This window comes from Nicotiana tomentosiformis, chromosome 7, assembly GCF_000390325.3.
Source record: "Nicotiana tomentosiformis chromosome 7, ASM39032v3, whole genome shotgun sequence".
Classification (NCBI taxonomy): domain Eukaryota; kingdom Viridiplantae; phylum Streptophyta; class Magnoliopsida; order Solanales; family Solanaceae; genus Nicotiana; species Nicotiana tomentosiformis.
In genome coordinates, this window is record NC_090818.1 from 29,381,339 (window position 1) to 29,453,427 (window position 72,089).

The window sequence follows — 72,089 nt, forward strand, 5'->3', positions numbered from 1 at the left end:
GCCGTACGTCCTCGGCAGAAATCGTGCTTAATAATAATAATTACACGATACTTTAATAATTTATTTCAGCTTGTGAAGCTAATTAATAAATTGAAAAATTCTTGAAATTTAATAAATTATTATTCTTGCTTGTTAAGGAATTAATTGTTACTCCTGTAAATGAGGTTTAATTGATAAATTAAAAATTATTTGAATTGAAGAAATTTGATTATTTCTGCTGATTAAATAAATTATTGTAAATTCTGTAAATCATGCTGATTTAAATATCCTAGTTTTATTTCAGTTATAATTATTGACCCATAGTGAGTGTCAAAGTCAGCCATCTCGTCTCTACCACTTCGAGATTAGGCTTGATACTTACTAGGTACACATTGTTTACGTACTCATACTACACTTGCTGCACTTTTTGTGCAGGATCTGAGACAGGTACTAGTGGAGGACCTATCATCACGTACCCACGTCATCCCGAGGCATAGTGGTGAGCTGCCATTTTGAGTCATTCTGCAGCTACCAGTGTCTCTTCTTATATTTATATTCTGTCTATTTCATTTCAGACAGTATTTGGAGTTTTGTATAATCTACTAGATGCTCATGCACTTGTGACACCGGGTCTTGGCACACACACATTGGTAGAAGTTGGTATTTTATTATTTTCTTGGAATAAAAGTTTAACCAATGTACGTTTGACTTTTTAGTTGGATTGCCTAGCTGTAGTGTTGGGCGTCATCACGACCTATAGGTGAAATTGGGTCGTGACAGGCAACAACCATCCTGCACGGCAAAACCACTATTGAGTTGAAAGACGTCACACCGGCTCTTCCTTCTCAATGAGAAGATGAGAAAGAAACCTGAAAATCAAGGATAGGCTCTCATCACAGAAGGTAGAGGAAGGAGTTATCAAAGGATTTTGAGCAACTATGGTAGATTCGGAGGTCGTGGGAAGTCCAAGATCTGATCCAAATCAAAAGCCAGAAATTGCTACAATTGCGATCAACCAGGTCAGTTCAAAAGAGATTGCCCAAATCTAAGAAATGGCAAAGGTGAAAGCGGTGGCCAGAAGAATGACGACAACACAACCATTATGGTGCAAAACAATGATAATGTTGTTCTCTTTATAAATGAGGAAGAGGAATGCATGCACTTGGCAGGTCCAGAGTCGGAATGGGTGGTTGACACAGCTGCATCTTACCATGCCATACCGGTAAGAGAAATATTTTGCAAATATGTAGCAGGTGATTTCGGCACTGTGAGAATGGGTAACACAAGTTACTCAGAGATTGCAGGGATCGGTGACATTTGTATCAAAACATATGTCAGATGCACATTGGTTCTAAAGTACGTGCGACATGTACCTAATTTGTGGATGAACTTAATCTCGGGAATACCTTTGGACCGAGATGGATACGAGAACTATTTTGCAAATCAAAAGTGGAGAATCACCAAGGGATCATTGGTGATTGCAAAAGGAGTTACTCGTGAAACGTTGTGCAGGACAAATGCAGAAATATGTCGAGGTGAATCGAATGTGGTACAAGATGAGATTTCTGCAGACTTGTGGCACAAAAGAATGGGTCATATGAGCTAGAAAGGATTGCAGATTCTTGCCAGGAAATCACTCATCTCTTTTGCAAAAGGTACAACAGTAAAACCTTGTGACTACTGTTTATTTGGTAAGCAACATAGAGTCTTATTTCAGATATCGTCTGAAAGAAAATTGAATATATTTGATTTGGTATATTTTGATGTACGTGGTCCAATGGAAATTAAATCGATGGGCAGTAATAAATATTTTGTTACTTCTATTGATGATGCTTCACGAAAATTGTGGATTTATATTTTGAAAATCAAAGATCAGGTGTTTCAAGTTTTCCAAAAGTTTTATGCTCTGGTGGAAACGGAGACATGACAAAAGCTAAAGCGTCTCCAAAGTGACAATGGAGGTGAGTACACTTCAAGGGAATTTGAAGAGTATTGTTCGAGCCATGGGATCAGACATGAAAAGACAATTCCTGGAACCCCACAGCACAATGGTGTAGTTGAGAGGATGAACCGCACCATTGTTGAGAAGGTGAGAAGCATGCTTAGAATGGCTAAACTGCCTAAGTCATTCTGGGGTGAAACAGTCCAGACAACAAGTTACCTGATCAATACGAGTTCATTAGTTCCATTGGAGTTTGATATCCCAGAGAGAGTTTGGACCAACAAGGAGGTGCCCTACTCATATCTGAAAGTGTTCGGTTACAGAGATTTTGCACATGTACCAAAGGAGCAGAGAACAAAGCTGGATGATAAATATATTCCCTGCATATTCATCGGATATGGAAAAGAAAAGTTTGGGTACAGATTGTGGGATCCTGTAAAGAAGAAGGTCATCGGAAGCAAACATGTAATCTTCCGAGAAAGTGAAGTTGGAGTTGTAGATGATCAGTCACAGAAGGCCAAGAATGGTATAATCCCTAACCTTGTTACCATTCATTCTACTTCTAACAATCCCACAACTGTAGAAAGTACAACCGACGAGGTTGCCGAGCAGGGGGAGCAACCTGGTGAGGTTATTGAGTAGGGAGAGCAACTTGATGATGATGTCGAGCAAGTGGAGTACCCCACTCAGGAAGAAGAACAACCTCAACCTCTGAGGAGATCACAGAGGCCAAGGGTAGAGTCATGCAGGTACCCCTCCACAAAGTATGTCCTCATCAGTGATGAGGGGGACCAGAAAGTCTTAAGGAGGTGATGTTCCATCCAGAAAAGAACTAGTGGATGAGAGCCATGCAAGAAGAGATGAAATCTTTACAGAAAAGTGGCAAATACAAGCTGGTTGAACTTCCAAAGGGTAAAAGACCACTCAAATGCAAATGGGTCTTTAAACTCAAGAAAGATGGAAATGGCAAGCTGGTCAGATACAAAGCTCGATTGGTGGTAAAAGGATTCGAACAGAAGAAAGGTATTGATTTTGACAAAATTTTCTCACATGTTATCAAAATGACTTCTATTCGAATAATTTTGAGCTATCCTAGATCTTGAAGTGGGGCAGTTGGACGTGAAAACTGAATTTCTTCACTGAAATTTGGAAGAGAAGATTTATATGGAGCAGCCACAAGGATTTGAAGTAGATGGAAAGAAACAAATGGTGTGCAAATTGAATAAGAATCTTTATGGGTTGAAACAGGCACCAAGGAGGTAGTACAAGAAGTTTGACTCATTCATGAAAAGTCAAACTTACATAAAGACATATTCTGATCCATGTGTATGCTTCAAAAGATTTTCTAACAAAAACTTTATTATTTTGTTGTTGTATATTGATGACATTTTAATTATAGGACAAAACAAGGAGTTGGTTGCAAAGTTGAAGGGAGATTTGTCAAAGTCATTTGATATGAAGGACTTGGGCACAGCACAATAAATTCTGGGAATGAAGATTGTTCGAGAGCGAACAAGCATAAAGTTGCGGCTGTCTTTGGAGAAGTACATTGAACGTGTACTGGAACACTTCAACATGAAGAGTGTTAAGCCAGTTAGCACACCTCTTTCTAGTCATCTGAAGTTAATCAAGAAGATGTATCCTACAACAATGGAGGAAAAGTAGAGCATGGCCAAAGTTCCTTATTCCTCTGCTGTCGGAAGTTTGATGTATGCAATGGTATGCACTAGACCTGATATTGCTCACGCAGTTGGTGTTGTCATCAAGTTTCTTGAAAATCCTGGAAAAGAACACTGGGAAGCAGTCAAGTTGATACCCAGGTACTTGAGAGGTACCGCAGGAGATTGTTTGTGCTTTGGAGGATCTCATCCAATCTTGAATGGCTATACAGATGCTGATATGGCAGGTGACAATGATAACAGAAAATCCACTACTGGATATTTGTTTACATTTTCCGGGGGTGTTATATCATGGCAGTCGAGGTTGCAGAAGTGTGTCGCACTCTCTACAACTGAAGCAGAGTACATTGCCGCTACTGAAGCTGACAAGGAGATGATATGGCTGAAACAATTCCTTCAAGAGCTTGGCTTGCATCAAAAAGAGTATGTTGTCTATTGTGACAGTCAAAGTGCAATAGATTTGAGCAAGAACTCCATGTATCATGCAAGGACCAAACATATCGATGTGAGATATCACTGGATTTGAGAAAAGGTAAAGAGTGAATCTCTACAAGTTCTGAAGATTTTCACAAGTGAAATTCTGCAGATATACTGACCAAGGTGGTACCAAGAGAAGAGTTCAAACTATGCAAAAAACTTGTCGGCATGCACTCAAACTAGCAACCTTGGTGTTATCTCCTTCCGGTGAATGGGTCTGGAGGGGGAGATTGATGGGGTCCACACCCATTAATAGAAAAAAAGAAAAGAAAAGGAATCTAATGATGGCAAAACAAGTTTTAGAGTTGGCAATCAATTTGCACTGCAAATTGCATAATGCAAGTTGTAAAGTGAGATCCAATATTCTGATTGGTTAATTGGGGTGGTCATCCCTTCTATATAAGGAGAGCTTCAGCTCTCATTTCAGACACACAATCTTAGAAGAAGATATATCTGAGAGTTAGAGAGCAGTGTAAGGCATTCACAAGCGGTGGTCTATGAGGAAAAATAGAGAGTGAGCGATATTATAGTGAGGTGGAAATCTTAAAAAATGGTTATTTCTTTTGTGTGTATAGTGGTCCCTGGAGTATTTACTCGGGACTACGCAGTGTAAAATTCTTCATTATAGTGGATTACTTTGCTCCTCTCGGGCCCGTAATTTTTTTTCTTATTCAGAAGAGTTTGCCACGTTAAAATATTTGTGTCCTTGTTGTTCTTTTTATTGGTACTGTCCCTTCTTGTATATATTTTCATTAATAACGGCTTATGCTTTCCTGAGCCGAGGGTCTATTGGAAACTGCCTCTCCATCCTCACAAGGTAGGGGTAAGGTATGCGTACACACTACCCTCCCCAGACCCCACGGTGTGAGATAACATTGGGTATGTTGTTGTTATTGTTGTTCTTTTTATTCTAGTTGATTTATTACCATAAATCAGTGTTTTAAAAGGCGAGACGTTTTACATATGCCTCGGCAAGGCGTAAGCCCCGAGGCACGGGGCATAAGTCTCATAGGTATTTAATTTTAATATTTTATAAAATAATATAATTACAGTAAATATTTATAAACAGGTAAAATTGCATAAAAATTGAAGAAAACTATAAATATGTGATATATATATGTGATATATGTGATATATATATATATATATATATATATATATATATATATATATATATATATATATATATGTGTGTGTGTGTGTGTGTGTGTGTGTGTGTGCTCCATCCCCACAAAATATTAGTCAAAATAATCTATTATACGCTAATTACAAGCGCAAGTAACTTGAGTCTAAAAGAATAAAGTTTTTTACATGGAGAAACAAAAAGGATGATTAACCTGCAATTTGAACTTTGAACTTGCTGCTATGAAGGAGAATTGAATTCTCTTTGTATTTGTAAAAAAAATGAATATATGTTGCTTTTGGGTGATATTAGCATACTAGCGGACAAGATAAAGAATTGGAAAAGACCATGAATTAGGGTTTCAATCAATAAAAAAAAAGTCTTGACTTTTAAATTTAATACTACATTTCAATTCCTTTTTAAAACTTTTGAGTAATTACCAAGCTGACTTTTGAGAATTTGGGTATTATATGAAGGACTTATTCAACAATTTTTGTTTTAATTTGAAAAAGTCTCTGGGGCTTACGCCTCACTAAAGAAACGCGCCTCAAACGCCTGGGCGGGCGCCTCTTGAGACTTTCGCCCCGCACCATCGCCTCGGGGCGTTTTAATTTTGGTGTGCCTCGCCCCCCCAGGGCTTGCCCCGAAATCGCCTTTTAAAACACTGCCATGAATAATATTTCTGTGGGAGTTTATTCCCAACAGTGTTCCAGAATGTTACGGAAACTATTTGTGAGGGATGTTGATGTTTTGATATATAACTTCGTTCTTTCAGCAACTGCAGAATTCAAGGTAGTAAACAAGAATTATACTTCCACATATTATCTTTTAACTTTAAGTACAAACTAAGGCACTCCTCAGTAAGTCTTTCCCTCAACAGAAACAAACTCATTCTCCCTCAATTTGGAAGTGCTCTTCTTATATAGCATCACTGTAATAGAAAACGCAAGCTTAATAGAATTAGTACCTTAGTTTTCTTGGTCGGAAAGTAGTGTGTACGTCTTCACTGTTTTGAAGTTTTTCTTTTCTTGGTTGTTGGAGAGGAGTAACACTAACCTATTTCAAAATGCACAGGTATATCCAAAGGATTGCTAAGGAGTGGCTTCAGGTGAGTATAATGCTTAGAAGCAGCTTTGTCAAATGGATTCATAAGATACAAGAATGAGACTCTTAACTGTTTTACTTTTACCCTCTTCCACACAGTGACGGACCCAATATTTTGTGCAAGCGGGTTCAATCTTAGAAGTACATAACTTTAGTCGTAAAATTAGTAGTTGTCAAGTGGGTTCAAATAAAATATTTATACAAAATTTACAAAACTTTAATCCTAATTTATACATATAATAGCCACCACGTGGGTCCGCCACTGCTTCCACATACCCCTGAAACCTTGCTTGTATGTTTCTAAATTCTTAAAAAGTGTAATAATTGTTCATATGGCAGAATCTCCTGATCTAGCGAGTGCCAATCATCGTAAGTTAAAAGAAGCATATGATACAGATGATAAGTTTGAGAACATTGAAGTTCCAAGACAGAGTAAGGATCATTTTGGAAAGCTTCTTGATGAGGTGGAAGTTAAGCTCGGTGAAACATCATACATACCTAGCAGGGCAAGAGTTCAGTCCAGCTGATGTGATGCTTACCCCTGTTCTAGCTTGATTAGAATTGTTGAAGTTGGACTAGTCAGTTTGAACTAGCATGGCATACGGTACAGAGATAGACCATAAAACTTCAAACTGATGATCAAATGATCTTTCCCTTCAGATGAGAAATTCTAATCCGGCTTCAAAACAAGTGCCAAATCCATCAAGAAAGTAATCTATGGACAGGAAAGGATATGCATAGGATGTTTGCATTTTTTACTGTAGAAAAGTGTAGGTTTTTTCAGCACTAAGAGAGTCAAGCAATTCCAATAGACGATATCAAAGGCTTAATTCATAAACATTGCACTTAAGTGCACCAAAAAGGCAAAAACTATTAGCCTCTTGTATGATACATTCATTCAAGCAGTACCCTGGTAGCAACCTAATCACACACGAGGAGAAGACAGACAATCTTAGGTACAGTCAGTTGACCGAGATTAAGTGGCTGCAAGCCAGTGTAATCTGAAGGTAGTGCAAGTCTAAATGTTTGGTTTAGGGGCACGTTGAAAACATTCCAGCAGATAGTTTTACATACTCTTATCAAAACGAGCATAGGCCAAGGAAAAGCTACGCTTATCTATGATAAACTAAAAGTAACTTCTCAACAAAAGCAACATTTGAAAAACCACATATGGAACAAAATAAGGAACAGCTGCAGAATTAGAAATAAAGTGCATAATGGAACTGATTGCAAGGTCAGTACTAGCAAACTAACATATGTCAACAAGGCATGGATGCTACAGTCATTCCATAATGCTACTATATAAGTTGATAAACTATCAAATTCTCAGAAACTACGCAGCACAAGTTTTCAAAATAGTATCACTAGGATTTGAGCTATATAGCTAGTCAAAAGCAAATACATGGAGACCCGAATATAAGGCAAATCCTGATTCATGAAGACTAGCTTTTGCGAAAAGTGTACTCCAATACCAGTTCTTCAACATCTCTATCTCATTGCGTGCATATTGTAGTTGAGGCGGTACCCCATTCGCCTCTTCAGAATCAGATGCATCGGAAGGTTCAGCTGCAGCCCCACCACTTCCATCAAGCAACACTAGACTCTCAGCATATTCGCTCAAGAAGAAGGACTCTTTACCACCATGGATACCAAGATCCTTAAATTCCTTGCGCTCGGGATCATATGATATAAGATCGCCAACACACTTCTCTACCAGAAATTCCCCATTTCTCCTGAACCCAATAGCATGTGAAAGCCCTCTCTCCAAAATCACTACAAATTTCTTAGTCCAGGAATTTAGTTCACCATATTGGTTCATAACCCAAACAGCACAACAATCACACGATTCACCCCGATCACGACCCTTTTCGTACCAAATCATAGAAATCAGTTCCCCACACGAACTTACAGTCAAATCCAAAGGTGATACATGTACCAGCTCTCGCGGCAAACCCATCTCACTAAACGTCTCATCACTTAAATCAAAAACCAACAGGCTATTTGAAAAAACCCCACCTTCACTCTTACGATAGCAAACCCAATGAATAGCCCCATTTAGATAAACACTGCTATAGAAATACTCAACAATTTTACAACTGATGTCATTTGAGTTAACTGTTTTCCATAAACCAGTACTTAAACTATAGACCTCAACTTCAGGAGGCAGTACAGTATAAGCACCGTTAAATCCCTGCAAATAGGCAATCCTCACCACTTTATGATCATTTGTTTTGTAATCAAACCCAAACCCAAGGCAAAACATGTAAGGCCCATATGGACCAAAGTGAACACGAGGCGTAGGGAGTGTTATGCCTTTGCGAATAGCAGGGTTCCAGAGAATGATAGTATACGTGTAACCAAAGAGATCATCAGAGAGGCAAAATAAACCATTGCACAAACCCACAACTCTAAAGTGGTTCTTAGACCTAGTTTTGAAGGGAAACTTGAGTTCCTTAATTAGGGTTAGGTTTTCAGGTTTTGAAGAGTCAAGGTAAACAGAGTAGTGCTCTTGTTTCCTGGGTTTGAGGGAGAGGTGGCGGAGGAGGAGAAGGGAAGTGGTAGTAGTAGTAGTAGAAACAGAGTGAGATAAGTGAGTGGAGATGAAATTAGGAGATGAAATGAGAGAACACCATTGTTTTGAAACACACCTGAATTGTAAAAGGCTTTCAACGGGCAACCTGCTAAGGATTTGGGGTAGCAAACTATCAGGCAGATAATCAGACATTGTTTTACGATTTTTTTCAGCTCTTTGTTGTTTCTACGGAGAAGACAACAATGAACAAAGTAAGAAAAAAACCCTAGGGATTATATGGGTGCTGTCTCCTAAAGTTAAAATCCTTACGCTGCAGAGAAAGGAAAAAAGCTACATGTTCTTCAGCTTTCTGAGCACAATATGACAAATAGCACAGAAAAGCTGATATGGAGTACTAGTACTGAACAAAAAGCATTTTTTCGTTTTTATTATTTTGTCCAATTTCTTTGGGTCAAAGGAAATATAAATAATATAATATTACAGCACAGTCTAATTTTGAATGGTTAAAGAATGTAAAATTTTAAGTTTTACTATGAGAATTATACGAAACAGTTTTCTATATAAACTGACGTTATAATCGAAAAGTTCAACAAAATTACTAGTGAAAGAGTTCTAAATAAAAGATGATAAATCACTGAACTTTGTTTCTGTTTTAAACCTATGGTGATGTTGAGTTAATAACCGTTTTCAATATATCTAAGCTCTATTTTATTTGATCAATCCAAGCATATGCAGTTTCGCAATTTATTCGAGAAATTGAAATTGAGATCCGTTAAAACGGAATATTGTTTTTATACTTTGAAATATATTTAGGACGCAAAGGAAAAGAGTGAGATATTATTGACAAAACAAATATTGAGCTGTCATTTTATCTCAAAGGAGTGAGGACCAGTATGTGAATTAGTATATGTAATCTTATATGCATTTACCGTCCAAGGTTGAGATAAGATAGATAATGTTTCTAAACTCTTAACCAGAAATCTTATTTTTTAGTCCTAAAAATGAAAAAAGTTCTGATAGGAAGCGCTCTTCTGTGAATGAGTGTTATGCAGCTCAAGGTAGACAGAGTAGTGTATATACTTCTTAAAATTTTACATTATCGGTATATGTTTATATACTTCTTAAAATTTTACATTATCGGTACACATCTACAGTGTGCCTTTATAGTCACTTTCAAAACGGTGTTAAGACATCCGACTTCATATAATAATCTTATTAATTTTACGCTTCTAATACAATTTCTTCCTACAATAAAAATTTAGTAAAATTTTACGAGTGGTGTGTGGGGAGGGTAGAGTATATGCGGACGTTATCCCTATCCGGATGAGCAGAGAAACTATTTTCGGGAGGCCGTCGGCTCGAACTCTATTGTTCAACCGAAAAGTAATATGTGGTCTGATCTGCTTTCTCATCATATACTAGACCTCATATTTTCAACCACTTTTTTTTAATAATTTTAATAAGTAAAATTCCGTGCTCTCAGAACAATTTGGAAACAATATACATATTTTAATAATATTGAGAAAAGTATCTGGAAGCAATAAAATATTCAGATAGAATTAAAGAAAGTTTAACAATCATCAACGCTAAGAGGAAACCTAACTCATTCCTAATACCTTGTATACGGTCGAAATCGGGCATGTCAGATTTCATAGGCACGAGGAGGTGCCTCGAGAGTAAGCTCATGATAGACCAGGCTCGAGCTCAATGGCAGAGTATGGAGCATGAAGATCGAAATGCTCGCTGAAGATCGAGACCGAACATGACCGACTTCGAGTAAGCCATAATAACGGAATGGCGAAATATTAGCAACCGACCGAAGATCTCGGCGGAAATCCTGGAACAAGTCGAATCAAGCGGTTATTGACACCAATCATGGGATTTGTTTCTGTTATAAGAATTGTACCTTATTTAGGATTCCTCTATTATATAAAGAGGGACCACATTCATTTGTACGGGGATTCACTCAAAAAGATATGCAAAAACGCTGCTCTCTATTTTACTTACTATCCATTACTGTTCATCATTGTTTATCTTCCGCTCTTTACTGTTCTTCTTACCCAACCTCGAGACCATCTCTAATTGAGGTCGAAAGCAGTGCTAGAACACTGGTTTGATTTATTTTACTATTCAGATTATTTATTCAATTCCTTGTTTGTCAATTAGTATTGGATAAAATCATGTATCCTTAAAACCACTAAATAAGTTTAATTGTTACTCGAATTTTAGGGTAAACAGTTTGGCGCCCACCGTGAAGCTAAGGATAATAGTAATTTTTCAGTACTAATTCTGGTGAAACACACTATTTTACGCTTGTTCTTGTCAAGTATCTTTGTTTTCAGGTTAAAACATGTCAAACTCACAAAACGCATCCACACACGGTGACAATGGCCTCGGATTCCATGGTGAAAACAAAAATGTGATTGCTCCAGGAATCGAAGCGCCACGGGCTAATCATGGGGGAGCACCGGTTGCTAACCCCATCGATGTCAGTTCGCACGTTGCTCTAAATGCGGACCTAGACACAGATCTCGATGGAAGTGTACGCAGAGAAGGCCGATCTAGTGGCCAAGGAACACAGGGCAGAGGAGACGAAGGAGTTAATCTCCAATTGATATTCGAGATGCTTCAGGCTCAGCAAGCCGCTATTGCTCAGTTACAAAATCAACATAGAGTTCCGAATAGGGTTGAGCCGGAAATTACTTGCCGTACCGAGCCAGTACCGGAAAGGTCGAATGGTAACGAATCGGAGACTAATCCTGCGGTAATGAAAATGCGTGAGGAGCTCACCAAAAGGACTGAATCAGGGGAGAAGAGAATCGAAGCCAACGATAAAAAAGTGGAGACATACAACTCCCGAGTTGATCAGATATCAGGGGCACCGCCAATCTTGAGAGGGATGGATTCGAAAAAGTTTGTACAAAAGCCGTTTCCTCCAAGTGCGGCTCCGAAGCCTATTCCAAAGAAGTTTCGTATACCAGACATACCCAAATACAATGGGACTATCGATCCCAATGAGCATGTTACTTCATATACATGCACCATCAAGGGTAATGATTTAGAGGATGATGAAATAGAATCTGTGCTATTAAAAAATTCTGAGAGACCCTTTCGAAGGGAGCAATGATTTGGTATCACAACCTGCCACCAAATTCCATTGATTCATTTGCCATGTTAGCAGATTCTTTTGTAAAGGCACATGCCGGAGCTATAAAAGTCGCAACGAGGAAATCGGAACTTTTCAAGGTAAGACAAAGGGATAATGAAATGCTAAGGGAGTTTGTGTCCCGATTTCAAATGGAACGCATGGAGTTGCCACTGGTCACAGATGATTGGGCCGTTCAAGCTTTCACCCAAGGATTGAACGAATAGAGTTTGATAGCATCACGATAGTTGAAACAAAATCTGATTGAGTATCCAGCTATAACTTGGGCAGATGTACATAATAGATATCAGTCGAAGATCAGGGTCGAGGACGACCAATTAGGAGCCCCTTTCGATTCAGTATATCCAAACAGGTCGACAGTTAAAAACCAGAGGGACGTCGACAGAGAGCCAAGGTTGAACAGGGACCGATATCAACCATATACCGCAGATCGAAGGAATAATGATTCGGGACGCAATTCTGCCCGGAACGATCGAAGAAGTGATCGAGGACAAGATTATCGAGGACTTATGAGCAAAAGTGGTTTTGACAAGTATATCGATCCCACAGAGGTACCTTGGTTATCGGAATATAACTTTAGCATCGATGCATCGGGCATTGTTTCGGCAATCGGAAGGATCAGAGATACTAGGTGGCCCAAACCCATACAAATCAATCCTTCCCAAAGAAACCCAAATTTGATGTGCAAGTATCATGGCACGCATGGTCACAAGACCGAGGATTGCAGGCAATTAAGGAAGGAGGTAGCCCGTTTATTCAATGAGGGTCACCTTCGAGAGTTCCTCAGCGATCGAGCCAAGAATCATTTCAGATAAAGGGACGCCAACAGGAAAAATGAACAGGAGGAACCCCAACATGTCATTCATATGATCGTCGGTGGGGTCGACATTCCACAGGGACCCATATTCAAACGCACTAAGGTATCAATCACTAGAGAAAAATGAACCCGAGATTATGTGCTCGAAGGCACTTTATCATTCAACAACGAAGAAACAGAAGGCATTTCTCAGCCCCACAACGATGCTCTGGTAATTTCTATATTATTAAATAAAGTTCAAGTTAAGCGTGTTTTAGTGGATCCAGGTAGCTCGGCAAATATCATCCGATCAAGGGTCGTGGAGCATCTCGGCCTACAAAGTCAAATCATACCCACAGCTTGAGTCTTAAACGGCTTCAATATGGCCAGTGAAACAACTAAAGGGGAGATTATTCTACCAGTGAACATGGATGGAACCATTCAGGATACCAAGTTCCACCTAATCGAGGGCGACATGAGGTACAATTCCCTTCTCGGAAGGCCTTGGATCCATAATATGAGGGCAGTCCCTTCGACTCTCCACCAAATGATGAAATTCCCGATGTTGGACGGTGTAAAAACAGTGTACGGGGAGCAGCATGCTGCAAAGGAAATGTTTGTGGTCGATGAGGTGAGCTCGATATCGATACTATCAACCTCGGAAAAGTCGAGCATCAAAGATAAACAGGAAGTCAAATAGCAATCATAACCACCAGCCTCGATCGAATCAGGGAAGCGGGAGATAGAAGAAGAAGAAGAAGAAGAAGAAGAGAGGGAGGATTTTCTGACCCCTCGAACTTTTGTTGTTCCCGAAGATACTGACGCCACCAAATCAATGGTCGAAGAGCTGGAATAGGTTATATTGATCGAGTTCCTGCCCGAGCAAAAGTTATACCTGTGAACGGGATTAACCCCCGAACTCAGGAAAAACTTTATTCAGTTTCTTGTTGATAACATAGATTGTTTTGCTTGGTCCCATTTAGACATGACAGGGATTCCACCAGAGGTAATGACATATCGGCTAAGCCTGGACCCTAGATTCAAACCGGTGAAGCGAAAGAGAAGACCCCAGTCTGAAGTAAAGCACGCATTCATAAAGGACGAGGTAACTAAACTTCTCAAAATAGGATCCATTCGGGAGGTGAAATATCCCGAATGGTTAGCCAATGTAGTTGTAGTCCCTAAAAAAGCGGGCAAACTTAGAATGTGTGTTGATTATAAGGATTTAAACAAGGCGTGCCCCAAAGATTCTTTTCCACAGCCTAACATCGATTGCATGGTCGATGCCATGGCCGGCCACGAGATCCTTACTTTTCTCGATGCCTATTCCGGGAACAATCAAATCCAAATGAACCCGAAGACCAAGAAAAGATTTCATTTATCACCAACTATGGAACATATTGTTATAATGTAATGCCCTTCGGGCTAAAAAATGCAGGAGCTACTTACCAACGCCTAGTGAATAAAATATTCGAAGAACAAATAGGTAAATCAATGGAGGTTTATATTGATGACATGTTAGTTAAGTCCCTGCGCGCATAGGACCATTTGGCTCATTTGCAGGAAACGTTCGAGATTTAAGGAAATACAACATGAAGCTCAACCCCGAGAAATGTGCTTTCGGGGTTGGTTCGGGCAAGTTCCTTGGCTTCATGGTATCAAATCAGGGGATCGAGATCAACCCCGATAAAATCAAGGCCATCGAAGACATCGCCGTCGTGGATAGTATAAAAGCCGTACAGAGGCTAACTGGACGGATAGCTGCCTTAGGCCGATTCATTTCGAGGTCATCGGATAAAAGCCACAAACCTTTCTCTATACTCAAAAAGAAGAATGATTTTGCCTGGACCCCGGAATGCCAACAGGCATTGGAAGAGTTGAAGCAATACCTATCGAGCCCACCACTGCTTCACACTCCAAAGGCAGATGAGAAACTTTACTTGTACTTGGCAGTATCAGAAATCGCGGTAAGTGGTGTCCTAGTTCGAGAAGAGCAAGGTACGCAATTTCCCGTTTATTATGTAAGTTGAACCTTAGGAGAAGCAGAAACTAGATATCCACACTTAGAAAAATTGGCACTTGCATTGATAAGTGCCTCTAGAAAGTTAAGACCATACTTTCAATGTCACCCCGTATGCGTATTAACCACTTACCCACTTCGTAATATTCTGCAAAAACCCAAACTGTCGGGCCGATTGGCCAAATGGGTCGTCGAACTCAGTGGGTACGACATCGAATATCAACCCCGGACGGCCATCAAGTCTCAAATTTTAGTGGACTTCGTGGACGATTGCACGCCAACCCTCGTACCCGAAGTTGAAAAGGAATTCTTGTTAAAATTTGGTACGTCATCGGGGGAATGGACCCTTTTCACATACGGTGCTTCAAATGTAAAGGGGTCCGGGCTAGGCATCATTTTGAAGCCACCCACGGGTAGCACTATTAGGCAATCTATCAAAACTTCTAGGTTGACTAACAATGAGGCCGAGTACGAGGCCATGATTGCAGGTCTCGAGCTAGCTAAAAGCCTGAGGCAAAAGTCATTGAAGCCGAGTGTGACTCTTTACTGGTGGTGAACCAAGTAAACAAAACCTTCGAAGTTCGAGAGGATAGAATGCAAAGGTATTTGGACAAGCTGCAGGTAACTTTGCACCATTTCAAGGAATGGACTTTACAGCATGTACCTCGAGAATAAAACAGTGAGGCTAATGCACTTGCAAACTTGGGGTCATCGGTCGAGGAAGATGAGATCAGCTCGGGGACTATCGTTCAACTCTTGAGATCCGTGATCGAGGAAGTTCATGCCGAGATAAACAATACAAGCTTAACCTGGGATTGGAGGAATAAATATATTGAATACTTGAAGAATGGAAAGCTCACGTCGGACCCTAAAGAGTCGAGGACCTTACGAACCAAAGTTGCTCAATTCACATTGGCTGAAGATGGAACATTATATAGAAGAACATTCGATGGACCATTGGTAGTGTGCTTAGGACCATAAGGCATCGATTATGTTTTACGAGAGGTCCATGAAGGCACTTGTGGGAACCACTCCGGCGCCGAATCACTGATTCACAAAATCATTTGAGCAGGATACTACTAGGATAGCATGGAAAAAAATACTAAGGAGTTTGTTCGAAAATATGATAAATGTCAAAGGTTCGCACCGATGATCCATCAACCGGGAGAACAACTTCATTCAGTCCTATCCTCGTGGCCATTCATGAAATGGGGGATGGATATCGTCGGCCCTCTTCCATCGGCCCCAGGTAAAGCTAAGTTCATTTTATTTATGACTAACTATTTCTCTAAATGGGTTGAAGCACAGGCGTTCGAGAAAGTGAGAGAAAAAGAGGTTATAGACTTCATCTGGGATCACATCGTGTGTCGATTTGGGATACCCACAGAAATAGTATACGGTAATGGTAAGCAATTTATTGGCAGTAAAGTGACCAAATTTCTCGAATACCATAAAATAAAAAGGATATTGTCGACACAGTATCACCCTAGTGGGAACGGACAGGCCGAATCGGCGAACAAGACTATCATCCAAAACCTAAAGAAAAGGTTGAACGAAGCTAAAGGGAAATGGAGAGAAATTCTACCCGAAATCCTTTGGGCATATCGAACAACATCGAAGTCCAATACAGGGGCAACTCTATTTTCCTTAGTGTATGGCTCTGAAGCTTTAATCCCAGTCGAACCACGAGGCTATGAATACTAGCCTCGAATTATTAGATAAAAACAAAAAGTGGCACTTGTTCGAATGGCTGCACAAAAGCAATGAATCGAAATGTACTACAATAGAAGAACCAACCTTCGCCACTTCAGGGTCGAGGAATTAGTCCTAAGGAAGGTCACCATCAACACTCGAGATCCTAATGAAGGGAAGCTTGGCCCGAATTGGTAAAGACCCTATCAAGTACGCGATATAGTCGGAAAAGGGTCGTATAAACTCGGAACAATGGACGGCGAACCAATGTCAAGCAACTGGAACATATCACTTATCAAATGATATTATTGTTAAGGTATGACTTTCTCCCTTCTTTCATTTATGTATATTCGACGCTAACTCATTGCAGGAATTCGACCAAAGACATCGAGACCTCGGGTTTTAAAGTACGTGTTGCACTCTTTTTCCCTTAGATCGATTTTTATCCCAAATGGGTTTTCCCGGTGAGGTTTTTAACGAGGCAACAATTATGTGCTACTTGAGGACAATTCAACAGTATCCAAGGCTTCTTTGCAATCAACCTCGAATACTGGAGGGCATCACCCTCGGATGTTGTATTCTCGAGAATAGTACTTCATGTCAAAGGGCCTTGATAGGGAAGCTTTATAATGCGCCAAACGGTCAAGTGAACCGTGTCCATATAAATTAGTCGAGCCTCAATGGCAAAACATGTGGGCATGTATAAATTATTAAAAGAAGAATTCTCTCTTCATTTAAACATTTTGTGTCTCGAAGAAAATCCTCTACTATACAAACCTCACGCTTATGATATTGTGAGAAACGGCTCAAGAGCCAAAGTGAAAATATACACTAGGGGACTATCATCTATGATAGGCATATTAGAGTTATCTAAACTCAAATTCATAAAACCTCAAAGAGGCACCCCTCGATCTATAGGCCAAGACCACCATTCTCGGGGACTGACATTTCAAACTAGCTCGAAATATTATTGGGAAATAAACCCAAGAGGCATACCCGAAGGCTACGGCTAAAATACATATCCGAAGGTTACGGCCTAAATAACGCGGCTCGGAGACGTCCGAATTCCGCAATAACGATAGGCCTTTAAATTCTTTGAAAACCGGTTTAAAAAGGCTACCCTCGGCAAATAATCAAAAGGGCTTCGATAAAATCAGCCCTCGAAAAACCTTAAAAGGTATCAAACTATCTTTAACACAAACGTGCTAAGGCACAAAAAGTAAAAGCGTTTCAACTGACATCGGACCCTCAAAAAACCCAATGAGTAAAATACATGCTAAGGCATAAAGAAATTTTTTATTAAGTCTTTTAAGATGAAAAGGGGGAAATAATAGCCGCCTTTTAGAGGCCATATGATCCCAACCTAAAAGGGCCTAAGGGCCAATACATTTAGAGTTCGAGACTTTGTTCTCACTCAACTCGGACCTAAGGGTTTCACTATTCTGAGTTCAAATAAAGTTGACTTGAATTTAGCTCAAGGATCCGACATAAAACCTTAAGGGGTATGTTACTATAAGTTCTAAAATTACCCATTATTAGATAAAACAAACCTAAGGGTTTACTCTATGCTAAGTTCGAAACATACTCGAACTTAGTTATAAAAACAGTGCAGTCATGGCATCAATCAAGCCATCCGAAATCTCGAACATATTATTGAACTCGGGGACTCGCCCTTGCACGTCTAAAAAACCTAAAGTTTTATTCTAAAGTTCGAATCAGTGTTCACTCGATTACAGAAGTTGCAACAACAAAATTTTCACAAGGAAAAAGCACAAAACACATTTGAACATAATACTAAGAAGACATTCAAGAGAAGTTTTGTTTATTATATATTGATAAAAAGGTTATGTACAAAAGACCGATCAAGGTCTTACAAAAATAAAAATTAAGCCCTAACTACGACCGGTTTCGACCTCTTCTCCGGGAGCAACTTCCCCTTCAGGCCCCTTATCGGATCCGCCTCGACTGCCTTCTTCATCATCGTCTTCGTCATCAAAGGAGGCAAGCTGATTGGCTTCAGATTCAAGCACCTTGGCTCGGGCTATCTCCTCGGAGAGGTCAAAACCTCGAGTATAGATTTTCTCTAGGGTTTCCCTCCGGGATTGACACTTTGCCGAGTCAATGATCTATTGCTCTCGGTTAGAAGCCTCCCTTAGCTGCATTTGAGTAGCCCCAGCATCGGCTCGGTACACGGCAATGGACTTGTCCGCCATGACCTTTGTCTTCTCGATTTCCGCCTTGGCCTTAGCGAGCCCGGTTTCAAGCTCATAGATCCTCCTGGCTTGGGCCGAACTTTTCTCTGTGACGCCTCGAAGTTGAACCTTGGTCGATGACAGTTTCGCCGAGGTAGTTTCTTTTTCCGCAGCCAGGCGGTCCATATTCTCCTTCCACCGATCACAATCGGCCTTTACTTGATCGACTTCTCCCTGAAGCAGCTCGATCCTCTCAACCTTTTGTTGCAGCTGAGATAATGAAGTATTAGCCTCCACAGTTGGGTCGAGTCTGTACTTTATCAAAAGGATGCTCACCTGCTAATCTAGCTCGGCCTCTTCCTCATTAGCCTTTGCCAAATCCGCTTGAAGGTCCTTTATAGTTTGGTCTTTTTGGCCGCAAAGAAGCTTCAAAGCCTTTCTCTCCTCCGAGACCCTTCGGAGCTCGATTTCACACTGACTAAGGTCAGCTCGAAACTTGGCGAAAGCCTATACAAAAATGGAAAACACAAGTCAAATTTAGAGAAAAAGGAAAAAGAAGAGTAAAGAAAAGAAATGCAGTAAACCGATTCTTACCCGAAATAAGAGACGTTGGGCCTCTTCTAAAAGAATAGAAGCGTCACCGATATCAGAGGCATCATCATCTCCGGTAAAGCAATCCCGAAAGGAATCCCCTACACTAGAGCCTTCACCTATATCAGGAGTCTTCAACTCTCGAGCTTCCCTTAGTACCTTCTCAGAAAAGGTCGGGAGAGAGGGCAAGTGACCTGTTGTCATGGTCCTGAGCAAGTTACTCAGAACACTCTGATCGATCTTCGGGGTCTCAGAATCAGCCTCATCCGGTGTAGTTGTAGATGGCCGATGTCACGACCCAATTTTACCTATAGGTCGTGATGGCTCCCAACACTACAGCTAGGCAAGCCAACTTAATAAATTAAGCATACATTGACAAAGTTTAAAACCAAGAAAAATAATAAAACACCAAACTCTATCAATGTGTGTGCCAAGACCTGGTGTCACAAGTGTATGAGCATCTAGTAGATTATACAAAGCCTCAAATACTGTCTGAAATAAAAATAGACAGAATGAAAAGTACAAGGAGAGACATTAGTAGCTGCAGAACGGCTCAGAAAGGAAGCTCACCACTATGCCCCTGGATAACGTGGGTGTAAGACGATAGGTCCCCCACTAGTACTTGCCTCACGTCCTGCACAAAAAGTGCAGCAAGTGTAGTATGAGTACGTAAACAACATGTACCTAGTAAGTATCAAGCCTAATCTCGAAGTGGTAGAGACGAGATGGCCGACTTTGACACTCACTATGGGTCAATAATAATAACTGAAATACAACTCGAATATCTAAATCAGCAGAATTCACAGAATTTACAATAATTTATTTAACCAGCGGAAATAATCATATTCCTTCAAATGCAACAATTTTTCAATATATTAATTAAATTTCTTAAATTCAAATAATTTTCAATTTATCAATTAATCTCATTTACAGGAATAACAATTAATTCCTTAACAAGCAGGAATAATAATTCATTAAATTTTAAGGATTCTCCAATTTATCAATTAGCTTCGCAAGCTTGAAATAATTATTAAATTATCGTGTAATTATTATTATTAAGCACGATTTCTACCGAGGACATACGGCCCAATCTAGAGTGTCGTGTACACTGCCGATGGACGTGCGGCGTGATCCATAGATGCATTTATCCTGCCAAGGCGTTCGGCCCACTCCACAAGAAATGAGAACATTTTCTTATGTACCTCCGGAAGGAGAGTATATTTATTATAAAATAAATTCAGGAGGAAGAACCATTTCTTTTAACAATTAATTAATTTAAACAGAAAATCAAGCATATGAGATTTCCATCCTTTAATATCTTTATCAAATAATTCACAATATATTCATATATATATCAATTAATATTAATTAAACAAGGAATACAATTTACACAAGTAATTCATACTTTGAGTCCTAAACTACCCGAAATTTAGCATTTATAGTAGTTACGCACGGACTCTCGTCACCTCGTGCGTACGTAGCCCCCGCAATTAGCAACAATTATTCAATTTAATCCCTATGGGGTAATTTCCCCCTCACAAGATTAGACAAGAGACTTACCTCATCTCAAAGTCCACTTTCCGATTACTACATCACGTTGAATTATTAATTCGACGTTGAAAGATCCGAAACTATCCAAATATTATACACAATAATTAATATATGCTAAATGATTCAAAATTTATCTATTAAATAAATTACCTTATCCAAAATGATAAAATTCCTATAATTCACCCCGGGTCCACGTGCTCGGATTCTAAAAATTTTTGGATGAAAACGTTACCCATAATCTCAAGAACTTAAATATATAATTTTTACCCAATTCCATAACTATTTTTGTGGTTAAAATCTCACTTTTATAAAAATCTAGGTTTTTCATCTAAATCTTTGATTTCTAAGATTTACTAGTTATAATCTACTTATAATCTATGTATTTAACTCAAGGGGTGTGGAATTAACTTACCTTTCAATTGCTAGTTGAAACCCCCTTCTAAAAAGCTCTGAAATCGCCCGAAAATGGAGGGAAAATGGGCTCAAAATATTTGAGCCCCGACTTTTAACCTTTCTGCCCAACAATGATTTTCGCACCTGCGGAAGAGGTACCACACATGCGGCTTTCGCACCTGCGGAAATTCCTCGCAGGTGTGCATTTTTCCTCTTTTCCTGGTTTCGCACCTGCAGAAGAAGTGCTCGCTTCTGCGCAAGCGCAAGTGCGCCCATTCCTTCGCACCTGCACATTAGGCCTTCGCACCTGCACGTTCGCAGGTGCGCCAAAATACCTCGCACCTGCGATGGCTGGGCAGGCTCCTCTCCTTCGCACCTGTGATTGGTGGCTCGCACCTGCGAGCTCGCATCTGCGGTTGTCCAAGCGCAGGTGCGATTATGACAGTAGCTGGGAGCTTCAGTCCTTGCTCAATTTTCCAAAATTGGTCCGAGCCTCGTTCGGTTAACACTCGGGACCCCCGGGGCCCCGTCCGAACATACCAACAGGTTTAAAATCATAAAACGGACTCGCCCGAACTCTCGGAACACGTAAAACAATATCAAATTTAAGAATCATACCCTAAACCAAATTGAGTTAAACTTAAGAATTTCAAGTTCTTCAAATTACTTCCAATGCGCCGAAATATACTTAAACTACTCGGAATGACACAAAAATTTGCGTGCAAGTCTTAAGTCACTATACGGAATTATTCCCAAACTCGGAATTCCAAACGGACTTCAAATACTCAAAATCCTACTCCAAATCAAATTTAAAGAATTTTAAACCTTCATATAGTTGATTTTTACTATTAAGCGTCAAAACGCTCCCGGGTTATCCAAAACCCGATTCGTACATACGCCCAAGTCCAAAATTATCATACGTACCTATTGGAACCGTCAAATTCCGATTCCGGGGTCGTTTTCTCAAAATGTTGACCGAAGTCAAACTTGTCTATTTGAAGCTAACTTAAGGAACCAAGTGTTCCGATTTCAACCCTCACACTTCCAAATCCCGAACCAACCATCCCCGCGAGTCATAAATTAATAAAAGCATGTTCGGGAAGTCTTATTTTAGGAAACGGATTTTTAAAAGTTAAAATAATCGATTGGGTCATTACAGTCGAGAAACGGTCTCGACCTCTGCTAATTCGGTATCCTCACCCGATTTCTTTTTGGAAGCCTCCACGACAGCTTTCCTAGGTTGGACCGTCTTCCTCTTCTTCTTCTTCTTCTTCTTCGTCTCTGAGTTTTTGGACCGAGTCCATCGTGAGAGCAATTACTTTCCTCCTCACCCTTCGAGGTTTGGGCTTAGGGTCCTCAAACTGCGAGGCATATTTCCTCTTCTTGTCTTCCCTCGGCTTCGGAACCGGGGACTTGGTTTCTTCCTTGCCACTTGAAGGCCTCAAAATGGCATCCTTAGTCAGGCCTGCATGAAAGAAAATTAGTGATAAATGGAGTATAAAATGTGTTTCAGAACATGAAAAGGGTGATCATTACCATGGTTCTTGGCCTCCTATCAGCCCTTTTCCAAATCATGCCATGCGCGTTCGGCATATGTGAAAGTTAAGGCTAACTTCCGAACCCAATCTTCGAGGTCAGGTACCGCTTGAGGCATCTAAGGAACAGTTGCATGTCGAAAGGGGATGTCAGGCGAAGTCGAAGAAGGTACAAAGGACAAAGTTTAAAAGATCACTAACGGTTGAAGTTCCACTCCTTGAGGAACGACATCTTCTCTTCCGGGATAATGTCACAGGTCCTCACCCGTATAAAACGGCTCATCCAACCCCGATCCGTGTCCTCGTCGATGCTCGAGATCAAGGTCTTTGTTTCCCGGCATTGGAGCCTGATTAGTCCTCAGTAGATTTGAGGCCGGTACAACCGAATGAGGTGATTAAGAGTGAACTCTAGCCCCTCGGTCTTGCTAGAGAAGAAGCGCATCATGATTACTATGCGCCATAGAGAGGGGTGGATTTGGCCGAGGGTAACCTGATATCTTTTACAGAGATCAATAATCACTGGGTCGAGGGGACACAATGTGAAGGGGTAAGTGTAAACACTTAAGAACCCCTCCACATAAGCGGTGATGCTCTCTTCGAGAGCAGGAATTTGCACCACGACCTCGGGAACCCAGTTGCAGTCCCTCTTCACGGCCTCGAGGTGGCTCTTCGATATTGAGCACATGTACATCGACACATGCTCACATCGGCTCGGGATCGATGAAGGGTTTTCAACCTTGAAGTCGGATTTTAGAGTACACGGGCCAGGAACATATTCATGGGGAAGCGGCTCTGCCGGTGCCTTGCCGCCGAACGAACGGGAAGAGAAGCAAGAAACTTTCTCCTTCTGCGGTACAATCTTTGAGGTTTTCGCCATTTGTATAAATAAAGAAGAGCGAAGAAAGATGAAAAGCTAGTGGTTTCGGTGCTAACGGTGGCTCTACAGATGGCGAAAGGGAGGAGACGAAAAGAGTGAGAATAGTTAGAGAATTGATTAGAGCAAAGTAAAGTTTGATTCAATGAAGGAGCGGGTATTTATAGGTTCACGGCGACGGTTCGGTGGCGTTAGTGGCCGACCACTAACTGACAAGCATTAATAATTTGGGAAACTGAATTGACGGGACATTTCGATCACATCTGTCACTTACGTCATAAGGACGACATCATGATCTAGGTTTCGGTAAATCAAGGCTCAAACCATTTCTTATCATTTTATTTCAAGAAACGCGGGAACTATCTGTATACGGTCGAAATCGAAAATGTCAGATTTCATAGGCACGAGGAGCTGCCTCGAGAGTAAGCTCATGATAGACCAGGTTCGAGCTCAATGGAAGCAGGGGCGGCCCAAGAAGATTGGTGGCCTAAAGCCAATTTTTAATTTGGGGCCTTTCAGAAGGAAAAAAAATTATCATAACATCGATAATTCATTCCGATGTTCCTGCACATAGAACAACACAATTTAGCGCAATTGTTGCACAATAACTCACTTAAACCAACAAAATATAGGGCGAGTAATGTGCTAAAAGTATAGAATTTTGGCCTAACATTAGTTGTTAATAGTTTTTTATATAAATAATTTAGTCTCTCCTAAGATATTGTTGATCTTAGATAATAGAACCAAATTCATATAGATATCTCACTAATGATGTCACTCGTAAAATTTAAATAATGAAAAGTTTTATATTCGCGACAAGGGTTTAGGGGGAGTGATTCTCTTTCTGCATTTTTTGCTCAAACGGTTACATCACTACTAAATTAAAAGTTATCTTGAATTTTTATAAAATATTTTATTTTTTATTTTAACATACCCAATATATTTAGACCCTGCCTCTAAAGATTGTTGTGAGATGTATTTGATCCAACTTACCTTAATTAAATATATTGGGTTCGAGTCCTGTGGTTAAAACAAATTCTGTTAAAACGTGTTTTCTCTTTTACTAGGTCTTACGCGGTACGAATCTAGATTAGTCGGGGTCTCAATACAAATACAAGTAGAAAAACAAAAGAAAATTTTGGGGCCCTCAAAATTTGGGGGCCTAAAGCCTTTGCTTTAGTGGCTTGACCCTTGGGCCGCCCCTGAATGGCAGAGTATGGAGCATGAATATCGAAATGCTCGCTGAAGATCGAGACCGAGCATGACCGACTTCGAGTAAGGCATAATAACGGAATGACGAAATATTAGCAACCGACCGAAGATCTCGGCGGAAATCCCGGAACATATCGAATCAAGCGGTTATTGACGCCAATCATGGGATTTGTTTCCGTTATAAGAATTGTACCTTATTTAGGATTCCTCTACTATATAAAGAGGTACCCCGTTCATTTGTATGGGGATTCACTGAAAAAGATATGCAAAAATGCTGCTCTCTATTTTACTTACTATCCATTTATGTTCATCATTGTTTATCTTCCGCTCTTTACTATTCTTCTTACCCAACCTCGAGACCATCTCGAATCGAGGTCGAAAGTATGCTAGAACACTGGTTTGATTTATTTTACTATTCAGACTATTTATTCAATTCCTTGTTTGTCAATTGGTATTGGATAAAATCACGTATCCTTAAAATCACTAAATAAGTTTAATTGTTACTCGAATTTTAGGGTAAACATACCTATAACTAGGAAACAATGTCAAACTTCCCAACTTGTTAAACTATTAAGAAAAGGTATGTTGCTCAGCGTTCGCCTCATGCTCAGGGCAATTCCACATGGCCTTGATTATAACCACCAAAATATTAGGAAAAGGTTTGTTGCTCAAACTCTTCCAAATCCTTACCAATGTACATTTATTGGTTGTATGTAAATACGTGTATCCATTCTCTTATTCATATTTACAAATCCTAAGGTTTAGGTGATGACAAATCCGATCTCTAGAGCCACACTCGTCAAGGTAAAAAGTCTACGCTAAGAACTTATCCCTTCTTCATACTCAGTCTCAAAATGGTGTTATGTCATTCGAACTTCAAACAAATAATTTTCACGAAATTAATTTTACATCTATAGTACAACTATTCCTTTATCCTACTTTCCAACAATACAAAATATGGTCTCAATTACTCTTTTGGCAACTGAACCTGTCGACGTCTGAGCATGATATTTTTTGACAAGTAGCAAAAAGTTGAGCTGGGTTATTGGAAACAATAGTATATCTAAAATTGACAAAAGCATTTAGAAACAGTAAATTATTCAGATAGAAGTAAAAAGAAAATAACAACCATCAATCCTAAGAGGAAACATAACTCAGTCCTAACAACTAGAAAACAATACGTCAAAAGTTCATAAATTGTTTATAAAGGCAAGTAAAAGGCCTCTAAATTGCTAGCGTTTGTCCTGTGCTCAGGGCAATTCCACACGGCCTTGACATAAACCACCAAAATGAGGACATGCTTCCAGTGGTGCAGAGAGATGGTCAATCAAGCTTGAAGCTTCATATCAATTTGACAATAGCTTGAGTTTTCAGACAAAGCCATAAACTGCTCATTAAATGCTTCAACCAAAAAAGGGAGCTAGCGACGCGTACCGGGAGCGTCCTTTCAAGCTTCAACCTCACAATCCAATTGCTTTTCGTTTTCCATTTCAGGCTTATCTGAAGAATTTCTGGAACAGAATACAAATACCGTGAACGGAAACAGTAGGAGTTAAGAGGTGCAGATGTTGCTAAACTAGGATTTGCCTTTGACATCAAATGTCTAAATATGGATATAGGGAAATGCCAGTGTAACTAGTGCCAGAATGACAAATTGACAATGATGAGCAACTATCTCTAGCTAAGACTGACTTTCAACATAAAACATATTTGACAAAGATACAGTGAATTTTATAGTAAAGATAAGACAAGGTTGCATATACATTACTGCCACGATGTAAACATACACAGAAATAGAATATTTCTAAGTTTTCATTAAGGTTTTTTCAACTAATTTGGTCTCAGTAAGTTTCAAAATTGCTTTATCTAAACCTCTCTTGGCCGACGAATTATTTTCTGAAGAATTTTTATTACATGATAAGTGTTTACATGTTAGAGCTGTAAAATCACAGATTACAATTTCAACTTAGAGAATATCAGCAATCATTAATTATCAATAACCAAACTAACAATTCGAGTTCCTAAATTGAAAAGAACTTCAAAATTCACAAACGAGACTCTGATTCCAAACAAGCAAATAGTAACTAGCAAGATTCCTCGTCACTACACTGTTTAAACTGTTGACATATTTATTTATAGAAAATAAGGAAAAGAAAGAGAAGAAAAGAATAAAGGGACTTACGCTGGAAACTTTTAGGCTTCAGCATGAAAGGGTGTTCGTATTTCATATAGACAATGTAACAAGGAACCAAATGAAATAACTAGTTAAGACAAAAAGAGAACTTATTTCTAAATATTCATAAACATAATGGAAACTACCCTCTCAATTTAGAGCATATTCAACAATTTTGTCATCTGGATGAACTCCTTCGCATAGTTTTTATTTTGAATCATTTCATTCATGTTGCCTTGCTGCCTTGGTATTCACCAGATCTAAGAGTCTTACCTAATTCTGGATGAATGAAAAAAAGATCAACAGAAAGTATCGCCTTTGATAAGATCGAGATCACACCATCTGAAACTTTCCTTAGCGGGAAAATCTACGAGTGAATTCAGGCAAGCCAAAGTGCATTTTGGTTTCAAAGAGTTCCTGCACATGTAGATCTAAATGTCAGTTGAATTGAAATCTTACTGGAAACACTAATTCATTCGAGACTTTTCGATTAAGCGTGGATAATTGCTTAAATAATTTTATTATTTTCTTTTCAATGTTTTAGCTGGAACGATTGGCTCAGCAACTCTCAATAACTCAATCCAACTATGCCTCTGTCCCAAATCAGATGGATCGGCTTATGTGCACAACTGCACATTGTATATTAATTCTGCACTCTCTGGGCCCTATATTGTCAAAGGCTTAGTTGAAGCACGCTTAAGCCCTAAAGATCAAAGAAGCCCTAAATTAGATACTTATTCGAAGCACTAAGTTGTGCGCCTCATTGCCCATAAGTTCTATCTTGAATAGAGTGGTACAAAACAATAAATAAGATTGGCAAATAGACATTATTTGTTAAGGAAAATAATTATGAATGAAGTTGTAATATTTTTCTGGCATTACCTATATTTTTTTATTTTTTTTTAATTGCGCCTTTTTTAGCTAATGCCAACACTTTAATTCTGTTTTGCGCTTACAGCCCTGATAGACCCGGAGTGCTTTTTAACCCTTTTCGCCTTTGACAACACCTTCTGGGCCTAACAACTCTACCAGAGAAAAGCATGAGAACCAATATTTCAAATTGCTTAGTTCTTAATCACAAGGTAAGTAGGAATTTTGTTTATAATCGGTTCAAATTCAATTTCTTTCCTCTTTTAAAATCTAGGAAATCCTATAAACCTGAATAAAATCAATTTATTTCATCTCTGGAAGTCCAATTTCGGCATGTAATACCTTATCGATGTAACAAGTGTCAACATATCAGTTTTGTCAATCAGGGTTCAGATTTATATAATCGTAGCTTGCCAACTAATAACAAATGAAATTTATAGTCAAATGAACTAGTCTTTTTTCTATTTCTCCATTTTGCTATTGGTTGGTAAAGTACAAAGAAAAGCAATTCCCACCCCTCAATTCACCATGCCGAGCTCTAAATACTAGACCACCTTCCAATGTTATCAAAGGCGTAAAGCGCAAAAAAACTCTAAGGTCTAGTGAGGCTTTAAACGCAAATAAAGCATGGGTTTTAATTTTAAAAAAAGGCGCAAACGGAGAAAAACTACAGATATGTATGTGTAGTCCAAGACTAATATCTATAACCATGAATACCAAATATATGGACAAAAAAATTTAAAAAAAATTTACGATAAAGTAAAATATCAATTGTTTATTGTCGACTCTTCAGGATTACGCTCATTGGCAAGGAAATATATGCCTTAGAGCCTTGATGACAACACTGAAGCGCCTGCTAAGAGAGGCAAAGTGCTCAACATATTTTGAGCCTCGCTTCAGGGCTTAAGCGCACTTTAAGCGCGCCTTTGATAAACCTGCCACCTTCTCATTTTCTTCCCTTCATAATTCGGTGGGAAATCTGGACAGGGATTAACATATCCCCTTACAGATTAGCATGCATTTATTTATTTTTGGTACAAAATTTTGTCTTTGCTCTATTTACCCTGTATAAAGCCATGCTTCTCTTACTTTTACAGGCATCAACTTACTTTTGAAGCTCTCTTCACCAGGAATAAAACTTCAAAAGCCAGCAGCACCAGTGACTGCTCCATCATTTTAACTCCTCCCCAACCTCTTCTTTTCTAAAAACAGAAAAGTGAGGAAGAGAAAAGGAAATCAGCCAAAGATCCCAAGTTTCAGCCACCGAGGAAAATGTCAGATCATATCCCAGAAGAACTGATGATCCAAATCCTCTCAAGGCTCCCACCAAAATCTCTTCTCAGGTTCAGGTGTGTATCAAAATCATGGAACTCTTTAATCTCAAGCCCTGAATTCATTCGGCAACACACCCAACAAGCGATTCTTTCAAAAAACCCTACACATAAAATTCTTAGATACTTCTCAATTCCTCAAAAGAAGGAACTTTATTCCATTCGAGTCAATAATGCAACATTCAGTATTGACACCAACATAAACATACGATCCCCTTTCAATGACACAGCGAGGCATTATTTTAGGATCGTGGGCTCTTGCCACGGCATACTTTGTTTGTCTGATGATTTATTTGGATATTCACATGTTTTAGTACTATGGAACCCTGCAATAAACAGATGCCTCCGTCTCCCAGTGCCTCCTCTTGATTGTAGTCAGAAAGGGAGATATATGTTTGTGTTTGGCTTTGGCTTTGATATAAAAAGCAAAGATTACAAGGTTGTTAAGATGACCTATTCTCAAAGTCGAGGAGCATTTTTGCTGCCACCTAAAGTTGAAATTTTTTCACTTAGTCTGGGAATTTGGAAGCAACTTGATGGTTTTATTCCAGAGAGCTACATTGTGGAGTACTTTTATAAACAAGCTGTTGTTCATGGGAAAATCCACTGGACTGGTTACAAAATCTATGTTGAAAGAAAAAGGATGAAGAATTTGATTCTGGCATTTGATTTAAGTGATGAGATTTTTGTGGAATTACAATTACCAGAATGCTTGGTTATTGGAGCACCTATGAATCTGAATACAGCAGAGTTTGGGGAATCACTTGCTATATATCACTACGACAAGTGTGCTTGGACCCGGATTTGTTCAATTTGGGTAATGAAAGAGTATGGTGTTGTCGAGTCATGGAGCAAGGAATTCAATATCGTTCTTGACTGGGAACCTGGAATGATTCTGGGCTTTAGGAACAACAGTGAAATACTTTTGACAAGAAGAACAGGACAGCTTGTGTCTTATAATCTCGAGACACATGAAAAGATGAATTTTGATATAATTGGCACTAAAAACTCATTTTTTATGGGAACTTACAAGGAAAGCCTTGTTTTGCTCAATGAAGGACAGCTACTGTTGCCAAATGATTTTTCATCTGAGACCGACCGAGATGAATGCAAGGACTATGACATTGAGAACAGGAATGCTCAAATGAGTGAGTTATGGTACCAACTTGTTATGCACCAGTATCTCACTACTGTTTTGGAAACCAGACATATTTAAGCATTTGTTAGAATCACACCAAATAAATTGGATTTAGTTTTTGTTTAGTTTACCATCTGTATTCATTGTGCTGTCGCATTCTGTTTTTTGTTTATCAAAGCTATGTCCGACATGTTGATCCATTCCAGTTCTCATTCATCATTGGTATGTTTATTGTGTTGGTCCAACCCAATTCTATGTTCAATATTGCTACTTTCATCAATCTCTATGACATTCCATGTGATTTTTAAACATAGAATGATGTTATCAAAGGTAAAGGCCTTAGCCGCTGTATTTTAACTTTGATGGGTTAAAACATAGGCTCGTATTTACAATGTTCGTATTTCAGATAGTTCCAATAGCAAAATAGTGTCTACGAATCATAAAGCCAAGGCATCCAATAAGAAAACAAAGTTTTAGTTAAAAAAACAGGGCTTGCAAATCTAATTGTTGACCAAGTACATCAAAAAAAGTGATATACCCAAGTTGCATACTTTGTCCACTTTCTATCCGAGTAAGCTTCATACTTAAGAATAAGATCTGGTCAAATCTCATTTTCCTTTTCCATATCTCTTTGATATAACTGAAGCACACAAGAGGTCCAGGTGTGGCATTACGTTCTGATATGTAACCTTCCTTGAAAGCCCAAGGACACTTCTGCTTGATATTTTCTTCTCAAGACAAGCCCAAAAAACTCCCTCTCAAAATACTAATCGGGAAAACCATATTGAGACTGAGGAAAGCAGCAGAAACTAGGCCAAACCTTTCCATTTAATGTAATTGACAACATAGGATACACTTTCTTTGAGGCCACAGTGTGAAATTTGAAAGTTTTCAACAAAACGTTCTAAGAAAAGTGACTGTGGAAATAAGTGACTGGTGCAGGCTCTTCGGAGAACATCAATTGCAGCTACATATAGGATACAAGAAAGTAGTGCAGGAATGAATTATCACATAGCCTCAGAATGCTGATTATGGAGGAATATTATGAAAGTGACAGAAGAGTACAATAGCAACATCATGTTTAAAGTGGGAATGAAAATAAGATCAGCTTTTTGGGAATATGGGTGATATGGTGACAACACCCTTAAGATCAGCTTTTTGGAAGTATGGGTGACATGGCGACTATGCCCTTAATGATCCCGCTATCTTTACATATCTAGCTATAAAGATACGACAATTACTCAAGTATATAGGTACAAGACGGAGGAACTCTTTGGACTTTGAGATTCAGAAGAGACCTATAAGATTGGAAGATTGAGGGAGTTCCAAAATACATGAAAGGAACATCATAATGTAACAGCAATGTCAGACCAGGCTGCTTGGAAATGGAATGGGAGGAGAATGGAATTTTTGGTTAAGTCCTTCTACCACATGCTACTGAGGAGAGAGGATATATTGTTCCATTACCTATCAGTATGGAGTCTTAGGGGTCGTTTGCTTCACATATTAGTTATGCGTGAATTAAAATGTAAGGATTGTTTATGTGGTGATTAATAATGAAGGGATTGCGATGCGGCGATTAATAGTGAAAGGGATTATTGTACGGTGATTAATAAGGAATGGATTGTTATACAAGAATTACATACTTTAAAAGCATTTGTCTTGTAAAAGTTTAATCCCCATATTGCTAATACACATATTCTTATTCCACATTCTATCTCGCATAAAATAATCCATATATTCCCACATAACTTAATGTGGATATATTATTAATCCCATCAACCAAATGCTGCATTAAGTAATGCAACGATTTTTTTTCTTATACGGCAACCAAATGCTGCATTAGTGATGCGGAGTTTTGTTATGTGGCTAACCAAACACTGTATTATTTTATTTGGGATTTTATGTTGAGATTGATTATGCCAATACAATCAGTAAAACGACCCCTTAGAGACAAGGAAGGTTTTTCTTTGCCATGGGTAGCAAGGAAGCAAAAATTTGAGGAAAGGAAAGTTAAAATATTTCAGTTAGTTTTGGCTGTGAAGCGATTGGGTAAAGATGACAATCTTCAGTTTTGCTATTCAGTTCCGGTGGACAAAATCTGTTCGGAATACAGTAATCAATGCCGGATACAATCAAGGATGCGATGTTTTGGAAAAGAAGATGCAGAACATGACATGTAGTACCTTTGCCTATTACATGGATACTTGGAGAAAAGAACATGAAATCTTGTGAAGGCGTGGAAAAAGAATGTCTAGATAAGGGCCTGATTTTGTTCCTAGTTAATTTTTATACATCCATGAGGTCCCTATTAATACCAATGACTAGGTGTTATTTGTAGATAACCAGATTTTTGTGTAAATTCTCCACTTCTGCATACCGCGTGTATACCGAGAGATTTTTCATCTCATTGATATAATTGTTACTTTATGAAAAAAAGGATACATTTTCTTAGAGGAGCTTGACATATTCAGTTCATACTGCACTGGTGCGGAAAATATATATTGCACCTGAGACCAGGAAATTGTGGGAAATTAAAACTAGTATTTCTCAAATTCTGCCCAAGGGTTTTCGTTTATTTATGAGGGAATATATCGGGGGACCGAGTAACAAGTATTGGGGTTAGTAGCTTAATCAAGCCAGCTTATTATATTTTGTACTTCAGTTATAATTTTTAATAAAAATAACAATTCTGTGCTTCAATTATCAAAAATTTATTACTTCTGAAGAAAACTCAAAGCAGATTTTGTACCATAAAAGAAACGATATCAACATTTTCAAAACAAAATGATGAAAACAAGTTCAAGTAATTGCAAGCCTATCAGTTGTTGGTTCAATTTACTGGAGGGTATAGCTAATACTGAAGTGCTGAAATTGGCTTTTATCAACCAAGATGAATAAGTCAACGCCGATAAGAACAATAAGGCTTTGCTAATTCAGGTTTTAAGTTAGTGCTCTTCTATTAGAGTACTTAATGATGCACGCAAGTATGATAATATTGGGTTGTGCAGCTCTTTTATGTTGGATCATTATCATCCATAGCGATTCCCCAATCTAAGGAACAAAATATCCAACTTTTCAAAAAGTCAATAATTGTCAAACTACTATTCATACATGTGGATCAGCCAGAAAAAAACAAAATGAAGATGAGAACAACAAATAGAGACCTGCCACACTAAGAGAACAACAAAACATAGATATGCAACACTAACTTACGCATTCAGCAACATTGCTGAAGACTGAAAGATACAATTTGAGAAGAATAATCTTAACCTAAGGCTGACAAGTGGGCCGATCTAGGACCGGGACCGCGGGCCAAACGGGCCAGGACCGATTTTAGTGGGCCTGGGCCGGTCTCGTGGGTCGGTCCTATGCTTTGGGACCGCCAGGACCGGGACCCTCGCGGGCCAAACGGTCCCAACGGTCAACTTTATAAAAACAAAATTAAAAAATTATCGTTGGGCTGTCAAAAATAGCCGTTGGCTATTTATAAAATAGTCATTTAACCCCCCCAACTTTGATTTAACCCCAAAGTTTTTATAATTACACTTTTTTCCTATTTTCAACTATAAATACCCCTCATTCTTTCATTTTTCTTACAAAATTATCAATCTATCACAATCTCTCTCTAATTTTCTTCTATAATTGCTACTATTACTTACTTTATTGTTACAATTTGTGAAAAAATTGTGAAGTTGGTGAATTGAAGTCTTCAACGATAATCAATTTTCAACAAGTTATACGTCAATTCGGTAAACTTGTTCCAACTCTTAAGTTTTAATATTATAGTTTTGTTTGTTTTATTTGTTTTCTATTACTTTATTAATTAAGATGGCTTTCTTAAAAAAACCTTTTGGTAAAAATAAGGGAAAATCCAAGAGTGGCAAATCTAGTGCTCAATTTGTTCCTCCTCCACTGCCCCGAACCAAACCCCATACCCGTCCTATACCTGAATCACAACCAGATGAAGACGAAGCTTACGAAGAAATGCTAGCTGAACTTGCGGGGATGTTGCTTCGCCCGGAAGTGGCGATGACCAAGCTACTTTTCCGCCACCACCAACGGAAATTCCTCCGGATCTTGATGTATTTATGAAGTTTGTAAGAGATACCATGTAACTTGTATGAACAAAAATTAGTATGTATTATGTAACTTGTATTTTGGCACATCTTGATTAGTTTCTTTTTCTTCTCAATGGTGGTATTAGCACCTTGTTGTGCTCATTCCATAGGGGAGATGAAGACTAAGAAAGATATTGCTATGTTTTTTTAATGCTATAATAAAATTACAAGGCATTGCTTTGAATATCTCTTTACAATATTTTTGTCTTTAGACTTTAAATTTGAATTAAAAAATTTAGGTCACAATTCTATAATAAAATTTACAAGGCATTGCCTTAGATTTTTTTTTTAACATCCTTTTGTCTCTAATTTCTATTTAATTTTTTTTTTAAATCTGTTGGGCCCACTTAGCCCGCGGGCCGGGACCGTTTAGCCCGAGCCAGTCCCTACAAAAAGACCATTTGGCCCGGGACCGTTTGGCCCATTTAATTTGGGACCGGCCCGGGACCAGGACCGTTTGGACCGGCCCACTTGGCCCGTTTAAGCCCGGGACCGGCCCACTTGGCACATGTGGCGTCTGACATGAAACATAAGATGAATTTTTTTCAGTTAGTCATGACGATTATAAAAATGAACAAAAGTCAGACATCAATAAGTATATTAAAAGCACATATAGATTCTGCAATAATTTATGCTTCTTACCTTTGGGAAAAAGAAATTATTTTGCTTTCATGTCCTTTCTTCTATGTTCAATGCATTCCGTTCCTTGATTCGAATTAAATGTGCGATTTAACTAGTTCACATACAGCAGTCTCTAAGGTTGTCACAACAGAGATTAGATTCAGTCTGAGATGTAGCACAGAACTGAAGCCTGAGAGTGTAAAAACCAGGAGCAAATTAACAATAAAAAAGGACTTGCCCAAAAGAAGAAGAAAAAAAAAAGAAAAGCTTAATACTATAACCTATCCAAAAGAAAAGTTAGCATCATATCTCAAAGAAATTGAATGGTGAGGCAACCGAAAATTCATTAGCTAGTTGTTTATTTCCTGAATCAGGTAATATAATCCATAATTTACTAATTTTAAGGACCAGGAATTCATAAGTGTTTGTAAATGAATGATCCAAAATAAATCTGTTCAAGCTTGTGCAAATGCTTGTATCCTATGAGGGCCTCTCTCTTTGGAATACTTGAAGCTGGTCCCTGAATTATATTAAAGCCTTTGAATTTCCGTATTAACTAACAAATAACCTTCAACTTATAGGTCAGTGAGAAAATAAGTCCATTAAGTAACAACATTGACCTGCTTGGACAAATACTAAAGCATTTCTAACAGCTTCTGTCCTGTGTTTTAATAACCCTGTCAACAACAAGTGACGTCCAGCAATTCCAAGTCCACTTCTAAATGAACTCACAAGACTCAGCCCAAACTTTTGCGACATACAGCAAAATCCTTGTAAAGCACCTTCCTCAACCATTCAGCACTCACAATGTGACATTGATTAACAGAACAGCGCTGTGGATGAGGGTGTGACAGGGGTCAAGGTAACAAAGTGTGGCAGAGTTTCAATATAACTTGATTGAAAACTTAAAGGCAATAGGTCTCTAAAGATTAATTTTGTTAGCTCCATTGACACAACTATTACATTCACTTATTTCAGAACAGCGAAGTTTAAGCGCAATTAGAAAGGTATACAGGTCAAAACTAGCACAATGGCTAAAAACAAAAACAAAAATAAGCCTTCTTCGCTATATCTTATTAACATTATAAGCACAAAAAGATTGGACAAACATGATATATTTTTTTGAGAATGGCTGGACAAACATGATATACGAAACTTATTAAGAACTGATTCGTAGTATTTGCTTATTGTTCCATAGTCTAACTTCTTCTAGTTCCAGTACTTCCTTTATAAGTTACTTCCAATCTTTTTGACAAGTAAATTACTTAGGCAAGGCAAAACCAAAAAAGGGAAGAGACGCATGGAAGGGTAAAAATTCACATTCTTACCTAGATTAGAGAAGATTGAGTTTTAATAAAGAAGATAACTTTCCTTTGCATGGCTTTCCAATAATAGCACAAAGAATTATGGGCTAGGAAGTCTATTGTGAAAAGACGCTTGTAGGTGAAGAAGAAGACTTTGCTTTCCTCCCACCAAGGCGTGTTTCCTCTCTTGATCTCACACACCTTATTGAAGAAAGATTAACTTTCCGGTTTCTATGATTTTCTTTTTCAACGTAATGCAAACGGTAGAAGAAAAAAATAAGTTTAAACTCTCTATGTAAGGCCTCCAGCTAAAAGAAAAAGAAGAACACATCACCAAAGCAGGATGGGGCAGATTACTACTTCTCTAGAAACTCTTTAAAAGCAATCCATTAATCCAGGAAACACATGTTTTGCATATATCACTAAACTTTCAGTTCGCATCATCGAGATCCAAGCAGAATTGGTCACTCAATTACATGCCAAAAACTTACGAGGAAGATTCAAACCACTGACTACTACAACATTGATGAGACGATCCTAATGAAACTTTTATTTTTTTTCCTTTATTTTCTACTTCCTGAACTTCAAGAGATTGTTTTAAATAGTAGGAATACAATTGATCATATCAGCTTCAGGAACTGTAACCAAAATTAGGAATATGAGAATATAGTGTGTGTTAATTCCCCTAAAATTCCCCCAACCATCTAGCCATAAAATCCATCCAAACAGAAAAAGATGATAGTACAACCAATTTGAGAGAAAGACAATAAAGAGTTATTTAAAGTTTTAGCATATTTTGAATAGCTTCTGAAGTAGCTGTGTTTTAAGCAAAATGCTCCAAATTTCTTCTTTTGAAGCAAAAACAATTAATTAGTTGAAACTTGAAACGCTAATATGTTTACCATAAGACTCATAAACATCCAGCTAAGAATTACTGGTAGTAGTTTTCCAGACATAATTACAGCCCACCACCCACCTAACCCCCTCCCCCGGGACCCGAATCAGAGCTAAGCACTCTGAACTACACGTTGGTAAACCACATTGAAGCAATTTCGAAGAGCTTTTCCGCGTAAGAACTGCCTCTCGGCTAGTGCAAGGCAAAGGAGAGTGGTCGTATATTGTAATTTTCCCCTTGTATTAAACTATTTCTAAACTTGGAACCCATTATCCACAGATCATTAAAATAAATAACTCTACTGTTGCGCCAAATCTCGGCCTCAACAAGATTTTAACTTTAAATCTAACACTAGACCAGGTTTTGGTTTGCAATCTTTTCTCTCAACACCACTAATTGTTTCACATTAAGCAAGCTATGAGGTTTGAGCAAATGGAGGTAGTGATAGTCATGAAGCAGAACTGAGTAAAGAGAGATTTAGAAAAACCGATTCTGAAACTTACTGAGGGGATGGATCGATCATGCTTCGCTACAGGTTTGTTGCTTTGGAAGCCATTTTGCGCACCGGAAACGCTGCGAAACGCCGAACGTTTTTTCTGTCACTCAGTTCGAATAAACTTTAGAAAAAAAAACTTATCTTACCATATTGTTATCTCAATCGGGCACCTAACTTAAATGATACTAGCATTGCTAAAAAACCAAAATCATACATTATATTTCGTTTTAGATTTAAAGTCATAAATATTCTTCCACATGAAACACTAATACTCCATTTACTTTAACAAAATGGTACACTTTTAAGGGAGTCAACGTATAATAAATATACATAAAATAAAAATAATTTTATGAATATAATAAAAAAATCCAGATAACATTTGAGGTTATCTAGATAATAATCATTACAAATAAAAATTAAATGTGTTTAACATTTTTTAGTAAATGTATATTTCACGTATAGTAAATAAATAGTAAATAAATTCTATGTATATTTGCTATTTGCTATCTAGATAAATCTGTCACCTTTATTTCTTTCGGTAAACAAGAAAATAAATGGAACAGATATTTTGTCAGATCTTAGATTTATGTTAAAAATTAAAATGTGTTTAGTGTTATGACTAAAAATGTACCACTTTGTTAAAGTAAATGGACTATTAGTGCTCCATGTGAAAGAATATGTATGACTTTGAGTATAAAGCCAAAGATAATGTATGTTTTTGGGCTTTTTCTTAGTGTTATGACTAAAAGTACACCACTCTATTAAAGTAAATGGACTATTAGTGCTCCGTGTGAAAGAATATATTTGACTTTAAATATAAAGCCAAAAATAATGTATGATTTTAGGCTTTTTCTCATACTAGTAGCATCGTCAATACATAAATGAAATCTTTTTAACAAAAATAGTTCCTAATACAATCAATTATTTTTATCAAATTTTGAAGTTAAAAAAAGTTTAATAAGTGATGGTGTGAATAAGAATTGGCAAGCACTCCTAATGTCGTATGATAAGTAGCTATGACTAGAATTGACATCCGGTATTCAACTTTTAAGTATATTGTTTAAAATACAGTTTATAATATATTTAAAGATTAGCCAATTTCGTAAATTTCAAGACATGGCGTCCTAGAATTTAAACCTCAAAATTCAAACTCCGGGATATCGTGTCCTAAAGTTTGAAAATTGTATCCAGAAGTTCGAATCTTATATCCTAAATTTTAAACGACAAAGGGCCAAATATACCCATGTACTTTCGAAAATGGTCTAAGAATAACCCTCGTTATACTATTGGGCTATATATACCCTTCCCGTCATACTTTGAAACAAATATACCCTTATTTTGGATAGACTGCCACGTGTCAGTACTAGATGAAAACGACCCATTTCATTTTTTTTACCCGATTCATTTTAAAAAACCCACTACCCGACCCGTTTTAAAATTCATTTCTTTTAAAGCATATATTTTGTAAAAACTGGAATTTGTTTTTGTAAAAACTGAAGAAAAAAAATGAATTTGCAAAATATATATTTTTAAGTTTTTTCAGTTTTTTTAAAGTATTCTTTTTTTGTAAAAACTCAAAAAAAATATTTTTTTTTAAAAAAAATGCTTTAAAAACTAAAAAATATATATTCTGTAAAAACTGGAAAAAAAATTACAAAATATATATTTTTCAATTTTTTAAAGTATTTTTTTTGTAAAAATTAAAAAAAAAAGATTTTGCAAATTATTTTCATTTTCTTAAAACTAATGCATATGTAGTCCACTGCTTTAAGAGAGTTTTTTTCCGGTTATTTTTTTAAAAAAAAACAGTTTTTACAAAAAAAAATACTTTAAAAAAACTGAAAAGACTTAAAAATATATGTTTTGCAAATTCTTTTTTTTCAGCTTTTACAGAATATATATTTTTCAGTTTTTAAAGTATTTTTTTTAAAAAAAATTGAGTTTTTACAAAAAAAAAATACTTTAAAAAAATGGAAAAGACTTAAAAATATATATTTTGCAAATTCCTTTCTTCTTTTTTTTCATTTTTTACAAAAACAAATTTCAGTTTTTACAAAATATATGCTTTAAAAAAACTAAATTTTAAAATGGGTCGGGTGGTGTATTTTTTAAAACGGATCGGGTAAAAAAATAAAATGGGTCGTTTTCATCTGGTGCTGACACGTGGCACTCCATCCAAAATAAGGGTATATTTGTTCCAAAGTATGACGGGAAGGGTATATATAGCCCAATAGTATAACGGGGGTATTCTTAGACCATTTTTGAAAGTACAGGGGTATATTTGGCCTTTTGCCGATTTTTAAATTAGTAGTTTAGAAGTTCAAGACATTTATAGCCTGTTTGGCCAAGCTGATTTCTCCAGCTTATTTTGAAAAGTGTTTATTTTCAAAAGTGCTTTTAAAAAAAGTACTTTTGGAGAGAAGCAATTTGTGTTTGGCTAATTACTCTAAAAAGCACTTTTGAATAATAATTTATATTTGGCCAAGCTTTTCAGAAAGTGCTTTTAAGTATCAAATTACGAATAAGGACATAAATAGATTTACTTAATAGTTAATATTATAAGTAAATAAATAATCTTAAAAATTTGTTATTACTAGAAATAATTAAATCTTTTCATTTTATTTAAGTAAAATATGAAAATAAAATTTAAAAGTACTTAATTATTTTAATATAAGTTAAATATATTAAAAATCATTCAACAAATATAAATGCATTCACCCCTAAAGTCATTACATATTAGAAAGCTATCCTAAAAATAATAAGAAATATTTATACATTAATATCCTAAGTACTAGGTTTAACGGTTATTTTGGTATATACTATATTTTGTTAAGGGTATTTTTGGTAAGAAGAAAAGTCAAAACTGCTTCTGCTTTCTGCTTTTGGGAAAAAACTACTTTTTTCTGTTTCTCAGAAACTGCTTCTGCTTCTTCCCAAAAGCACTTCCCCCCTCCCCCCCCCCCAAAAAGGCTTGATCAAACACCTCAAGTTAGGAAAAAAAGTGTTTTTGAGAGAAAAAAAAAAATTGGCTTCTTGAGAAGCTTGGCCAAACAGGCTATTAGTCCTGAATTTCAAATTAGCAGCTCAAAAATTCAGGATACTAAGTCTTGAATTTGGAAATTTAGGATACTTAGTCATAAAATTTAGGTGAATTGACTAATCTTTAAATACATTATAAATTGTGGATATATTTTAAATAGCGGGCTTAAAGTGATTATTGCTGCACTTCGCCCCTATATAATGGAGGAAATGGGACATAAGTGGCCTTTTTAAATCTCTTGTGTGTAAATGATAGATATCTTATGTTTAAAACTAAGCTCCCGTTTGGCCATAGATTTTGGCTTCATTTTCTCCTAAAAAAATTGAAAATATTTTATTGTTGAATTTGTTTTTATATGATAATTTGATGTGATGGTTACTTGAAATATTTATGAAATTTCGTGAGTATTGTTGGTTTAATATTTCTTGAAAATTAATTCTAATATGAATTTTCCTCTGCAAATAATTAATTAAATGAGCTTAAGAAGAGGTGTTTATATAATTATTGAAAATTTGAATTTAATGAAGACATTGCTTTATGTTGAGTAATTTCTATCTCTATTGATTGTTTTTGGGTGTTATATACATTGTGTGGAGCATTGGGCTATTTGTTGTGAAATTAATTGATTTTGTCATATCTTTGGAATTTGGTTGTGGCCATTAGGTAAATTGTGATATGAATTGATTTTATTATGTTGCTGTGATAATTTCTCGTGAAAATTGTTGTGTTGTGTGAGTTGTTATTTTGGAGAGATAAGGGTGGCATTTCACCGTTGATATTATGTGGTTATAAGGGTGGCATTTCACTGTTGTGTTTGTTGGAATATTGTCTGGGCGAAGCGATAAGGGTGGCTATAGGAGCGATAAGGGTGGCAATAGGAGCGATAAGGGTGACTATTGGTAGACATGGCAAACAGATAATTTAATAATTTTCCACAATTTCCTAATTTACTACACAAAAATGCCTAAGACTTTAATTCAATGAATTTTTGCACGTATAATCCCGAGTACGTACTCGTCACCTCGCGTACACGGCTTTTCAAATTTCACAAATGGCACATAAGACTCAATGCCTAAGGGGTAATTCCCCCACTCGAGGTTAAGCAAGACACTTACCTTTTTGAAGTTAGGCCGATATTTTAAAATAGCCTTCTTGCTTGAATTGACCTCTGGACAGTCAAATCTATCCAAATTAATTATATAACTTCATTAAAATTCATCGGAAATAATTCCGGATAATAATGCGTGGACTTAAAATTTTATTCCAAAAAGTCAACAAAAGTCAACGTGGGGCTCGCCCCTCGGAACCCGACAAAATTTTCATAAAATCCAAACACCCATTCCGATATGAGTTCAATCATACCAATTTTATCGAATTCCAATAACAACTCGACCTCCAAATCTTAATTTTTTGTTTTCAAATCCCTAAGTTCAAACCCCCGATTTATACCTCAAAAACATGTAATCTAATCGGATTATTCGATGATAATTCAATATTATGGAGTAGAAATGATCACAAGGGACTTACCTCAAGTTTTTCCGTAAAAACCTTGCTAAAAAATCGCCCAACCCGAGCTTGAAATGCCCAAAAATGGCAAAAGCTCGGAACCCCTATGTTTTTGTATTGCCTAGGGGTTTTCGCATCCGCGGTGATTTCTTCGCACCTGCGGTAAATTTTTTGCACCTGCGGAAAATTTTTTGCACCCGCGGTGCCTGTCCAGTTCATGAATTTCTCCGCTTCCGCGACTCATTTCTCGCATCCGCGAGCACGCACCTGCGGCCCTTTTTCGCGCAGGTGCAATCACACCAGCAGCCCAGCTGCTTCAGCTCCTCCTCCAAATCCAAATTCGATTCGTTAAGCATCTGAAACTCACCTGAGACCCTCGGGACCCCGTACGAACATACCAACAAGTTCCATAACATAACACGGACCTACTCGAGGCCTAAAATCATATCAAACAACATCAAAACGATGAATCGCACCTCAAATCAAAATCTATGAACTTTGAACTTTCAAATTCTATATCTTGAGCCGAAACATATCAAATAAATCCAGAATGACTTCAAATTTTGCACACAAGTCATAAATGACATAACGAAGCTATTCAAATTTTCAGAATAATATTTTGACCCCGATATCAAAAAGTTAACCCCCCGGTCAAACTTCCCAAAATTCAATTTGTTTTCGCCATTTCAAGCTTACTTCCACTACGGACCTCCAAATAATTTTTCGGACACACTCCCAAGTACAAAATCACCATACAGAACTATTAATATCATCAAAATTCCATTCCGGAGTTGTATGCTCAAAAGTTAACTGTAATGACCTGACTTGTCATTTTAAGAATTTACGCCCCGTTCAGTGACTTAAGGTTTCAAGCAACCTCGTAATATGTATTATGACCAACGTGTGTGGTCGAGTTTGAATTACGGATGATTTGGAGTGATTTGGGACACTTAGTCTCTAAGACGCAAGCTTAAGTTTTAGAATTTTGACCGTAGTCAGAAATGTATAAAGACGACTCCGGAATGGAGTTCTGACGGTTTCGTTAGCTCCGTTGGGTGATTTTGGACTTAGGAGCGTGTCCGGACTGTGAATCTGAGGTCTGTAGCTAATTTAGGCTTAAAATGGCGAAAGTCGAATTTTTGGGAAGTTTGACCGGGGGGTTGACATTTTGATATCGGGTTCGGAATGCGATTCCGAGAGTTAGAACAGCTCCATTATGTTAATTGGGACTTGCCTGCAAAATTTGACGTCATTTCGGGTTGGTTTGATAGGTTTCGGCACGAGTTTTAGAAGTTGGAAGTTTTGGAAGTTCATAAGTTCGATTTGTGGTGCGATTTGTATTTTCGGCGTGATTTGATGTGATTTGAAACCTTGAGCGAGTCCGTTTTATGTTATGAGACTGGTTACTAGGATTTGGATGGGGTCCCGAGGGGCTCGGGTGTGTTTTGGAGTGGTTTCGGACCAAATTGGAGCTATTGGACTACTGTTGCTGAAGTCAATTGTCCTTCGCGAACGCGAAGCTGTGAACGCAAACGCGAAGAAGAAGCAAGGCAATCCTTCGCGAACGCGGCCCAGGCAACGCAAACGCGAAGAAAAGGGAAGATTTGGGGCCTGGGGTCGTTTGGCCTTCGCGAACGCGAACGCGAAGGAATTGGTCAGCTGGTCATCGCAAACGCGACGAGGACTTCGCGAACGCGAAGAGGAAATGATGGGGCAGAAACAATTGGCCTTCGCGAACACGACGAGGAGGTCGCGAACGCGATGAAGGATTTGAGGCAGTTGGATTTTAGCCTTCGCGAACGCGAAGCAATGGTCGCGAACACGAAGAAGGCCTATCTGGGCAGAATTAAAAGTCCCAAAAACGGGGGTTTGAGTTCATAACTCAAAATCAAATTTGGAGCTCGGTAGAAGGCGATTTTTGGAGATATTCTTGCGTGGGTGTTTGGAGTAAATGATTCTCATCCATTTCTGATTAATTTCCATGATTATGTCTTTGAATCCGTCATTTAATTCAGATTTAATGGAGGAAAAATCAAGATTTTTGTAAAATCTTCCAAAAACGAAAATTTAAGATTTGGAAGTCAAGTTGTTATTGGAATTCGAAAAAATTGGTATGGTTGAACTCGTATCGGAATGGGTGTTCGGATATCATGAAAATCATGTCGGGTTCCGAGGAGCGGGTCCCGCGTTGACTTTTGTTGACTTTTTGGAATAAATTTTTAAAGTCGACGTATTATTATCCGGAATTATTTTCGATGAATTTTAATGAAGTTATATAATTAATTTGGATAGATTTGAACGACCCGGAGGTCAATTCAAGCAAGAAGGTGATTTTGGAATATCGGCATAACTTCAAAGAGGTAAGTGTCTTGCTTAACCTCAAGTGAGGGAATTACCCCTTAGGTATTAAGTCTTATGTGCTAAATTGTGTAATTGAAAACTATGTACGCGAGGTGACGAGTACGTACTTGGTTTATATGTGCAAATTTCATGGATTAAAAATTCTTAAACACTCTTATGTATTAAATTGGAAATTATTGGCAATTATTAAATCCTCTATTTGTTATGCCTAGATCCTTATTTGTTGAAATTGATTTTACATGATGATTTGGTGTGATTGCCACCTTGACTTTTATGTGAAATATTATTTTGTTGAGTTGTTCACTTCAGGATATTTTGTTAAGATTTTTGTGCACATTATGGTCGAGCCATGGGCTCCTTATTGTAAAAAATAATGTATTGTTGGTTTATGTGGTAAGTTGTAATATTTGGGCACTCGAGGTGCAATTTGTGATATGTTGTAAGATTTGAGCACACAATGTGCAATTTGTGATATGTTGTAAGATTTGAGCACCTGATGTGCAATCTGTGATATGTTGTAAGATTTGAGCACTTGATGTGCAATTTGTGAAATGCTGTAATATTTGGGCACTTGAGGTGCAAGTTATATTATGATGTGATATTTGGGCACTTGAGGTGCGATTTGTGAAATATTGTGAAATTGATACGCATGCGGTGAGATAAGGGTGGCTTGAAATGCCTGGCTAGTAGGGGAACTACTAGAAGTCATGCGGTGATATAAGGTCAGGGTGTTAAAACGCATGCGGTGAGATAAGGGTGGCTTGAAACGCGTGGCTAGTAGGGAAACTACTAGAAGCCATGCGGTGTGATAAGGGTCGCTAAAATGCGGGATGCTATTTCGGGAAAATAATTTCTTTAAAATTTAATGTGAAGGCTCCCGCGGTGATATAAGTAAATGAGATACTATAAATTTATTTATGATTTGGGACTACGAGGCGGTACCTCGGGAGTGCCCTGCTGATATTTCTTTATTCATGTTCTTGCCTTGGGTGATTTTGTTTCATTTAATATGTAAATTCTTGTCTTCTTCCATGATGAACTAGTTGACTTTATTATTATGTGTTTTGTGCTCCTAGTTACATTGTGTTGACTTTGGCTTTTTAGCACGAGACTCTGAAGAAGTATATCTTTGGGTTTTCTTACTGATTTTCGATGATTGAGTTGATTTAAATAAAAAGAAATTATTATTATGTTTTAAATTAAATAGTTTTACAACCAAACCACTAGTTTATCTGATGCTTCAATATAAGTGCAAAGTTATTTTCTTCACCCAAATGATTTCAAAAAAATAAAATAAATTCTTTTTTGATTTCTTACTTGATTTAAAAAAAACTTTTAAACTCACTTTAGTGGAAATAAATTGATCATGTGGATCTTATATACATTGAGGATATTGGCATGTGAATTGTGCGTGTGGTTGCGATATGAAATGTGGGCATGAGGTGCTGTGATTAAATGATAATGATATTTGGCACATGAGTTGTCCGTGCAGTTGAGATATGAAATGAGGGCACGATGTGCCGGGGAAATATAATGATTAAATTATGGGCATGAAGTGCCGTGGAGATATGAAAAATGGGCTGAGACCCGTGTTTATAAAAAATATGAAAATGGGCTGAGACCCGTATTTTTTTATGATTATGAAATGAGGTGTCATATGATGACTTTTTAATTGAAGAATTATATTCAAAATATTTATTTGGAAGGATTTTTATTTAGAAAGTATTATATGAAAGAATTGTATTTGAAAGATAATTATTTGAGGAAAATTATATTTGAAAGAGAGCTAATTGGTAGAATTATATGTGAAGGATATTTAATTGAAGAACTTGATTTAACTAGGTATAATTATATTTATTAATTATTGAGCGATATTAAATGGTGATCTTATTGTCTTACTGTGCATGTCATTGGTTGTTTTATGTTGCCTTGTTGTGATATCACTGGTTGAGTTGTTGTTATCATTGCTAGCTATTTTCCAGTACTATTGTATACTGCTATATTGCACAGGATATTAGACTAGTGAGTGTCTTGACTGTACCTCGTCTCTACTCCATTGAGGTTAGTCTTGATACTTACTGGGCACCGCTGTGGTGTGCTCTCTACACTTCTGCACATTTTTGTGCAGAGCTAGGTATTGAAGATAACGGACTTGAGCAGAGTTAAAGCAGGATCGTAAGGATTCAAGGTAGAGTTGCTTGGTCGTCACAGTTCCTTGGAGTCCTTTCATGTCATTGTACTGTTAACTTGTAATCAAACAGTATTGTATATTCGGTCCTCGTGATCATTCCATATATTCAGTTAGAGTTTGTGACTCAGTACTACCAGTCTTGGGAGGTTGTATATTATAATTATTTCCGCTGTTAGTTTTGGTTACTTATTTTTTTTTAAAAAAATGGCTTCAAAAATGCAATGAAAATCGGCTTACCTAGTCTTAGAGACTAGGTGCCATCACGACTCCTGTGGTGGGATTTTGGGTCGTGACATCAACTCTCCGGTCAACTCTTTCCATTTAAGCTTCAAATTAAGGAGTGTTCTTTTAATTTAATTTCGAATCTTCTATAAATCAAACTCGACCACAACTGTGGGTCATAATACATATTAAGAAGCTTCTCGAGACCTTAAGCCACTGAACGGGACGTAAATTCTTAAAACGACAAGTCGGGTTTTTACAAATACAGAGAGCAAACAACACACCATATTGGGAGAAATCCGCATAGACATGCAATCCGCCCTGCCCTTCATTAGTTTTTTCTAAAAAATATTTTAACCCGCCCCGTACCCGTACCGCTCTGCAAAACTTTAAACCCGCCCCGCCCTGTACAGCTTTAAACATATATATTATCATATCATCGTATCATCATATCATTATACTATATTATAATTGTGAAGGCCAAAGTGCAAAGTTAAAAGACCAAAATATTCATTAAAAGCTAAGTGATATTTTTGCCCTTCATATAAATACTACTCTTATGTCATTTGCACCAAAAGGTAAAAGTATCTCATAATAAATTGAGCCTTTAATTTTCTACTACACTTTACACGAAAACATAAAATATAATGTAACGTATAAAATATTTTTTGAAACTTGCAAAATATTTTTGTAGTCCCAACAAAATTCATCTAATATCCAGTTGAAACTCTTTAAGTCATTTTCATAGTCTTGCCCATTAGTCTCAATTGGATAACTACTTAATGTATATGGTCTATTAAAAATATCTGATATTTTTTGTATTCTCCATTAAATTCATAGAATCTTTGCTTTGAGAACATTCCAGATAAAAATACTATTAATGATATTTGATAGACATATTATTTTATAAACAAACTAAAATATAGTAGTAGTATTTACTGGCTAGCGCTCCTTGTATTATAAGGAAGACAAAGCCTGCCATTATTTTCGTAACTAACTTTACAATTTTGGGTTGCCTTACGAGCCTAACAAATCACTTGCTTATATGGATGACATATCTAATAAGTTCTTGGATATGGTGTTGCCTTTGGACAATCATTGGTGTTGCAACAAGTTAGAGGAGGCGTTTGTGCCGATGATAATTTAATGACGTCTACTATAAAAATTAGAGAGCTTACAAGGCTAAACACTTTTCTCTTTTGTGTTCAGATAAATATTTTTTCGGCATGATTTCTTTAGTTTTTACTCAAAGTATATAGCTTTTTGCCACCCTAAAGGTGTTTTGACTTTTTGAAACAAGCTAATAAATATATCTAGATCACCATAAGATATCAAGAACTTGTATTTCTTTCTTTAATCATCATATCATCATCATACTATACTAAAAGTGGGAAGACTCTAAGTTGTAAAGTTGATTTACTAAAATATTCATAAAAAACTAGACGACATTTTTAACCCTCATCTAAAAACTACTCATATAATAAATTTGTACTAAATAGTAAATTTACATTCCAATAAATAATAAAAATATCAATTAAATGGGAAGTCATTGGCTTGAAAGTTCCATGTATCTGCCAAGCACTTATTCACTTTCTTGAAATTGGAATTACTTTCGTCTTCCGGTAATTATTACTATGTCTATTCATTAATGTTTTGAAAACTCTCATTTTCAAACAATATTGTCTCAAAATTAGCCGAAGAGTTGTAACAGAACTGGGTAATTAAAGAGTTGTAGTATTGGTGACTATTTTGCCATTATTTTGTAAAGATAACAAAAAGAAAACAATTTATTAAAGTTAACAAAAAATGTGATAAAATCCAAAGAAAGAGAAACATTCAGATGAGTTCAAGTGGCCAGCCTTTAATAGGACAATCTTTTAGTAAGGTCTTTGGTTTTCTTAGGATGTGTGTCAAAGCGCAACAGTGAAACTGAAACTTTTTATAAAATAAACAAGCTAAATGTGGAGAATTATTTCATCTGCCAGTTGTTATTGCAGTGTGTCAGTTACATAAAAAAATTTAATTGTTATTTACAAATCTTTTCACATTTTTTTGTTGTTGTTCCTTTCAGCTTGCACTGTAATATTCTTTTTGCACAATCTTTGACATTTTTTACTGCAATCTATAGAAGTGCACAACTAAAAGTTCCTATTTCTCTTGCTTCTGTCACAATTCCTGTAACGACCCGACTTGTCGTTTTAAGAATTTACGCCTCGTTCAGTGACTTAAGGTTTCGAGCAGCTCGCAATATGTATTATGACCGCGTGTGTGGCCGAGTTTGATTTACGGATGATTCAGAGTGATTTGGGACACTTAATCCCTAAGACGGAAACTTAAGTCTTAGGATTTTGACCGTAGTCGCAACTGTGTGAAGACGACTCCGGAATGGAGTTCTGTCGGTTTCGTTAGCTCTGTTGAGTGATTTTAGACTTAGGAGCATGTCCGGACTGTGAATCTGAGGTCTGTAGCCAATTTATGCTTGAAATGGCGAAAGTCGAATTTTTGGAGAATTGGACCGGAAGTGGACTTTTTGATATCGGGGTCGGAATGCGATTCCGAGAGTTGGAACAACTCCGTTATGTTATTTGGGACTTGCCTGCAAAATTTGACGTCATTTTGGGTTGGTTTGATAGGTTTCGGCACGAGTTTTAGAAGTTGGAAGTTTTTGAAGTTCATAAGTTCGATTGGTGGTGCGATTTGTATTTTCGGCGTAATTTGATGTGATTTGAAACCTCGAGCGAGTTTGTGTTATGTATTGGGACTGGTTGGTACGATTGGACAGGGTCCCGGGGGCCTCGAGTTTGATTCGGGGTAGTTCCGGACCAAGTTTGGGTATTTTGATGTTGCTGGTTGCTGGTTCTGGTGATGTTCTTCGTGTTCGTGAGGAGCCTCTTGCGTTCGCGAAGAAGGATTTTGCTGTTAGGACTTTGTTCTTCGCGTTTGCGAAGAGGTTCTCGCGTTCGCGAAGAAGAAAGTTTTGCTGTTCGTCGTCTGATTTTAGAAGCTCATATCTCGCAATCTATAAGGAATTTAGAGATGATCCAAAAATAAAAGTTGTAGCCCTTTGTGTCTAGGTTTCAGAAAAGTAAACCATTTGGCATTTGGAGTTGTGTACAAAACGTTATGGTGGATACACTATAGGATGTTCGGGAAGAGTTTGAAAATCTCTGTTGCACCGGGCTGACTTTGGAAGCTTATATCTCGTAATCTATAAGAAATTGGGAGATGAGCAGCAAATGAAAGTTATAGTCCCTTGGAGCCTTTGTACAAAAAGTTATAACCGTTATACTAGAGGCTGTTTGAGAAGAGTTTGAAAATGACTTTTGAAGAATTTGTTCTTCGCGTTTGAAGAACAAACCCCTGGACAGCAAAATAAAGTCCAAATTCGTGTCATTCTTCCATTTTTGGACCAAGGAAGCACGAGTGAGGCGATATTTCGAGAGTTTTTCATGGAAAACATTGGGGGTAAGAATTCCTAACTTGATTTTGGTTAAATTACATGAATCTATTGTTGTTTTTATCACTAAATTAGTGAATTGGGTTGAAAATTTTAGAAAACCCTCTTGGTTTAAATTTAAGATTTTGAGGTCGATTTATTATTGGAATTCGATAAAATTGGTATGGTTGAACTCGTATCAGAATGGGTATTCGGATTTCATTAAAATTATGTCGGGTTCCGAGAGGCGGGTCCCGCGTTGACGTTTGTTGACTTTTTGGAATAAAACTTTAAGTCGACGTATTATTATCCGGAATTGTTTCCGATGAATTTTAATGAAGTTATACAATTAATTTGGATAGATTTGAGCTATCCGGAGACCAATTCAAGCAAGAAGGCTATTTTGGAATATCGGCCTAACTTCAAAAAGGTAAGTGTCTTGCTTAACCTCGAGTAGGAGAAATTCCCCTTAGGCATTCAGTCTTATGTGCAATTTGTGTAATTGAAAATCATGTACGCAAGGTGACGAGTACGTACCTGGTTTATATGTCCAAATTCTATTGAGTTAAAGTCTTGAGCATATTGTATAGTAAATTGGATAATTGTGGGCATATATTTAATCATCTACTTGTCATGCCTAAACCCTTGTTGTTGACTCTGTTTTCATATGACAATGTGATGTGTTTGTTATTTGATTATTATGAATTTTTGTGAATTTGCTGGTTTGATAATTATTGGAATTTAATTTCATTTTGAATTTTTCCCTTTGCATATAATTAATTAAATGAGCTTAAGAAGAGGTGTTTATATAATTATTGAAAATTTGTTCTTTTATGAAGACTTTGCTTTATGTTGAGTAATTTCTATTTCTATTGATTATTTTTGGGTGTTGTACACATTGCGTGGAGCATTTGACTATTTTCTGTGAAATTAATTGACTTGGTTGTAGCTTTGAAATTTGGTTGTGGCCATTGGACAAATTGTGATAGTTTTCCGTGTAAATTATTGTGTTGTGTGAGTTGTTATTTTGGAGAGATAAGGGTGGCATTTTACCGTTAATACTATGTGGTTATAAGGGTGGCATTTCACTGTTGTGTTTGTTGGCTATTGATATTGTCTGGACGGAGCGATAAGGGTGGCTATAGGAGCGATAAGGGTGGCAATAAGAGCGATAAGGGTGACTATTGATATTGTCTGGGCGGAGCGATAAGGTTAGCTATAGGAGCGATAAGGGTGGCAATAGGAGCGATAAGGGTGGCTATTGTCAGGGACGATATGTGATGATGTGGGGTTGTGGTGTTGGCAATGTTCATGTGATGTTGTGATGTTCTTGTATTTATTTTTATACCTTGTGTAACTTGTCTTGTTGTTAGTAAAATTTATAATAATATGATATATGTTGAAATTAGGAGCATGTGGCTATTGACAGGCGGTTTATAAAATGAAATGTGGGCAGGAGGTACCGAGAATTGTGATATGAAATGGGGATATTGGCACGTGAATTGTTCGTGCAGTTGTGATATAAAATTTGGGTACGAGGTGTTGTGATGAAATGATAATGATATTGGGCACGTGAATCGTCCGTGCAGTTGTGATATGAAATAAGGGCACGAGGTGCCGGGCAAATACGATGATTTAATTATGGGCACGAGGTGCCGTGGAAATATGAAAATGGGATGAGACCCGTATTTACGAAAAATATGAAAATAGGCTGAGACCCGTATTTTGATGATTTTGAAATGAGGTGTCACATGGTGACTTTTAATTGAAAGAATTATATTTAAAATATTTATTTGAAGGATTTTTACTTAGAAAGTATTATATAAAAGAATTGTATTTTGAAAGATATTTATTTGAGCAAATTGTATTTGAAAAGATTTATTGAAAGAATTATATTTGAAAAATAATTATTTGAGAAAATTATATTTGAAAGAGAATTATCTGGAAGAACTATGTGAAAGACATTTATTTGAAGGGCTTGATTTAATTGGGTGTAATTGTGTTTATTAATTATTGAGTGATATTAATGGTATTATTGTTGTCTGTTGTGCATATCACTGGTTGTTTTATCCTGCCTTTATTATTATTTGTTTCCTATTATTTTGTATATTATATTGCACAGGTTATTAGACTAGTGAGTGTCTTGACTGTACCTCGTCTCTACTCCATTGAGGTTAGCTGAGCAAGCATCCACACATACTACTAGGGCTGCAAGAGGCCGGGGCCGAGGTAGAGGCCGAGGAAGGGCACGTGGTACGACTAGAGCATCTGTCAGAACAACAGTTGGGGAGCCACTAGTAGCTCCTGTTGGGGGACAGGTACCAGAAGCACCTACCAGGCGGGATTGATCTCTGTTGCACCAAATATGTCGCAGATTGGGGGAGTAACTCAGACTCCTACCACCACTCCAGAGCAACAGGTTCACGTTGCTCAGGTTCCGGGTGTAGTACCGGTACAACCTTATATTCCGGCATCAGAAGAAGAACAAAAGAGACTTGAAAGGTTTAAGAGGTATAGTCCACCTACTTTCAGTGGTACAACTACAGAGGATGCCCAAGGATTTCTGAAAAATTGTCACTGTATTCTCCGTACCATGGGTATTGTGGAAGTGAGCGGAGTTTCCTTTACTACATTTCAACTGTCAGGCGCAGCATATTGGTGGTGGCAAATCTATGAAGAAGGTAGACCAGCCGATGCCACACCACTAACTTGGGCTCAATTTTCGAAAATGTTCTTGAAAGAGTTTGTTCCCCAGAATCTCAGAGATGCGTGGCGCACAGAGTTTGAACGGTTACGTCAGGGCACTATGACAGTGTCAGAATATGCTATCAGGTTCAGTGAGTTAGCCCGTCATGCACCTATCTTAGTTCCTACAATCAGAGAACGGGTCCGCAGATTCATTGAGGGGCTCGATTATGATATTAAAATATTTATGGCTCGAGAGTTGCAAACTGATGCTCCATTTCAACAAGTAGTGGAGGTTGCAAGGAATATTGAGGGTGTTTTAGGCTAGGAAAGGGAGTCTAAGGAGGCCAAAAGGTCTCGAAGATCTGGAGAGTTCAGTGGATTTTACTCTTCAGCTAGAACCCATTATAACGGAGGGTCAAGCAGTCGGTCAGCTCAGTCCGCACATCAGATTACATGGGGTGCTCTAATTTATAGTGCACCACCGACACGAGATTCTTACAGTGGTTATTCCAGTTATCTGGCACAGACTCAGTACGAGCAACCGCGACCTCAGAGGGGTTATTATGAGTGTGGTGATATTAGGCATATCATGAGAGATTGTCCCAGACTTGGGAGGGGTGGATTTCATCAGAAAACTCCAGCTACAAGCTTTATTCCAGTTGATACTCCACGTGCACAGTCAGTTAGAGGTGGAGGACAGGCGGGTAGTGGGCGCCTAAGAGGTGGAGGCCCGACCCATTGATTTAATCACTATATATGATTTGGCTAAGGCCAATACACCAGATGGTGTCATTACAGGTACGATCCTGATTTTTATTATAAAAGGATATATTCTTTAATTTGATTCAGTACTGAATATTGAGGTGAATCCTCCTATTATGCTCCATTTATGGGTGAGCTTCGTAAATTTGTGACCCACTTATATGTGTATCCATGTTGGGAGATTTAAAGATGTGAGCCTGTGTCTATCACTTTATTTTTGTGCACCATTGAGGGCTATAAGTCTAAAAGTAAAATTTTATTATTCAATTCAGTGGGTTTAATGTGTTTCGGAATAATTGATTCCAATTTTTATGAATTATACGCCCTACTGATATGAGGGTTCATTATATGTGGTAAAAATTGTGTATGAAGTATATTGAAAAGAAGAAAGAAAGGAAATTGAAAATTTCAGTTGGCACAATATGCAACGTAATTGTGATTCGGATTTGAGGACGAGATCCTCGCATTTTAATACATGATGTGAAATAATTAAACCGGGCTGCAAGCCGCGATGGAAGTTATATAAGGACGAGGTCCTTGTGGTGAAATATTTATGAGTTTAAAAATTTTCCCTTTGTGAAATTAATTTGTAAAATAATATTAATAGGGAGTCATGCCTGTTAGGCTTATTTGATAATTCTTGTATATTTTTCTGTTCATATTTAGCCATTTTCGTGCTGTAAACATTGAGTTTTTGCTTATGAGGTGAGTGCCCAGGTGGCGTTAAATATGACTCATTAATCCGAGTAAGTAATCATGAGGTCTTCATGTCTCACATTCTGTTGTCAGTATTGTGAAAATTCAAAACGAGGTGATGGTTAATATGAGATTAATTGATGATGCTGGAATTAATTATGAACAACTTTTAAGACCAGAGATGTGGTGATGAGCATACATATGATGTGCCTCATGTCCTGATATCATTATGATAAGGCAATGCTAAGATTAATGTTATTGATATATACCCGGTGGTATTTTGTTGGGTTGTGGATATGTTGTTAGAAGTTGTTTGGGTGTTACTCTAGCAGGTGGATAGGCCCAATTAGAGGGGAGATTCTGCCGAAATTTCTAAAAAATTTGGGAGTTAGTAAAATTTGGGGGATTGAGATTTGCAAAGGAAAAGATAAATTATGTTATGTGTTTGAGGGCGAATGATCCTAAGTGGGGAATAATGTAGCACCCCAGAGAAAGTTTTGAATTACTTCAACACTATTGAGAAAATTTATATGTGCATATGCACGAATTGCTATAGTTAGTTGAGACTAATACTGTGCGTTGTTGTGAGAAATCAGGCATTTTGGAAATGATTGGAGAGTTAGGGACTTTGCTTTAAAGCTTATAAGAATGGAGAAAATAAATAATCTCAATTGAGATGGTGTTGTCGGACCTGTGTTAAATTGCGGGAATGTAAAATCACTCACAATTATGTGTGCAAGAATATACTAAGTAATTTAAAGACCTCAGAAAGATTCTTAGCAAGTTCGAGGACAAACATTTGCTTAAGAGGTGGAGAATGTAACGACCCGACTTGTCGTTTTAAGAATTTATGCCCCGTTCAGTGACCCGCGTGTGTGGTCGAGTTTGATTTACGGATAATTCGGTGTGATTTGGGACACTTAGTCCCTAAGACGGAAGCTTAAGTCTTAGGATTTTGACCGTAGTCAGAACTGTGTGAAGACGACTCCGGAATGGAGTTCTGTCGGTTTCGTTAGCTCCGTTGGGTGATTTTGGACTTAGAAGCGTGTCCGGACTGTGAATCTGAGGTCTGTAGCCAATTTAGGCTTGAAATGGCGAAAGTCGAATTTTTGAAGAATTGGACCGGAAGTGGACTCTTTGATATCAGGGTCGGAATATGATTCCGAGAGTTGGAACAACTCCGTTATGTTATTTGGGACTTGCCTGCAAAATTTAACGTCATTCCGGGTTAGTTTGATAGGTTTCGGCACGAGTTTTAGAAGTTGGAAGTTTTTGAAGTTCATAAGTTCGATTGGTGGTGCGATTTGTATTTTCGGCGTAATTTGATGTGATTTGAAACCTCGAGCGAGTTTGTGTTATGTATTGGGACTGGTTGGTACGATTGGACGGGGTCCCGGGGGCCTCGAGTTTGATTCGGGGTGGTTCCGGACCAAGTTTGGGTGTTTTGATGTTGCTGGTTGCTGGTTCTGGTGTTGTTCTTCGTGTTCGCGAGGAGCCTCTCGTGTTCACGAAGAAGGATTTTGCTGTTAGGACTTTGTTCTTCGCGTTCGCGAAGAGGTTCTCGCGTTCGCGAAGAAGAAAGTTTTGTTGTTTGTCGTCTGACTTTAGAGGCTCATATCTCGCAATCTATAAGGAATTTAGAGATGATCCAAAAATGAAAGTTGTAGCGCTTTGTGTCTAGGTTTCTGAAAGGTAAACCATTTGAAATTTGAAGTTGTGTACAAAAGTTATGGTAGATACACTATAGGCTGTCTGAGAAGAGTTTGGAAATCTCTGTTGCACATGGATGACTTTGGAAGCTTATATCTCGTAATCTATAAGGAATTAGGAGATGAGCGACAAATGAAAGTTATAGCCCTCGGAGTCCAGTTTTCAGAAAGTCAAACCATTCATTATTTGAAATTTTGTACAAAATATTATGACCATTATACTAAAGGCTATCTGAGAAGAGTTTGAAAATGACTTTTGAAGAATTTGTTCTTCGCGAACGCGAGGGGAGTCTCGCGAACGCGAAGAACAAACCCCTGGACAGCAGAATAAAGTCAAAATTCGTGTCATTCTTCCATTTTTGGACCAAGGAAGCACGGGTAAGGCGATTTTTCGAGAGTTTTTCATGGAAAATATTGGGGGTAAGAATTCCTAACTTGATTTTGGTTAAATTACATGAATCTATTGTTGTTTTTATCACTAAATTAGTGAATTGGGTTGAAAAATTTAGAAAACTCTCTTGGTTTAAATTTAATATTTGGAGGTCGATTTGTTATTGGAATTCGATAAAATTGGTATTGTTGACTCGTATCGGAATGGGTGTTCAGATTTCATTAAAATTATGTCGGGTTCCGAGAGACGGGTCCCGCGTTGACTTTTGTTGATTTTTTGAATAAAATTTTAAGTCGACGTATTATTATTCGTAATTGTTTCCGATGAATTTTAATGAAGTTATACAATTAATTTGGATAGATTTGAGCTATCCGGAGACCAATTCAAGCAATAAGGCTATTTTGGAATATCGGACTAACTTCAAAAAGTTAAGTGTCTTGCTTAACCTCGAGTGGGGGAAATTTTCCTTAGGTATTCAGTCTTATGTGCAATTTGTGTAATTGAAAACCATGTACGCGCGGTGACGAGTACGTACCTGGTTTATATGTGCAAATTTTATTGAGTTAAAGTCTAGAGCATATTGTGTAGTAAATTGGATAATTGTGGGTATATATTTAATCATCTACTTGTCGTGCTTAAACCCTTGTTGTTGACTCTGTTTTTATATGACAATGTGATGTTTTTGTTATTTGATTATTATGAAATTTTGTGAATTTGCTGGTTTGATAATTATTGGAATTTAATTTTATTTTGGATTTTTTCCTTTGCAAATAATTAATTAAATGAGCTTAAGAAGAGGTGTTTATATAATTATTGAAAATTTATTCTTTTAAGAAGACTTTGCTTTATGTTGAGTAATTTCTATTATTATTGATTATTTTTGGGTGTTGTACACATTGCGTGGAGCATTTGGCTATTTTCTGTGAAATTAATTGACTTGGTTGTAGCTTTGAAATTTGGTTGTGGCCATTGGGCAAATTGTGATAATTTTCCATGTAAATTATTGTGTTGTGCGAGTTATTATTTTGGGGAGATTAGGGTGGCATTTCACCGTTGATATTATGTGGTTATAAGGGTGGCATTTCACTGTTATGTTTGTTTGCTATTGATATTGTCTGGGCGGAGCGATAAGGGTGGCTATAGGAGCGATAAGGGTGGCAATAGGAGCGATAAGGGTGACTATTGATATTGTCTGGGCGGAGCGATAAGGGTGGCTATAGGAGCGATAAAGGTGGCAATATGAACGATAAGGGTGACAATTGATATTGTCTGGGCGGAGCGATAAGGGTGGCAATATGAGCGATAAGGGTGGCTATTGTCAGGGACGATATGTGATGATGTGGGGTTGTGGTGTTGACAATGTTCATGTGATGTTGTGATATTTTTGTGTTTATTTTTATACCTTGTGTAACTTGTCTTGTTGTTAGTAAAATTTATAATTATCTGATATATGTTGAAATTGGGAGCCTGTGGCTATTGTCAGGCGGTTTATAAAATAAAATATGGGCACGAGGTGCAGAGAATTGTGATATGAAATGGGGATATTGGGTACGTGAATCGTCCGTGCAGTTGTGATAGGAAATGAGGGCACGAGGTACCGGGCAAATACGATGATTTAATTATGGGCACGAGGTGCCGTGGAAATATGAGAATGGGATGAGACCCGTATTTACAAAAAATATGAAAATGGGCTGAGACCCGTATTTTGATGATTTTGAAATGAGGTGTCACATGGTGACTTTTTAATTGAAAGAATTATATTCAAAATATTTATTTGGAAGGATTTTTACTTAGAAAGTATTATATAAAAGAATTATATTTTGAAAGATATTTATTTGAGCAAATTGTAATTGAAAAGATTTATTGAAAGAATTATATATAAAAAATAATTATTTGAGAAAATTATATTTGAAAGAAAATTATCTGGAAGAACTAAGTGAAAGACTTTTATTTGAAGGGTTTGATTTAATTGGGTGTAATTGTGTTTATTAATTATTGAGTGATATTAATGGTATTATTGTTGTCTGTTGTGCATATCGCTGGTTGTTTTATCCTTCCTTTATTATTATTATTATTATTATTATTATTATTATTATTATTATTATTATTATTATTATTATTATTATTATTATTATTATTATTATTATTATTATTATTATTATTATTTATTTTTTATTATTTTATATATTATATTGCACAGGTTATTAGACTAGTGAGTGTCTTGACTGTACCTCGTCTGTACTCCATTGAGGTTAGTCTTGATACTTACTAGGCACCGTTGTGGTGTGCTCATTCTACACTTCTGCACATTTTTTGCGCAGAGCCAGGTATTGAAGATATTGGACTTGAGCAGAGTTAAAGCGCGATCATAAGGATTTAAGGTAGAGCTGCTTGGCCGTCGCAGTCCCTTGGAGTCTTTTCATTTCATTGTACTGTTAATTTGTAATCAAACAGTATTGTATATTCGATCCTTGTGATCATTCCATTTATTCAGTTAGAGTTCGTGACTCAGTACTACCAGTCTTGGGAGGTTGTGTATTATAATTATTTCCGCTGTTTGATTATTTATTTAATTCAAAAAAAAAAATGGCTTAAAAAATGCAATGAAAATTAACTTACCTAGTCTTAGAGGCTAGGTGCCATCACGACTCCTGTGATGAGATTTTGGGTCGTGACAATTCCCTTTTCATGTACTTTGCTCAACATTATCTTAGTACATCACAGGTAAACATATTCTTTTCTTATTAGACAAGTTCATTTTTTACTACTTCCTTCTATGTAGGGAGTTGTATTTATTGGGTGACATGTAATACAATATTAACTTTCTGCAAATATCATTGGACTTACTTGCCAATCTCGCAGTCAAAAGTTTCGACCTTATTGAATATATTATAGTCTATTTGGCCAAGCTTCTCAAGAGGTTAGAAGTGTTTTTTTTCTATTTTGAAAGCACTTTTTTTCCTAACTTGAGGTGTTTGGCCAAGCTTTTTTGGGGAAAAAAGTATTTTTGGGAAGAAGCAGAAGCAGTTTTTGAGAAGCAGAAAAAAGTAATTTCTTTCCAAAAGCAGAAGCAGAAGCAGTTTTGACTTTTCTTCTTACCAAAAATACCTTTAACAAAATATAGTATATACTAAAATAACCGTCAAACCTAATACTTAGGATATTAAGGTATAAATAATTCTTATTATTTTTAGGATAGCTTTTTAATATATAATGACTTTAGGGGTGAATGTTTTTATATTTGTTGAATCATTTTTAATATATTTAACTTATATTAAAATAATTAAGTACTTTTAAATTTTATTTTCATATTGTACTTAAATAAAATAAAAAGATTTAATTATTGCATGTAATAAAAAAATTTGAGATTATTTATTTACTCATAATATTAACTATTAAGTAAATCTATTCATGTCCTTATTCGTAATTTGATACTTAAAAGCACTTTTTGAAAAGTTTGGTCGAACACAAATTATTGTTCAAAAGTGCTTTTCAGAGTGATTAGCCAAACACAAACTGCTTCTCTCCAAAAGTATTTTTTTAAAGCACTTTCAAAAAAAAGCACTTCTCAAAATAAGTTGATTTCTCCGACTTGGCCTAACAAGCTATTAGTCTATTGAGGGAAAAAAACAAGATGTGCTGATGATGAATAGTCAGTAGAATGCATCATTTTCATTTGGTGGAATTTCTGTAAAAACTTAAGTGAAATGATTAATGTATGATTAATAAATAGAGAACTACATTAGTTTAAATCTGTATAAGTTGTTGAACAAATAAATTATTTTCTATATATTGTACATAAAAATATGATGTACCGTTTTTTAAAAATTTGTGTGAATAATACGCTTTAGAAATGAATTTCGTAGATATTTTTTATGGGGTATTTAATCATCATGTAAAATTTATAGCAAGTATATTCTCTTTTTCTTCCCAATTTGACAAGGTGGAAGGTATGAGAAATGTAATTTTTAAAAGTAAAGTTACAAGAGTTTCACAAAGACAATACTTACAGTTTTTTTTTCTTTTTCTTTGAGAACTTGAACGTTAAAGTGTCTAAAATGAAATTACCCCGAAAGTAGAACATTTAGATTACTTTTGCGAAAAACTTGACATTTTATTACAAAGGCGAATATCAAAATTTATCCAAAAAGTTATAAATAATATAGGGAAAAAAATTATACTCTAGATGGCTGTTGTTAGATTTCTGATCTTCTTTCGCTTTCAATAAAATGTTTCCAAATAACGAAGAAAATTAGTTCATCGCACCTACTTTTATACTAATTGATATAGACACACGTGCAACGCCCCAAAGTGCAAAGTCTAATTGCCAAAATGTCCATAGAAAATTGAATTACCATTTTATCCTTCGTGTAATCTTGTAATAGACAAAATTAGCAATATTATGTACTTTAACACCTGTTAGAAAACGAAGTTATTCCTTCATAAATAGGTACATTAAACAAGCTTCTTTTTATGAATTAAAAAACTGAAGGATTTGAAGAGTTGTAATTGATAAAATAATGAAAACTAAATGAGTCCTTCTTAAATGGGTACGTTATCCAAGTTTCTTGTACCAAAAAAAAGTTAACCAATCTTCTCGATCGTTTTCTAAACTTAAACCGAAGAATTTGAAGAATTGCCATTGACAAACTAATATACTTGCATATTCATCTATAAAATACAAACGACTTCTAGATTGTCATTCTTCCATTAACATCATTCATTCTAATTGGATTACTCTCGATAATGGATTGTGGAACAAACTGCCAAGACGTCGTTATTCATGTCTATATTGATAGGAACTATGAGATATTCATCTATGTAACGACCCGGCCAGTCGTTTCGAGTATTACGGTCCTGTTTCCCAATTTACTGTTTAATTTATGCCTTACAATTTATTTATGACTTATCGGATTAGTTAGTTCGAGTCCGGAAGGAATTCGAAATGAAATGAGACACTCAATCTCATTATTGAAAATTTAAGTTAGAAAAGTTGACCGGATGTGGACCTAAGTGTAAAAGACCTCAGATTTGAATTCCGATAATTCCAACAGCTCCGTATTGTGATTTTGGACTTAGGAGCGTGTCCGAAAAATTATTTGGAGGTCCGTTGTCACGATCCAATTTCACCTATAGGTCGTGTCACGACCCAAAATCCCACCACAGACGTTGTGATGGCACCTAGTCTCTAAGACTAGGTAAGCCGATTTCTATTACATTCTGAAGCCATTTTTAAAAAAAATTAAATAAGTAACCAAAACTAACAGCGGAGTAAATATGAATATACAACCTTCCAAGACTGGTAGTACTGAGTCACTAACTCTAACTGAATACATGGAATGATCACGAGGAGTGAATATACAATACTGTTTGATTACAAATTAACAGTACAATGAAATGAAAGGACTCCAAGGGACTACGACGACCAAGCAGCTCTACCTTGAATTCTTATGATCCCGTTTTAACTCTGCTCAAGTCCGTTATCTTCAATACATGGCTCTGCACAAAATGTGCAGAAGTGTAGAGTGAGCACACCACATCGGTGTCCAGTAAGTATCAAGACTAACCTCAATGGAGTAGAGATGAGATACAGTCAAGACACTCACTAGTCTAATAACCTTTGCAAATATAATATACAAAATAATAGGAAATAAATAATAATAAAGGCAGGATAAAACAACCAGTGATATGCACAACAGACAACAAGAATACCATTAATATCACTCAACAATTAATAAACACAATTACACCCAATTAAATCAAGCCCTTCAAATAAATGTCTTTCACATAGTTTTTCTAGATAACTCCCTTTCAAATATAATTTTCTCAAATAATTATTTTTCAAATATAATTCTTTCAATAAATCTTTTCAAATGCAATTTTCTCAAATAAATATCTTTCAAAATACAATTCTTTTATATAATACTTTCTAAGTAAAAATTCTTCCAAATAAATATTTTGAATATAATTCTTTCAATTAAAAAAAAGTCACCATGTGACACCTCATTTCAAAATCATCAAAATACGGGTCTCAGCCCATTTTCATATTTTTCGTAAATACGGGTCTCTGCCCATTTTCATGTTTTCACGACACCTCGTGCCCATAATTAAATCATCATATTTTCTCGGCACCTCATGCCCTTATTTCATATCACAACTGCACGGACAATTCACGTGCCAAATATTATTATCATTTCATCACAGCACCTCGTGCCCACATTTTATATCATAATTGCACTGACAATTCACGTGCCAATATCCCCATTTCATATCACAATTCACGGCACCTCTTGCCCACATTTTATTTTATAAACCGCTTGGCAATAGCCACAGGCTCCCAATTTCAACATAAATCAGATTATTATCAATTTACTAACAACAAGACAAGTTGCACAAGGTATAAAAATAAACACAAGAAAATCATAACATCACATGAAAATTGTCAACACCACAACCCCACATCATCATATATCGTCCCTGACAATAGCCACCATCATCGCTCCTATTGCCACCCTTATCGCTCTGCCCAGACAATATCAATAGCCACCCTTATCGCTCCTATTGCCACCCTTATCTCTCCTATAGCCACCCTTATCGCTCCTATTGCCACCCTTATCTCTCCTATAGCCACCCTTATCGCTCCGCCCAGACAATATCAATAGCCAACAAACACAACAGTGAAATTCTACCCTTATAACCACATAATATCAACGGTGGAATGCCACCCTTATCTCCCCAAAATAACAACTCACACAACACAACAATTTACACGAGAAATTATCACAACAACATAACAAAAATCAATTCATATCATAATTTGTCCAATGGCCACAACCAAATTTCAAAGCTACAACCAAGTCAATTAATTTCACAGCAAATAGCCAAATGTTTCACACATTGTGTACAACACCCAAAAACAATCAATAGAGATAGAAATTACTCAACATAAAGCAAAGTCTTCATAAAAGATCAAAATTTCAATAATTATATAAACACCTCTTCTTAAGATCATTTAATTAATTATTTTGCAGAGGGAAAAATCCAAGATGAAATTAAATTCCAATAATTATCAAACCAGCAAATTCACGAAATTTCATAAATAATCAAATAACAATCACATCACATTGTCATATAACAACAGAGTCAACAACAAGGGTTTAGGCACGACAAGTAGATGATTAAATATATGCCAACAATTATCCAATTTACTACACAATATGCTCAAGACTTTAACTCAATAAAATTTGTACTTATAAACCAAGTACGTACTCGTCACCTCGCGTACATGGTTTTCAATTACCCAAGTTGCACATAAGACTCAATGCCTAAGGGGAATTTCCCCCACTCGACGTTAAGCAAGACACTTACTTTTTTGAAGTTAGGTCGATATTCCAAAATAGCCTTCTTGCTTGAATTGACCTCCGGACAGCTCAAATCTATCCAAATTATTGTATAACTTCATTAAAATTCCTCAAAAATAATTCCGGATAATAGTACGTCGACTTAAAAATTTATTCCAAAAAGTCAACAAAAGTCAACGCGGGGCCCGCCCCTCGGAACCCGACAAAATTTTCATGAAATTCGAACACCCATTCCGATACGAGTTCAACCATACCAATTTTATCGAATTCCAATAATAAATCGACCTCCAAATCTTAAATTTAAACCAAGAGGATTTTCTAAATTTTTCAACCCAATTCACTAATTTAGTGATAAAAATAACAATAGATTCATGTAATTTAACCAAAATCAAGTTAGGAATTCTTACCCCCAATGTTTTCCATGAAAAACTCTCGAAAACTCGCCTCACCCGTGCTTCCTTGGTCCAAAAATGGAAGAATGACACGAATTTGGACTTTATTCTGCTGTCCAGGGATTTGTTCTTCGCGTTCGCGAGACTCCCCTCGCGTTCGCGAAGAACAAATTCTTCAAAAGTCATTTTCAAACTCTTCTCAGACAGCCTCAAGTATAATGATTATAACTTTTTGTAAAAAAACTCTAAATGATGAATGGTTTGACTTTCTGAAAACTAGTCTCCAAGGTTTATAACTTTCATTTGTTGCTCATCTCCCAATTCCTTATAGATTACGAGATATAAGCTTCCAAAGTCAGCCCTGTGCAACTAAGATTTCCAAACTCTTCTCGGACAGCCTATAGTGTATCCACCATAACCTTTTGTACACAACTCCAAATGACAAATGGTTTACCTTTCTGAAATCTAGACACAAAAGGATACAACTTTCATTTTTGGATCATCTCCAAATCCCTTATAGATTGCGAGATATTAGCCTCTAAAATCACACGACGAACAACAAAATTTCCTTCTTCGTGAACGCGAGAACCTCTTCGCGAACGCGAAGAACAAAGTCCTAAAAACAAAGTCCTTCTTCGCGAACGCGAGAGGCTCCTCGTGAACGCGAAGAACAACACCAGAACCAGCAACCAGCAGCATCAAAACACCCAAACTTGGTCTGGAACCACCCCGAATCAAACCCGAAGCCCCCGGGACCCCGTCCAATCGTACCAACCAGTCCCAATACATAACACGAACCTGCTCGAGGCCTCAAATCACATCAAACAACATCAAAGCCATGAATCATACCCCAATTCAAGCCTAATGAACTTTAAAATTTCAAATTCTATAACTTGTGCCGAAAATATCAAATCAATCCGGAATGATTTCAAATTTTGCAGGCAAGTCCCAAATAACATAACGGAGGTGTTCCAACTCTCGGAATCGCATTCTGACCCCGATATCAAAAAGTCAACCCCCCCGTCAAACTTTCCAAAAATTTGACTTTCGCCATTTCAAGCCTAAATTGGCTGCAGACCTCAGATTCATGGTCCGGACACGCTCCTAAGTCCAAAATCACCCAATAGAGTTAACAGAACCGACAAAACTCTATTCCAGAGTCGTCTTCACACAGTTCCGACTACGGTAAAAATCCTAAGGCTTAAGCTTCCATCTCAGGAACTAAGTGTCCCAAATCTCTCCGAATCATCCGTAAATCAAACTTGACCATACACGCGGGTCATAATACATATTGCGAGGCTGCTAGAGACCTTAAGTCACTTAAAGGGGCATAAATTCTTAAAACGACAAGTCGGGTCGTTACATTCTCCACCTCTTAAACAAACGTTCGTCCTCGAACGTTCTAAGAATTATTTTGAGGTTACCGAGTTGATAATTTTACTTTTACACATAAACTCACGGTTGATTCCACATTACCGCATTTGAGATAAGCCCGACAACATCATCTCACTTGAATTATTTCTTTTATCCATATTTGTAAGCTTTAAGGCCATTTTCTTACGCTCCAATATTTTCAAAAGGCCTGATTTCTCACAACAACACACAATATTAGTCTCAATTGGCTATAGCAACGCGTGCCTATGCACACATCAATTTTCTCGATAGTGTTGAAGTAATTCAAAACTTCCTTTGGGGTGCTGCATTATTCCCCGCTTAGGATCATTCTCCCTCAAACACATAACATAATTTGTCTCTTCTTTTGCAATTCTCAATCCTTCAAATTTTACTAACTCCCAAATTTTTCAGAAATTTCGGCAGAGTCTCCCCTGTAATTGGGCCTATCCACCTGCCAGAGTAACACCCAAACAACTCCTAACAACATATCCACAACCCAACAAAATACCACAGGGATATATCAATAACATTAATCTCAGCATTGCCTGATCATAATGGTATTAGGACATGAAGCACATCATATGTATGCTCATCACCACATCTCTGGTCTTAAAAGCTGTTCATAATTAATTTCAATATCATCAATTAATCTCATATTAACTATCACCTTGTTTCAAATTTTCACAATACTGACAACAGAACGTGAGGCATGAAGACGTCATGATTACTTACTCGGATTAATGAGTCACATTTAACGCCACCTGGGCACTCACCTCATAGGCTAAAACTCAATATTTACAGCACAAAAATGGATGAATATGAATAGAAAATATACAAGCATTATCAAATAAGACTAACAGGCATGACTCCCTATTAATATTATTACACAAATAAATTTCACAAAGGGAAAATTTTTAAACTCATAAATATTTCACCACAAGGACGTCGTCCTTACATAACTTCCATCGTGGCTTGCAGCCCGATTTAAATATTTCATATCATATATAAAATTCGAGGATCTCGTCCTCAACCCCGAATCACAAGTAGTTTTGCACATTGTGCCAACTAAAATTTTCAATTTCCTTTCTTTCTTCTTTTCAATATATTTCATAAATAATTTTCACAACATATAATGAACCCTCCTACCGATAGGGCATATAATTCATAAAACAGATTGGAATCAATTATTCCGAAACATATTAAACCTACTGTAGTGAATAATAAAAATTACTTTTGGGCTTATAGCCCTCAATGGTGTACCAAAAATAAAATGACATACACGGGCTCACATCTTTAAATCTCCCCACAGGGATAAACATATAAGTGAGTCACAAATTTACGAAGCTCACCCATAAGTGGAGCATAATAGGAGGACTCACCCCAATATTCAGAACCGAATCAAATTAAGGGAAATTATCCTTTATAATAAAAAATCAGGATCGTACATATAACGACACCATCTGGTGTATTGGCCTCAGCCATATATAGTGATTAAATCAATGGGTCGGGCCTCCACCTCTTAGGCGCCCACTACCCGCCTGTCCTCCACCTCTAGCTGACTGTGCACATGGAGTACCAACTGGAATAAAGCTTGTAGCGGGAGTGTTCTGATGAAATCCACCCCTCCCAAGTCTAGGACAATCTCTCATGATATGCCTAGTATCACCACACTCATAACAACCCCTCTGAGGTCGCGGCTGCTCGTACTGAGTCTGTGCTGTATAACTGGAATAACCACTGTAAGAATCTTGTGTCGGTGGTGCACTATAAACTGGAGCACTCCGAGTAATATGATGTGCGGACTGAGCTGACCGACTGCTCGAGCCTCCGCTATAATGGGTTCTAGATGAAGAGTAAAATCCACTAAATCCTCCAGATCTTCGAGACCTTTTGGCCTTCTTAGACTCCCTTTCCTCGCCTAAAACACCCTCAATCTTCCTTGCAATCTCCACTACTTGTTAAAATGTAGCATCAATTTGCAACTCTCTAGCCATGAATATTTTAATATCATAATCGAGCCCCTCAATGAATCTGCGAACCCGTTCTCTAATTGTCGGAACTAAGATAGGTGCATGACGGGCTAACTCACTGAACCTGATAGCATATTCTGACAATGTCATAGTACCCTGACGCAACTGTTCAAACTCTGTGTGCCATGCATCTCTGAGAGTATGGGGAACAAATTCTTTCAAGAACATTTCCGAAAATTGAGCCCAAGTTGGTGGTGTGGCACCGGCTGGTCTACCTTCTTCATAGATTTGCCACCACCGATACGCCGCGCCTGACAGTTGAAATATAGTAAAGGCAACTCCGCTCACTTCCACAATACCCATGGTGCGGAGAATACGGTGACAATTCTCTAGAAATTCTTGGGCATCCTCTGTGGCTGTGCCACTGAAAGTTAGTGGATCATACTTCTTAAACCTTCCAAGTCTCTTTTGTTCTTCTTCTTATGCCTCGGGCCTGACCTCAGGCAGAATCGTAATAACAGGTTTTACCGGTACTTCACCCGGAACTTGACCAATGTGAACCTACTGCTCTGGAGTTGTGGTAGGAGTCTGAGCTACTCCCCCAATCTGCGAAATATTTGGTGCAACAGAGATCAATCCCGCCTGAGTTAACGTACCAAATTTACTCAGGAATTGTGCTAAGGTCTCCTGAAATTCGGGGGTAACAACAGGTGCTTCTGGTACCTTTCTCCCAACTGGAGCTACTAGTGGTTCCTCAATTGTTGTTCTGACAGGTGCTCTAGTCGCAACACGTGCCCTTCCTCGACCTCTACCTTGGCCCCGGCCTCTTGCAGCCCTAACAGTATGTGCGGATGCTTGCTCAGCTAACCTAGTAGCACGTGTTCTCACCATCTATGAGAGAATGGAGATACAAACGTTCAAATTCAGAATTCAACAAATTCCGCACAATAGGAGTGAAAGAAATGGAAATTTCCTAACAGTTCTGCAGCCTCTCGAAGATAAGTACAGACATCTCCGTACCGATCCGCAAGACTCTACTAGACTCGTTCGTGACTCGTAGAACCTATGAACCTAGAGCTCTGATACTAACTTGTCACGACCCAAAATCCCACCACAGGCGTCGTGATGGCACCTAGACTCTATGACTAGGTAAGACGGTTTCTATTACATTTTGAAGCCATTTTTTAAAATTAAATAAATAACCAAAACTAACAGCGGAATAAATATGAATATACAACCTCCCAAGACTGGTAGTACTGAGTCACGAACTCTAACTAAATACATGGAATGATCACAAGGAGTGAATATATAATACTGTTTGATTACAAATTAACAGTACAATGAAATAAAAGAACTCCTAGGGACTGCGACGACCAAGCAGCTCTACCTTGAATCCTTACAATCCCGCTTTAACTTTGTTCAAGTCCGTTATCTTCAATACCTGGCTCGGCACAAAATGTGCAGAAGTGTAGAGTGAGCACACCACAGCGGTGCCCAGTAAGTATCAAGACTAACCTCAATGGAGTAGAGATGAGGTACAGTCAAGACACTCCCTAGTCTAATAACCTGTGCAATATAATATACAAAATAATAGGAAACAATAATAATAAAGACAGGATAAAACAACCAGTGATATGCACAACAGACAACAAGGATACCATTAATATCACTCAACAATTAATAAACACAATTACACCCAATTAAATCAAGCCCTTCAAATAAATGTCTTTCACATAGTTCTTCCAGATAACTCTCTTTCAAATATAATTTTCTCAAATAATTATTTTTCAAATATAATTCTTTCAATAAATCTTTTCAAATACAATTTCCTCAAATAAATATCTTTCAAAATACAATTCTTTTATATAATACTTTCTAAGTAAAAATCCGACCAAATAAATATTTTGAATATAATTCTTTCAATTAAAAAAAAGTCACCATGTGATACCTCATTTCAGAATCATCAAAATACGGGTCTCAGCTCATTTTCATATTTTTCGTAAATACGGGTCTCAGCCCATTTTCATATTTCCACGGCACCTCGTGCCCATAATTAAATCATTCTAATTTTCCGGCACCTCATGCCCTTATTTCATATCACAACTGCACGGACAATTCACGTGCCAAATATCATTATCATTTCATCACAGCACCTCGTGCCTACATTTTATATCACAACTGCACGGACAATTCACGTGCCAATATCCCCATTTCATATCACAATTCATGGCACCTCGTGCCCACATTTCATTTTATAAACCGCCTGGCAATAGCCACATGCTCCCAATTTTAACATAAATCAGATTATTATCAATTTACTAACAATAAGACAAGTTGCACAAGGTATAAAAATAAACACAAAATCACAACATCACATGAAAATTGTCGACACCACAACCCCACATCATCACATATCGTCCCTGACAATAGCCACCCTTATCGCTCCTATTGCCACCCTTATCGCTCCTATAGCCACCCTTATCGCTCCGCCCAGAAAATATCAATAGCCACCCTTATCGCTCCTATTGCCACCCTTATCGCTCCTATAGCCACCCTTATCGCTCCAACGACGAACAACAAAATTTCCTTCTTCGCGAACGCGAGGACCTCTTCGCGAACGCGAAGAACAAAGTCCTAACATCAAAATCCTTCTTCGCGAATGCGAGAGGCTCCTCGCCAGCAACCAGCAGCATCAAAACACCCAAACTTGGTCCGGAACCACTCCGAATCAAACCCGAGGCCCCCGGGAACCCGTTCAATCGTACCAACCAGTCCCAATACATAACACGAACCTGCTCGAGGCCTCAAATCACATCAAACAACATCAAAGCCATGAATCATACCCCAATTCAAGCCTAATGAACTTTGAAATTTCAAATTCTATAACTTGTGCCGAAACACATCAAATCAATCCGGAATGACTTCAAATTTTGCAGGCAAGTCCCAAATAACATAACAGAGCTGTTCTAACTCTCAGAATCGTATTTTGACCCCGATATCAAAAAGTCAACCCCCGATCAAAATTTCCCAAAATTCGACTTTCGCCATTTCAAGCCTAAATTGGCTGCAGACCTTAGATTCATGGTCCGGACACGCTCCTAAGTCCAAAATCACCCAACGGAGCTAACGAAACCGACAGAACTCTATTCCAGAGTCGTCTTAACATAGTTCTGACTATGGTAAAAATTTTAAGGCTTAAGCTTCCATCTCAGGGACTAAGTGTCCCAAATCTCTCAGAATCATCCGTAAATTAAAATCGACCATACACGCGGGTCATAATACATATTGCGAGGCTGCTAGAGACCTTAAGTCACTGAACGGGGCATAAATTCTTAAAATGACAAGTCGGGTAGTTACAGGTCGTGATGGCGCCCAACATTACGACTAGGCAAGCCAACTTAATAAATTAATCATTAATTGGCAAAATTTAAAACCAAGAAAAATAACAAAATCCAAACTCTACCAATATGTGTGCCAATACCTGGTGTCACAAGTGTATGAGCATCTAGTAAATTATACAAAACCTACTGTCTGAAATAAAAATAGACAGAATGAAAAATACAAAGAGAGACACTAGTAGCTGCAGAACGGATCAGAGAAACAGCTCACCACTATGCCTCTGGATAACGTGGGTGTAAGACGATAGGCCCCCCACTAGTATTTGTCTCAGTTCCTGCACAAAAAGTGCAGCAAGTGTAGTATGAGTACGTAAACAACGTGTACCCAGTAAGTATCAAGCCTAATCTCGAAGTGGTAGATGCGAGATGGCCGACTTTGACACTCACTATGGGTCAATAATAATAATTGAAATACAATTAGGATATTTAAATCAACATGATTTACAGAATTTAAAATAATTTATTTAATCAGCGTAAATAATCAAATTGTTTCAAATGCAACAATTCTCAATATATTAATTAAATTGCTTCAATTCAAATAATTTTTAATTTATCAATTAAATATCATTTACAGGAATAACAATTAATTCTTTAACAAGCAAGAATAATAATTCATTAAATTCTAAGGATTTTTCAATTTATCAATTAGCTTCGCAAGCTGAAATAAATTATTAAACTATCGTGTAGTTATTATTATCAAGCACGATTTCTGCCGAGGACGTATGGCCCGATCCAGAGTGTCATGTACACTGCCGAGGGACGT

At 37.3% G+C, this 72,089-nt stretch overlaps 2 protein-coding genes and 1 long non-coding RNA gene across 4 annotated transcripts; 1 reads left to right on the forward strand and 2 right to left on the reverse strand.

Moving 5' to 3' along the window:
- Nucleotides 1-7,503: 7,503 nt before the first annotated feature.
- On the reverse strand, nt 7,504-9,211 carry LOC104096817 (F-box/kelch-repeat protein At3g23880-like). The gene has a single exon (XM_009603250.4). It carries the CDS (start codon nt 9,027-9,029, stop codon nt 7,689-7,691), a length of 1,341 nt encoding a protein of 446 aa, XP_009601545.1. The 5' UTR covers nt 9,030-9,211; the 3' UTR covers nt 7,504-7,688.
- Nucleotides 9,212-26,334: 17,123 nt separating this feature from the next.
- LOC138896452 (uncharacterized) lies at nt 26,335-37,997 on the reverse strand. Of its 2 annotated transcripts, XR_011409608.1 has the most exons (4): nt 37,816-37,943; nt 35,135-35,303; nt 27,349-27,449; nt 26,335-26,370 (listed from the first exon to the last, which is right to left on the reverse strand). It is a non-coding gene; the product is annotated as an uncharacterized lncRNA (long non-coding RNA). The 2 variants fall into 2 exon arrangements; XR_011409607.1 differs by lacking the exon at nt 26,335-26,370 and having other exon boundaries at nt 27,059-27,449; nt 37,816-37,997.
- Nucleotides 29,044-30,540, forward strand: LOC104096818 (F-box/kelch-repeat protein At3g23880-like). Its single transcript, XM_033656295.2, has one exon. The coding sequence runs from the start codon at nt 29,175-29,177 to the stop codon at nt 30,447-30,449; it is 1,275 nt and encodes a 424-aa protein (XP_033512186.2). The 5' UTR covers nt 29,044-29,174; the 3' UTR covers nt 30,450-30,540.
- Nucleotides 37,998-72,089: the final 34,092 nt, after the last annotated feature.

What these genes read in the sequence shown, in the direction of transcription:
- LOC104096817 (XM_009603250.4), bottom strand. Translation starts at nt 9,029, where the DNA reads ATGTCTGATTATCTGCCTGATAGTTTGCTACCCCAAATCCTTAGCAGG.
- LOC104096818 (XM_033656295.2), top strand. Translation starts at nt 29,175, where the DNA reads ATGTCAGATCATATCCCAGAAGAACTGATGATCCAAATCCTCTCAAGG.